Source organism: Phragmites australis, chromosome 8 (genome assembly GCF_958298935.1).
Source record: "Phragmites australis chromosome 8, lpPhrAust1.1, whole genome shotgun sequence".
In the NCBI taxonomy this organism is placed as follows: domain Eukaryota; kingdom Viridiplantae; phylum Streptophyta; class Magnoliopsida; order Poales; family Poaceae; genus Phragmites; species Phragmites australis.
Window position 1 is genome coordinate 28,000,332 of NC_084928.1, and position 71,177 is coordinate 28,071,508.

Here is a 71,177-nt window from a genome sequence, read left to right on the forward strand (position 1 = left end):
TGGAAAGTCCGGAACCTCCAGAAAATTGTCTAGAGGTTTCGCAGTCTGGAACCTCCGCAAAAAAGTACGGATAGTCCGCAAAAGTGCGGAGGTTCCGCAGAAAAGTGCAGAGGGTCCGTAGTTACTATTTATCAGGCGCATTGAGGCTTGTAAAATTCATAATTAATTCATCTGAACTCCAAACAACGTGAGACCAGTTGCGTTAGATTCGTATGAGTGTGAGCTACATGTCAAAAATGTTGGAACTCCAGAAAATATTTTTGAGAATTAGTGAGTTAATTAAATGTGTTTCAGCTTGTTTAGGTCACGGTTAGTTGTTGCCATGTCCTAAAATTATGAAACCACTTTTGTTAGCCTTGTATTAACATGCTCTGCACATTAAAAATACTATGATCCATGAGATGAGTGTTTGAATTCCGTTGGTTAATGAAATACGCACTGAGGTTTAATGAGTCCTTGAAATGGTTTCAATCTTTAACATTGCGTAATTAATTGAATCTAAACCCCTTATATAGTGTATGACTATGTTTAGGTAGAGTGTGTCTAGTGTTCAAGTTGAATGATCAACGAATCGGCGAAAACATATTTCTTGTTAATGTCCGGATGTTCCGCATAATTTTGCGGATAGTCCGCATATGTCCGGAGGTTCCGGAGATTTCTTCGGAGGTTCCGCACTTTCGGTAACTTTTCAAATTAGTTTGAGTGCCAATTTTATTCTAGCTCGCATATTTGCACTTTTAGCATGTTTTGCACATCTTATGGCATGCATTGTTGCATTTCATCCATACTCATGGCATTGCACGTGTTATTCTTTTTAGAGAACGCCGATCCGGCGATCCCAGAGGTCGAGTTCAATCCCGACGCACCCCACCTTTCTGATCCAGGGCAGCAAGGCAAGCAACTAACATATTTCATCCATGTCAAATTTGAATGTCTCAATTGATGACTATGCTTATGTATGTATGCATGTGTCGGGTACCCTTGGGTACAACCTATGTCGATTGCATCTTTCTACCTTGGTCAATTGTTCAAGTAATTTCCTTGTAGCCTAGAGATGGTGTTATGTCTAGGTACGAGTACGATATACATGCTTAGCAATGCTTAGGTCTTTCGGTAGAAGTCAAACGACGGTGTTTTCCGTTGTTCGCGAGTATAGGGATTACTAATGATTACAAATACATGCTGATGATGAGATGGTTGCTGAGTGGTGGGTATATGACGAGATGTGGGTGGTTTTAGGGCTGTCGTCTGCCTCGGTGGAATGTCTAGGGGGCAGGTCGAGAGAGGAAACCCGAGCACCATAGACCGCTTGCATCGTTTAAGGCCGATCGTCGAGGTTGTTTGCTTTAGCACTTACCTTACTCACCACATGCCGATCTAATGGTAAGGCGAGCCGAATACCTTTGCAGCTGTGGCTTTGTGGGCGTGAACATCGACGGTGTAAGCGGGCGAGCTTGTCAGCGGTACTAATTTGCTCCGGGAGTAGTTCTAGTATCGCCGCGCTGAGCGATGCATGCCCCACACGGTTGGGACTGGTTGGGAAAGGTTGTCACGAGTATCCCCTTGTGTGCGCTTTGGCCGGTGGCACAAGCCGAATAGTCTTCCGCTACTTAGTTCTTTTGCTGGTTAGGAGTTGAGCAGGTTTTTGTCTCCTCCTAGCTCTCCTTTGCTGTAGATTGTGATAACTTGTTGCATGATTAAGAACTTGTAATATAATGTTTATTACTTGCTCTTTATTAAGCTATGTTGTGATGTACATATTGGAAAGGCATGTGTTCTGATCTTGGGCACAAAACACGTGCCGGGACTACTGGAATGATATTCTGGTTAATCATTGAGGTTGTGATTATGAATAATGATCCTTCTGGTGATTAATTAGAATATTATTTGGACGGTTCCTCACAGTACTTAGATTTGGTTAGTTTGAGCACCGAGACTTGTCAAACCATTCTATGTCGCATCCCTCTTAATAGAGTGGCATACCTATACCTCTTAAACACATATGGTCAAGAATCAACTTGACATCCTCAAGTCATCTTAAAACTTATGATTAAATAATGATTTGATGCTTGACAACATATGACTACTTAAGGCCTTATCGGTCCCTCGACGTTAGGCTAATACTTGCTCCTTCTCCATCGCATGGGTCCCTTGGTGCCAAGCCCTTTGCTTGCCCTTCTCTACTCTCATGGTCCTTCATAGCCAAGCCATTTGCCACCCCTTCACCATCTTGCCATCTTGAGTCGCACATAGCCTCACATCAACAATATGTACTCATTGAATTTTATTTCTTCAATAACATGATCCTTGCTTGTATATTTCCTTTTATATCAATCTTGTGATCAAACAAGCTTCTATGTTGACTTTCCCTAAATTGCTAAGCCCTTGATCAACTTTCTTCTTTCTTAATTAATAATATCATCCATGTAACCAAGCAACCTATCATTATAATTCACTTTGATTTACCATTGCTCTTGATCACATATATCTTTATCATCAATATGCACTCATGTATTCTATTTCTTTAACTTAATCTTTATTTCAATATCTTTCTTCATATTGATGTTGTGACCAAGCAAGCTTCCGTATAAACTCTTCTTGATCAACTAAGCCTTTGATCACTTGTCTTCTTTATTGATCAAAATACCAATTTTGAGACCAAGCAAGCTCTTAACTAAATCTTCCTTGATTTGCAAAGCTCTTGAAATACTAAGCCCTCGATCACATTTCTTCTTAGTGTTGCATTCTTGATCAATCTTTATGCACTTTCAATTTTACTTTGATTATGCAAGCAAACAACCAATAGGACCATACAATTGCACTTGCATCGTTGTCTCATTTTGCGCTTTTTAATCCTTGCTCGTCATTTCTTTACTTTTCCACAATTCATATGACATGATCTTGACTTTGACATTTGAAAATAAAAACCTATTCAAGCTCAACAAACTTATTAGTCTTTTAAATATTTTGTCATTCAACCACAAAAACCCACTAGGGGGCCTAGATAAACTTTCAGCTAGGTCAATTTTATACTAGGTTTGTAGTTGTATTGTAAAGCTAAGTCCGAATGCATCATGAACTAGTCCTTAAACGATTTGAGCAAGACTACCACCAACCCATCTATTTAACCTGCACCCGTCTCATTCGAACATTTGCTCAAACCTAATTTCCATATTACTAACTGTTGGGGGTCGTTGTTAAGGACCCTCGACGACCCATGGCTTCGCTGGACCATGCCCATGGGCCCGCACCTCCAGAAGGCCGCTTTCTGACTTTCAGGCTTCGGAGTAACTACCTCCTAGAGCCATGCCTCCCGAAGCCTCCATCTTCCAGAGCCATACCTTCCGAAGCCTCCATCTTCCAGAGCCATACCTTCCGAAGCCTCCCACTCCTGGAGCCATGCCTCCCCCCGGTGCCCCCATCTCTGGGGCTCGAGCAGGCTTCCCGAAAGCTACAGGGTAGGCCATCAAGCCCCAAGAAAGATCTGCCAGGAGAGGAACGCCGGTCATCCTTTGCGTGCAAGGATGTGACTGACATTAATTAGCTAGGCTAGTGTGTGCCGTCCTGACACCCCAGTACAATGGGGGTTATCCTGACACCCCTGACATCATGACGCCAGGCCGTACTTGGCTACCGGCTCACCCCACTGGGTACAGGCACCCTAACAATTACCATGGTAGATATCTATCTCCTATGTAGGGTAAAAAAAATAGCTATTCAGGATAAGGCTATGTAACTCGGCCTTATCCTGGATATTTTGCACATAGCGGTAACTTGCACGCTAAGCTACGCCCAACCCTATAAATAAGGGGACCTGGCCGTCTGAGCAGAGGGACACACTCAACACCGTACGGAGGAGCATAATCATAGAGTTTTTCCTGTGATACTCCCCGTTAGCCTAGCCTATATCTTTACAATCAATACATTCGTGGTGTCCTTTCTCTCAAACTTCGTCTTCAAGCTTGAGTCTCCTCCTTAGAAGAAACTCTCACCGTACTTGATGGGGCAACACGAACTATTGCTCCAACAGTGGTACCATCTGTGGGGACTCGAACACAGAAGTGCTAAGAGAGGTAGGATGCCACCCAAGAAGAAGACCACCAAGGCCGTGGCGATGGCAACCGACCCCCAGGTTACACCTGTACGATAGTTCAGGCGACCAGGAACATGCCGCGCCAATGACAACCCCCAACCGGGGGGATCGAGGGCCTTACAACCACCGCCAACCTGGCCATAACCACAACTGTGGTGGGCACCGAGGGACTCCCTACCCCAAAGACCCTGCAGCAACAACAGCAGTAGAGCCGGGTCCCCGCTGCACCCCTAGGGGTCGCAGCCAATGCCACCGTTGAAAGCACCATTCCCTCCTAGCGTCAATCACGCCTAGCGGCACTCCTGACCCGTATGGAGGAACTATAAACGGCCCTGCAGGTCGAGTAGCAGGCTACCCGCACGACCACCGCCACCCCCATGATGATCGACGTGGTTTCAATCCAAGCTCTATGGGCTAATGAACCCTTCGACCTCCAGGCCTCGCACGTTCATCCTCTGGAGCCCCGGAGCTGACGTTGTGAGGATCCCCTGCAAGACTACGACTCTCCCCTGCAGGCCGACCTGCAGAGGACGCCCTTCCCGGAGGGTTTTCAGACCCCAAAGCTACCTAAGTTCAGGGGCGATTCAGACCCTGATGAGTTCGTCCAGTTCTACGCTCTCAACATAGAAACTAACGGGGGCGGACCGGCCACCATGGCTAAATGCTTTCCTCTTGCCTTGGAAGGGGTGACCATACGCTAGTTCTGGGCACTAGACCCTGACGTTATTCACGCATGGTCCCAGCTCCGGGACCTATTCCATAGCAACTTCCAGAGCACCTTCATCGAACCAGTAACCTTTGGAAGCCTATTCACCATCAGACAGGAGCCAGACGAAACACTCCGGGATTAATTCTGAAGGTTCTCCCAGACCAAGGCTCAGATTAGGGGCATATCAGACTCCTCGATCATTGATGCCGTGACCCAGGGCCTGGCCGAAGGCCCCTTGTACGATCGGTTGAACCGACGTCCCATACGCACAGTGGAAGTCCTCATGAGAAAATTCGAGGAATATGCATGCGCAGAGGAGGAAAAACTCTGCCATAGGCGCTCACGAGCTATCGAGACTTCCCGAGTCAACCCCGAGAAGTCACCCTCGGAGGCAGGACCATCACACGCCCCCTCTCCCCCAGCGAAGAGGGGCCCCGAGGAGGCTCATACCTCCGGCCCCCAAAGGGGGCGGCAGCGGCAAGACCAAAACATCAACAATATCAGCCCCAGCCGTGGGGCTCCAAACAAAAATCACCCCAGGGGGCGCGGCCGAGGACGCCCCAGAGGCATCCCGGAGCGAGGCCACGCTCCGAACCGATGCTCTGGGGAGGAATCTTGGTGCACTCTACATGGCGCGGGACGGGGACACAACATCGACAACTTCCAGATCCTCACTACTTTCCAAGAAGAATACCTCAGTAGGCAGGCAGCCTTTGCCTCAACTGAAGGGGCCACCTAGGATACCGAAGATTGCAGGCCACCGGCCGGCCGGTGGGTTGATCATCTGACCTTGCCAAACCCTCCGCAGTTGGCCCTACCTTCTCCGCCCTGGTCATTCGCAAGGCGATACAGCGACGAGAGGGCACTGGGCAAACAGATCATCCTCGCTATAATCGGCGGAGGGGGCTCCAGCTGCGCTTCAAAATGGCAGCGATGAGATTATGCACGCGGGGTGTTCCACATCGGAGCAACCAGCATCCATCGACAGGCCCCCGAGTGGACCGAAGCCCCCGTAACATTCACCATCGATGACTTCGTGGGGGTTAAATTTCCCCACTCTGAAGTCGACCAAAATTACCAAAATCCCCACTATGAGCCCTAACAGCGGCCACGCATGAAGCGGCATCTGCGCTTCATCTGAGGCCTACTGCTACGAAAGTTGATGCCGTAGCCAGCCTCTGAGCTGTCGGAAGACAAGGAAGAGGACGAAGAGACCTCCTCCACAACCCTCTTTCACTCCTCCTTGGCCTCTTTTTCCTTCTGGGCCGCCCCTTTCTTCGCTTCCACCTTCTCCTCCTCGTCGATCTCCTTCATCAGGAGATCCTAATCGATCTCCCCTTCATCGCTGAAGATATCGATGATCTCAATGGGAGCGACCACTCGGATTGGAGGTTGAGTCGGAGTAGCACGAGGCGGCCCCCTCTGCAAGGATGGAAGAACGATGGCCGTTAGTTCCAACCTTGCAAGCACTGGCTCTAGCCTTGCAAGATCGCTCGCCTCCGGAGGCGCCACGGCAGGTGGAGCCAGGGCATGCGTCGGAGGGTGATGAACCAGTCGAGGCCATCATCATTTCCAACGATGAGGAGGAAGAGGGTGTCATGCTCAAGCCAAGGAGAAACACTCCCTCACACAGCAGAGAGTGATCAGCTGGTGAACCCCAGCTTTTATAGCCGAACCGATCAGTCACGCATGCCCGGGTTAGAAAACAGAACAACCATGGGCATTGCTTCACGGCACTTCCCATTACTCCCCTCGGGCCGTGGCTATATCCTGGTTGATCCCCGTATGCGTGGCAACATCCTACGGTGACACCCTGGTTTTTTGCGCACATGTCTCATCGCATTTATGGCTCGAGCCTCCTTTTGGCGCGTGCAAGGGTTGCAGGCACGAGACCTCGGTGAACCCACGCGTTACTCGGTTAGCTGCACCACTGTCACTTCACGTCCTTAAATACTTGGGCCAAGAAAACGAGGAGAAAACTTTGCTTCCACACACAATCTCCACTGCGACGATCCAAATGGCGAAAGGACTCACACCATTAAGGGGTTGAAGGGCTCACTCCGGTCCCCACATGGGCTCTGGAGCGTGTGCCTCTGCTTGATGGCATTCGGCTCCAACGATGACCATGCCTCCAACCTCCACACAGGCTCCAGAGCTCAGGGGGAACCAAGTAATTCCTTCCGGACTACATCGTCTTCGTCAGAGCCTCACCACCATCACTTGTAGTCACTACAGAGAGACTCCCCGATGGCGAGGGGTTGTTCAGGAGATCTTGACTATGAGGTTGGACTGGAGCTAATTCCTTCTAACATCTGCTCACCCCTCCGAACCTCAGGGCCAACAGATGATATTGTTGGGGGAAAATACCCTAGTCCATAGGCATTACCAGGGAGTCATGCTACTTCGGAGCCCTAAGGCTCCGGACTCCCCATAGAGACTACAACCTCTGGAGGCCGTAAGAGCTCATCGGGCCGTTCCTTCACCAGGCGGGGGAGGCAGCTAGCCTCAGAAGAAAAATATCGGCAAGGAAGGACACCCACTGAAGTCATCTGATACAAAGTGACTGACAGTTAATGCCAGTGCAAGTGGAGGCCATCTTGACACCTTGGACAGTACGACACCGTGCTACAATTGATGACCGGCTCAGCATCACACCCCTACGGTTGCTTGCACCACTGTATTTGCCATAATAGATAATATCTTCTTGGTAGGGGTAAAAATATTTTTACCAGAGCTTGGGCTGTGTAAGTTCGATCGGTCCTAAGTCCCTATAGTATGACGGTAACTTATACCGTTATCTTTATAAAGGCATATTTGTATGTTTACACTCCGAATGGTACTATAAATACAGACATCTGGCTACCAGACCAGACGAAGAATCTTTTAAAGATCAATACACAAGATTCTGCTTACTCTCCACATCTTTTTCAAACTTAAGCCATTCGTTTGAGTGTGCTCTCGACGTACTTGTTTGTGAAAGATATTTTCTTCCACCAACACCCATATAATATTCCCACTCCTTGACTGAGGTGAATCTTAATAGCAAACAACAACTAAGGTACTATCCCTATTGCCTGCTAAATATCTTCTATTCGAATGCTCACTAACAAGCATGAAGTAGTTGAGTGGCACTTAGCATTTTTTTCGCTGTGTGCAATTTGCTATGATGTGAAATAAAGTGAAACTCGATAACAAACTCGGCATAGTCACATAAGATACTACTGAAACCAAGATCGGATTTAAACGTGCATGAATGAGAAACTGGATGGTAGCATTGAGCGAAGTGTAATTGCCCAGCTGGTGAAAATGAACTGCTAACACAATCCTTGGTCCACACTTGGAGCGCTCGAGCCATCAATCTTGCCCTCACGTCGATCTTCGTTGCTACCGGCGTTGGCGGCGCCGCGCCCACGCACCACGACAGCGGTGCCTGCCTGGCTTGCTTTGGCCACGCTACGCCTGCACCCTGAGGTGGCGGCCACCGCTTGGTTGGCCTCGACCTGGAACTCGCCCACACTAATCTCTCTTGGCCTGTCGCGTTGGGCTGCGCCTCGTGGCCTTATGGCGCCCATCTCACCCGCGTCGGTCGCGCCCCGCTGCCCCTGCCTAGGCGGCTTCGATCTCACCCGTGTCGGCATTGCCTCCTGCCTTCGCTCTCCATCTCGTATCGAATAGATCCGTTCGTAGCTTCGTGGGCCGCATCGAGGCCAGTCGCCTAGGCTTATCTGGATAGCATATATGCAAAAAAAAATTGCAATAAAATTTGAGGTACATATGTACACCCATAATTCTTTTTGGGCCCGCCCTGATAACAAGGCCATAATTCTTTTAGGTCGCGTATAAGGAGGGATCATGGAGGCAGCTAACGGCGCCGACCACGAGGGGGTTGGTTCACCACACGCAAATGACACACTGGAGATGAAGAGGATAGGAGCATGTCTTATGTATTTCGTTCTTCCACAGGGGTCGAACTACAAAAGCCTACCGTGTCAGAAAGAGAGAAAAAAGAGCGAGCTTACATGAACAAAATAGAGAGAGAGAGAAGGGAGACGTCGACCTCGACCTCGCCCTCTCCCGCATCGCTTCCCTCCTTCCTCCCCACTCTCTCGTCGCATCCCACCCCACCCCTACCCGGCTCGACTCGATCTCTGTTCTCCGCCGCCGCCGCCGCATCCGACCACCAAGCTAACGCCTCATTCTCCGAGAACCTCCTCCTCCCCGGGAACCTTCATCCCCACCCCTCCCCGATGCGGCGCCCCCGCGGCGCGATCGCGTGACGGACGGGCGCCATGGATCCCCCCGGCCCCGGCGACGTCGGCGAGGCGGCGCAGCCGCAGCCGCTGGAGTGGCGGTTCGCGCAGGTCTTCGGCGAGCGCGCGACCGGCGAGGACGTGCAGGAAGGTACGTATGTTCGTGCGCACGAACTCGAGATCCGCTCGATTTGTGGGGGCTCTGGGGCTGGGCCGCGCTGGGGCGATTGGGATCGCGAGGGTTGTGTCGAGGGGTGGTGGTGGTGGGATTGGAGTTGTTCGGTTTTGGGTGTTTTTGGCTCGTAGGAAATGCGCGCCCTTAATTGGCCTCGGATGGTGCGCGGAACTTAGTGTTACCTTTCACAAAAAGGGTAGCTTTGGATTGTGTTGGAGTGTGACTATCGCGTTGTATGTAGAATCGATTCATACGGTTAGCTTGCTGCTTTAGTAGCAGGGCGTGCCTCGCGAGATGGTCATGGAACTCAATTTTCTGTCTGTCTAGAGCTTGTTTGGATGCAAATGGAATCCTTTTTAGCCTTCGGGTGGCTTAATCGTACAAGCGCAAGGCCCTGACTGGGGCAGGGGCGAAGCTAGAGCTCTAAAGATCTGAGTGCACACTTCAACATATACATATGACAATAAAAATTTAACATAATGCGCAATAACAAAGAAGTAATGATAGAAATGCTTACCAAAATGAAGGATCCCATAACATTTGTTAAAATAGCATAGCGAAGGTAAATAACACAGAAATTGCGAACAAAATACAATTGGCATTAGCAAAATACACCGTTCAACCTTGATGACCTACAAAATATGTAAAAAAATGACTTAACATTTTCGAATGAGAAACCAAATTGAAAATATCAAATAAAAGTAATGTATTACCTTCTAGTATTTACGTTTTTTCAAAGCCTTGAAGCGACGAACCACAACATCATTTATAATTTTCTGTATTTCTTGTTTCTCCACATAGCAAATGAGGCTATTACTCATGTATTCATCACCAATACGATTGCACAAATATTTTTTCACAGTTTTCATGGCTGAAAAACATCTCTCAACTATAGCAGTGGTAATAGACAATACAAGTACTAGTTTCAAAAGCCGATAAACTAAAGGATAGCAAATGTGTTTTCTTGTCTACCATTTTTTGTGAAAGCTCAGAAATAGTTTGCATGTTGGAGAATGTATCATCTTCCCGCATGTCAGCAATGTAAGGAGAAAGAAAATGGTTAAGTTCCTTCAATTCCCTAGAATCAAAATCATTGGGATATAATTTAGCTAGCCTTATTAAACTCTCCACATTGAAATCATGAAATGAATCTTTTGGATTGAAAGCAACCAAGCAAATAAGCAGTTGAGAGGTTGTCTCGTTGAAACGACTATCAAGTTCTTGAAGTAGCCAATCAAGAACATCATTAAAGCAATCAACTTCAAAATGATGTTTGTTGGTAATTTTAGTTTTTTGCCTTGGCTTGTTTGGGTTAATATGCCTCACCCATTTCCAACTTAGAAATATCATGTTTGTCATAAAATGCATACACTTCACTTAGGATTTTCTCCCATCCATCTCTTCTAAGTTCATCCAAATGGTTTCTAGTTGCTTTCACACAATTAATAGCATTCACAATATCTTGATCTTTCTGTTGCAATGCAATTGACAAGGTATTTGTGATCATTAAAATAGCCAATATGAGATGCAAATAGAAGACACATGCAAAAGACTGAAAATATACTTGAAGACCACATGCTTGTTCTCTATTTTTTCCATCCCTGTCTTCTTTCTCCACAAATTCTAACACTTTGACAATTGTTGGGAATAAGTCAACCAAACATCTAAGAGATTTATAGTGAGAACTCCAACTAGTATCTCCGGGTCTTTGAAGACATTGCTCTTGATTTAATCATGTCCCGGTTTTAAGCAACCTACAACCTAAAGCTTTACGCCATGGTTTTTAAGGTGTCGCCTAGGTGACAAGGCGCTCCGGGAGACCTGGGTGTCCCCAACGCCTAGCCCAAAGCAGTGAGACTGAGGCAGGGGGGGGGGGGGGAAGAGAGGAAGAGCAGGTGGGAACTAGCTAGCAAGGCCGAACGACCCCTGACTCCCCATCTCTGCTGGCTCCAGCGTCGGCACAGCAACCCCTCAGGTCAGAGGTGGCGACAATCGATCTGGAAGGGGGCAATGGCGTCGGTCGATCTGAGGGGGTTCGCACAATGAGGTGCAGGGGAGCGAGAGGGAGGAGGAGCGGCGGGTTGGCAGCACAACGAAGAGAGAAAAGGGAAGGCAAGCGAGCGAGAAAGAGAAGCGAGGAGCATGGCGGCGCTGAGCGACCCTAGGAGCGGCGTTGCACCTGGGAGGAGATATCTACGGGAGGGGAGGCACTCATGGGCTGGGCCACCAACCCCCTCCCTTATCCTTCCCCCTTCCCCCCTTTACTTTTTGCTTTCTGTTTTCTCTTTCCTCTTGCTGCTGCTGTTTGGCTGTTCTTTAGGCTGGTATGGCGTCGCCTTGCCTCATCTCATGAGCTCCTAGGCGTTTGGAGGGGGAAGGATAAACCATGCTTTACGCACTTCTTCAAGATTGAAATTTCAAACCATGTCCCTTCTCTTTGAAGATCCACCCACCACATTCAACAAGGTAGAAATCGTATTAATTTTTTTTTATCAATGCCTGTATGTTTTCTAACAACAGCTACAACTACTAGTTGAAGTTGATGAGCAAAGCAATGCACATAATATGCAGTACTACTTCCTCTCATGATCAATGATTGCAATCCATTGAACTCACCTCACATGTTGCTAGCACCATCATATCCTTGGCCTCTTACTTGCTTCAAGCTCAACTTAAAATTTGCAAATAGAGAATCAATACATGACTTGAGGTTGGAAGAAGTTGTCTCTTTCACATGAATGAGACCAACAAAGTTCTCTTTCATCAACTTGCAAGCAAAACAGATCATGTCCAATGTCTTCAAGGATGGAATGTAAAATTTCATTTGCAAAATATTTAACAATGTCTTTTTGGATATCAGAAGACACCATGAGACTATTATCTGTAGCATCAATTGTCAATGCCTTGCCTAAAGCTGCATTCTGCTCTGCTATGCAAGCATAAAGTTCCCTGTAGTTCCCTTTGTTGTAGGATTTGTTTGACTCATCATGGCCTCGAAAAGGCAATCCTTGCTTCAGTAGCAATCTGGAGGTATCAATTGCGCCATTAAGTCAAACAAAATATGCATTCTTAGATGTTTCACTCTGTATATGAATAGCAACATCAACGTGTTGTTCTCTTTGAAACAAAGCATCACAATTTTTCAATGCTACATTATGATGGCTGCCAACACCACCTACATGATCCTGTAGTTTATCTTTATTATGCCAATTATTCCAACCATCGACAACAAAAGACTTATATCTGGCATCTTTCTTAGTGTGGTCTCTCATCAAGAAACAAGTAAAACAATACACTCTATCTGTGGACTCACTATACTGAAGCCAACTTCCAAATCATCAAACCATTCAGGATTAAACCTTCTATTTTTTCCCCAATCCGAGTCCACAGAAAATTAAGAGTGCAAGGTTGACAAGGCCCATTTTCTAAGTACCTTCTTCTTACCACTTCTTTGATATTAGGATGGTAAGTAGTTATTTCTTTCTTTTTACCCGGATCAAATTGTATCTCCTCTTCCCAATTGATATCTTGTGGAGCTGAATTCCTAGCATTGATATCTTGTTGATGAGAATTATCAACATTGTTAGGATCATCTGGCACTTTCCTTTTCAACCATCTTTCCATAAGTTTACCTGACATTACAATTTGTTAGAATGAAGAGAAAGAAAATAAACATTCAAATTGATAATGCATCCATAAGCAGATAAACTTACTTGACATTTTTTTATCTGAGATCAGTCCTCAAATTATTCCTTCTTCAGTCCAGTTGTTTGCTTGGAAGAAATCGGCATGCATCACAAAATTGGAAGGAAATTAGTACGTACCATCTGGCGTCGATAATGGAGTGGACTAGTGGAGGGAGGCCGGGAGGGTGTTGCAGCAAGACAAACGGAGAGCACGAGAAGGGACCGCAAAGCTCACTAGCACACCACAAGACTGCTTCTCCTGAACTTGCAGTTCCTTCTCGGATTGTTTAACCACACCGAAGAGGAATGAAAAGGAAGAAGAGCAGATCACACAACAATCTCACGACAAGGTTCCTAACATATTACAGATGGCGAATATATAGTTGCTTTGAAACATAAGATCATCTTGATTATGTCATGGATTTTTTTTAATGGCAAATCTGAAGATTAAAAATCATCAAACATCACAGATAAGAACATCTCTCTCTCTCTCTCTCTCTCTCTCTCTCTCCACACCGGACAAAATGGAGGAGCAAGGGATCTTGAGGAGAAGATTAGACATACGAGGGAGAGTAGATCACCAGGCGTAGACGAGGATGGCTTGAGGTCTGTAACATGCAGTGACCGCCGACCGGTGAGGTGGCTTGCTGCTGCAGCGACCAGGCGAGGAGGAGTCAGCGGCAAGCCTCGCTTCCTCTATTCTGCAGTTCTGGGCGAGCCTCTTCGACTTCGTGGACAAACGAGCAGGCCTGCGAACGAGACAAAGAATGAGAGAAGCATCGAGATAATGGGCTGTGAGCATGTGGCCAGTGGCTATTGCCTTGTGGGCTGTGCACCCTCGCTGGTGGGTGGCTGCTTGGATGGTATGGGCTGTGCACTTGAAAAGTTAAAGATCTGGGCCTCTGAATCTCTGATAGAGTGGTGGATCAGTGGATGATGGGTTGTGCGCCCTGATGCACGAATTGGAAATAAGGTGGTGCACTAAGGTGATTATGGGCTAATAACTACTAAATTTTTTTGGGACCCTGGTGCTTGTGCACCCGGGAGAGCCAACCTGGCTTTGCCCCTGGACTGGGGTTTGAGAAATGTGGTCACGGGCAGGTTGTGTTTAGGGAATGCAGAAAGGTGGTAGTAAGGTGATGTTGAGCTTGAACTCTTTTGGCTTCAGATTTGTTCGAGATATGCTGCTTAAGGATTTGCATGGGGCATGCTTTGACCTAGTGGTAACTTGAACTGAATTCCTCATGCCATTTGATCACACGAAACGAAAAAAAAAGAGGACCACGAGAGGTATAGGTGTCTGATTGTCTCTTATAACGGTACAGTTGGTTAGAGTGATGTTGCCTCTCTTCAACTTGTCAGTTTATGGTTTGGCGTGTGCTGTTGACTTGTTGCCTTTCAGGAAATTTGCTGTCTAAGATTTTACAGCTAGGATAATGTGGCACTGCCATCCCGTGCCTCGTATTGGTGTTGGATGTATGTTGACACAACAGAACTGCCTCATTGGGTTATGCCCTTAATAGCATATGCAGCACACATCTGTCAATTATTTTGCCACCATGCCACATTAGTCCATTTGTGTTCATATGATCATCTCGTTCAGAAAAAAATGGAAGCTTTTAATTTTCAGACTTGATGCGTCTTATTATGGGAGCTTGTGATTTCATTTGTCTGATTCAGAACAGGCTGCTGTGAGGGCAAATTCATGATATTGATGGTGGATGGCTTTGTCTTTTATTTGATATCCTACTTCATTTTATTTTAGAGTTTGACTGAATTTTATAAAATGAAACATCTTCCATACAATCAAATCAAGTTTACTAAAAGGTAAAGCAAATGTATTCATCTGAAAGTAAACTTTAGATTTTGCTGTATCCTGAGGACTTGTGTAGTGAATTGAGCTTCTCGATCATTCAATAATCAGCTTTTTTGATTTGGGACTTAAGGATGACTACTATATGCGGCACACTGATATCATCTAAGCCTACTTTTCAGATCTACTCCTTTCTTAAATAGGCTAAGAATCTCATTGTTTTGTGCGAGCTAAGTTTAAAATGCTGCCTTGTGTTGTAAGTTGACTTGGTTTGCTGTTTTGTTTCAGTTGACATCATCTCTGCAATCGAGTTTGATAGATCTGGTGATCATCTTGCCACCGGGGATAAAGGAGGACGTGTGGTTTTGTTTGAAAGGACAGATGCTCGGGATGTAAGCTCTGCATATTTGAAGTTATCTTGGTTTGATCTCAATGTTGCCCTAATAAAGTCGTTCTATCAGCAGAATTTCAGACGGAGAGAATTGGAGAGACAAGATTTTCCAATCACCAGACACCCGGAGTTCCGCTACAAAACTGAATTTCAGAGTCATGAACCCGAGGCATGCTAATAAGCAGCATTTTCTGTCATTTCCTTTAAAAGTTTCTCTATTGCCATAAAGTTGTATTAACACAATAAACCGAGAAGTTGGCGTTAAGAATAACAACTCATAGGGGGAAAATGAATTTTTTGCTTAGGCCATGGTACCATTTTTGTGTTTCATATTGCAATATTCACTGCTGAGCATATAATAGAGCATTGCAGTACCATATGCTTTTATTTTTTCCTTGTTGAAATTATTAGTAGATAGAAAGTTATGCCAATGCTGTCCTTATTTTTATGTATTTCTTGTAGTTTGACTACCTCAAAAGTTTGGAAATAGAGGAGAAGATCAACAAGATCAAATGGTGCCAGACATCCAACAATGCTCTCTCCCTTTTGTCTACAAATGATAAAACAATCAAATACTGGAAGGTATGGAGGAAAAATATGTCAAGAGTGCTTTGACTAAGTGCCATCTGTTTTTGCTTTGGTTACCGGTTGCTTTACTTACTGTCTAGGTGAAGGAGAAGAAAGTAAAACGAGTTTCAGTCATGAATTTGGACACTTCCCAAAGTGTAGGAAGTAGTACCACTGCTAGTGCAAGTAGCAGTAGTTCTAAGGCACCTCTTCCAAATGGTGCATGTTCAGAAAAGTTCAATTGCCCGAGCAATGAACTCTCTTTTCCTCCCGGAGGTTACCCATCGCTGTGTTTGCCTGTGGTAGGTATACTCAACCTCTGTTTATATGTTGTCTGCAGAACATTCATATAATCAGCTCTAGCGTTTGGTGTTGAAATTATATAACTATGCAAAACTGCAGTCATCCAGTCCAACTGACTTCACTTTCCATCGCATGCAGGTTACAAGTCTAGAGGCAAACCCTGTTGCTAGATGTCGACGTGTATATGCCCATGCTCATGATTACCATATAAATTCTATTTCAAATAATAGGTCAGTTATGCCATGACATGAATTTTGTATTTTCTATGGGATCCCTTATGCACTCGTTCATTTCCATGGGTTCATATGTATCTCTTCCGTGGGTTCATAGTTTATACACATCTCTTCCATGGGTGTTGCTAGTGCTTCAAATCTTTAGGTCTCTGCAGCTATGTTGCAACCTTTTGCACCTTTCTACATCGTACGCATCTCTTCCGTGGGTTCATAGTTCATACGCATCTCTTCCATGGGTGTAAGTAGTGCTTCAAATCTTTAGGTCTCTGCAGCTACGTTGCAACCTTTTGCACCTTTCTACAGACTAGGGCAAACTGAACCTGAGTTCTGTTTTTAATAAAATTCAAGGTTCAGTTGGCTTGTATCGCTACCTTCTCAATAAGTATCAAACATGAGCAGCTTTTATGCTTTTTTTTTATTGGGAGTGAAGCTCACATAGTCGCATATGTTTTTACGCTTGATTAATTTTGTTTTGCCACAGTAATTTTGACAGTTTTCCTTGGCCACGTTCCTGTATATTCCAAATATTTCATCAATGATGTAATCTGTGGGCAATGTGTTGATCCATTGTTCTATTGTTTGTTAATCACAGTGACGGCGAGACATTCATATCAGCAGATGATCTGCGAATAAATCTATGGAACTTGGAAATAAACAGCCAAAGCTTTAACATTGTTGACGTGAAGCCTTCAAACATGGAAGATCTAACAGGTAATTCCATTTAGCCTCATAGTTTTTTCCCTAAATAATGCAACATGGTCAAATTGACTTGAGAAAGTGTTTCTTTACCATTTATCACAAAAGTACTGGTGTGGCATGATGACATACTGAAATGTGCTGGCTCTACACATCTTACAATTAAGAACTGAATATAATCTAATCATTATCACTTCCTTCTTATTTTGGGATAATAATTTTTGTCTCTCTGTTTGGTATTTATATAAGTATTACGATTGATGTACTCATTTCTGCATAAGGTTCTATTAAGCTATTAACAAAAACCCTATTATATTGTCTTTCTTGATTGGGCCTACATTCTTTCAGACTTCCTATTTTTTATTGGGGCAGGTCTAGAAGTAGTCTCTTGGTTAAATGAGTGTGGAATAGGTCAAGGATATATCATGGCCTAGTCATAACATAGAATTTAAAAATAAAATAAAATAAATCATGGCATGGGACGTGAAGACCATACACCTTTTTTTGTGCCCACAATCTTGTTTTGGCGCATGTGTTGTTTGCACAACATGCATTCCTTCAATGAAGAATTTCTTTGTTTTTTTTCTGCATTGGTTATTTGGTTGCTGCATGGTGTGATTTCTTTGTTGTTGTATAATGTATTAGAAATAATGGTACAATGAGAGTCACCTACGAAAAAGGCAGTTGCAAATATCATTGACTGATTGATGCCATGAAATGAAAATAAATTGGAAACTGCTGGGTCCATTCTGTTCTTTTAACTTGGCACCGGCACAGTAGTATAGTCATTCTCTGTAAAGTTTGATTGTAACATATCTGTGTTATTACTGGGATTGTTAGGGCTGCTATCTGAACAGCCATTAGTACAGTGGCACTAGGCACTAAGTAATTTCTGGAACAAGTGGTGATCCAGTAGATAAAAATAGATCAAATGGGCTTGTACCAATTTGAAAATTATACACTAATGTAGCTTGTGGGCTACTGTACTGTGATAGTGCTACTAATCTACTATGAGAAGTAACAACAGTTGATGGAGAGATTTGCAGAAATGCACTCCAATTGATTGCGCTTCGATGAAATGCCATCCTGGCCCACATGTCATTTAGACACAGGTGGCCCCATATGTTAGGGAGGGATGGCATTTCATCGAAGCACAATCAACTGGAGTGCATTTTGGCAATTTTCCCACAGTTGATGTGCTGTTCAATTCTTATGAATCTTTTTTACTCCCTCCATTCATATATATTGACGTTTTGGGTATCGATGCGATCTCCAATATGCAATTTGACTGTTACTTTTTGCATGAAAACAATAATAAAGTTGTAAAACTACTATATCATGAAACTATTTTTCTGGACAAATCCAATGATATTGTTTCTGTATGACAAATTCAAATATTTTTTATATTATTTGTCAAAGTTAGAGAGGTTTGACTGCATGATTTATAAAACAGCATATAATTACAGAGGGAGCATTTAGAATAGGCTTTTAAGTAATTCTGATAATCAAATCATGGAAACACAACTTTATGTATTTTACATACGAGTTTTGTCCATATTGAAATTTTCTATAGAAGAGTTACCCAACTGAATAGAATAAAAATATACAATGTGACACTCGATATTTCCTTTGTTTATTGAGATAATCATGTTGTCTCTTTGCCATTGTGATGATTAGAAATCTGTTAGGTTCATTTTCGTTACAATCACTAGAAATCTTGTGCATCTTATTCTTGTATTGCCATATGCACATGATGATATTATTCTATTCATATTTCAGAGGTGATTACATGTGCGGAGTTCCATCCAACCCATTGTAATACACTAGCCTACAGCAGCTCAAAGGGTTCTATCCGACTTATTGATCTGCGACAATCAGCGCTGTGTGACAACCATTCCAAGATGTTAGTAATTCCACTTATACCTTCTTCCTGTAACATTCTATCTTTCTGTACTGGGCAACATCAGAAATTTTATGAAGGGTCAGAATGTGTACAGTTATTTATATTGGAAGTTTTTTACTAGATGCTCTATGAGTTAACGAAAAGCCTATAAACAGATTTGAGGAACATGAAGCACCTGGATCAAGATCCTTCTTTACGGAGATTATAGCATCAATTTCGGATATAAAGTTTTCAAGGGATGGGAGATATATTCTTAGTCGTGATTATATGACTCTCAAGGTGTGTTACTAGCCTCTCCATGTTTACCTCATTGGTTTTGCCTAGCTTACACTCGTACCCTCATAGTTTTGTTCAAATCCAGAATGTTTGTTGACTTTTGTCAGAAGTTCATTTTCAATGATTTGCGGCTGCTTCAAGTCAGAAGTTAATGCGATATTTTCATATTGTTTGAGGGGTAAAACGATTGGGTGTAGCTCTTCTATGTGTTGCATGAGATTGAGTGCTTGCATTGAAAAGATGAATCAACATTAAGTGTATGGCTATAGAAGTGGTCCGATTGCATGATTTTAGGAACTGTTTTATTATTTGCACTGTGCTTAGTAACTAACAAGAATAGATTATGAGATTACTTATCACCTCTTCAACGACAGCCCTCTTATCCTTCCACTCTGATCTTCCTTTAATGAATGGTTGATTGTTGCTTAGTCAGTCGATGAATATAATTTTTTGTACTCTTTTTCCCAAAAAAAGTTTAATATTTTTGTTCTATCCTCAGCTATGGGATCTGAACATGGATTCAGGTCCTGTTTCAACCTTCCAGGTCCATGAACATTTAAGACCAAAGGTGAAGTTTTCTCGTCTGAATGATTAAGAAAGAAGCCATGTGATGACCAATCTATAATCTAGTTGTGTGCTATCACTATTTTCAGCTCTGTGATCTGTATGAGAATGACTCAATATTTGATAAGTTTGAGTGTTGTCTTAGTGGGGACGGACTTCGTGTTGCAACTGGTTCTTATGGGTATTTCTTTAACTCATTATTGAGTACATGTGCAATGTTATAGAAATTCAGTATGTTAACACTTTATTTTGCTGGTTTCATTAAATGCAGTAATATGTTTCGTGTTTTTGGTTGTACTCCTGGAAGCGTGGAGGCAACTACTTTGGAAGCAAGTAGGAATCCTATGAGGTAACCTTTTATTTTACACATTATTTTCCTTTCCTTTGTAGCCATGGTCTGGGTTTGATGCCAGGGGTGCCCTACCTCCCCATCTTGATGTAGCTATTAAGGGCTAGTTTAGTCCAATCCCATCCATTACTGGGGATGTAGTGGGAAACGAACCCAGTAGGGCTATAATTTCGTTTGATTGTGATCAATTGTGTAACTTTATCATTAAGAAATATGTAATTTTTTCGGAGCATAACAGATGTCCCCATCCCTACATCAATGTCTGGGGCAACTTTTTCCGGGCCCATATCCTAATAGAGGAGTTCCCTGCGAGTTTTTGGGAAATACACCCTGCCATCCTTTCTGGGAATGTGGCCTGGAGAAGGGTGATGACTGGTGTATAAAATAAAACTCCAACCAGGAGCTACATTTCTCGTCTGTTTGAGTTGTTTCATGGAAAACAACTTTCAATAGTACTACCAGTAGCTATGTTGCCTTCTTTCTTTTTAGAAACATAGATTTCCCTGTTCAATTATATTGAAATGAGTCATAAGCGTTCAGAAGTCAAACAGTTCGCAGCGCACCATATTACGTTGCCCTCTTCACATGTTAGTTGTCATACAAAGACTTGCAACTACTCTTTAGCAGTCATAATACAAAGCTTTTTCTTTTTGGATTTGGGGTGCCATTAGGCGTCAGATTGCAAATCCTACAAGGCCCACGCGGACACTGACTTCTTTCACCCGTGGTGTTCGCAGAGGTGAGTGGCTTCTCTCCAACACCGACTTAGCTATTTCCATGAGATTAGCAGTTATTTTGCGCACCAGTCTCATCACTGAGCTAATATGCAGGTGGAGAAAATCAAGGCATTGATGCCAATGGAAATTCGTTTGACTTATCGACAAAGTTACTCCATCTCGCATGGCATCCGACTGAGAATTCTATCGCATGTGCTGCTGCAAATAGCTTGTATATGTATTATGCGTAGAGAATCTCCTACAGAAAATTTGTTTTTTTGTTTTTGGCTTGCTCTTCGTGAAGGCCCAGGGCCTTTCAACTGCAACCAGAGAGATGGTGCGAGACATTGTCGTCGGTTCCTCCCTGGGGCCAGAAGAGGCCGCTGATGTCCACAAGATCACTTGTTGCTGTGCTAACGGACTGCGGCCTTGTCGATTCTTTAGTAATTGTGTAAATTATAATTCTAATCATGGAAAGTTTTGGTCCCAAGATGTGGTCGCGGCTGCTGTTTCCAGAGTCGGCAGTGGAAGGGACAGATGGAAGATAAATTCCGCATTGATGTACCCGAGCGAATCCGCATTGCAATGGATGTATGATCGGCTGTCTTTCACTTGTAATGCCATCTAGACGGGCTAATCTTGTTTTGGAACTTGAATTTCTGAACGATAGATATTACTCAGTTATTGTAGCTATTCATCTTCATCGCTATTCTATTTGTTGGACTGTTAAAATAAGTCGGTAGCACCGATGTAATTGTGCTCTTGTTTGCAATTCTTATTCTGAACTTTTTCTCTTTTTTCCCCTTAAATGATGTTATAACACTTTAGCATTAGCAAGAAAGGGATTTAAGAACTCACTTTGGATTATAGCTTATGTTCCTGTGCAAACGTTCTGATATTTCTAACTCCTGGCTTGCTGACACAACAACTGTAAAATTGAAAAATGTAAAATGTGATTCTACTCAAGCCGATAGAACTGTAGAAGTATAGGCTCGCTCTCCTATATAAAATCTTAGTTGGTTCATGCGTTACTCTTCTCTCACCATCGTTAAAAAAAACCTAGAGATTTGGAAAAAAATCGTTTTGCCCTGCATCGTGCTAATTCCTAGCCTCACCCATCCTGACTCCTTGTCACCACCATGGCGGTTGTTTCAGCATGGTGGCATGAGGTGGCAATTCCCCTACCTTGTTCTACTCCTCCCTAGCCATAGGATGCACGCGTCACTAGAGTACCTCACACCGGAGTCCTAGGTCGTGATTGATCGGATTAAACCATGTCATCCCTTCTTGACCTCGCGGCGGCTAGATCTGGCGATGTCCCTCCTCGCCGCTCAATCTATCCTCTGCATCCTCCACGATATCCAGGAGCCCAAATCCGGCGATGAAACTCCCAATTTTGTGGCGCTCCTCTCTCTATAGTTTCAGAATATGAAATTTAGCGTCTATGAGTGATTGAAAAAATTCACTCTTTATGGTAAAAAAAAATGTTTAATATCTTACTAATCTTTGGATTGTGTTTCGTAGAGACGTTTCTTGATCTAACTAAGCCTAGCATGAAGATCCAAGCTTTTGCTATTAGTGGTAGTGTCATCTTTGTGCCAATTTGATGTGGTAAGTTGTTGTTTGTACTCGTTGATTGCCATGATTATTAGATTGATTAGCAATGTGTTTCTGAATTTGGTTCATTTTTTGCCTTTAGATTGCCGCGCAGCAAAACATGTCCAGCCAACCTCATAGCAAATGTCATGGTGGCCTGGTTGCGCTTCGGATTATTGGGAGGGGGAGTTCTTCCCCAGCATCCCAAAAATCAAGTATGAGGTGAGATCATGAAAATTCAGATACTTGAACTAGATTGTGATGTGATGGTAACAAATTGTTGTGAATTAAATATTTGTCTTTGAATAATTAAACTCCAGGATCCAACCAACAAAAATTCACTTATTTATCTCTTCTATTTAAAAAATCTTTAATGAATCTCACATTCCCCTAAGTCCCACGTCCCCTGAATCTCACGTCCCCTGAAGCTCGGAGCTTACCCGAGTCCCCTTCCCCGATCCGCCGGCCAATCCACTCGCCGTCGCCATGCCGGCGTTCAAGGCACCCGCGCCGGGATTCGCTGTCCAGTTCAGCCCGTTCCACGAGAACCGCCTTCTCGCCGCAACGTCCCAACACTTCGGGCTCGTCGGCAACGGCCACCTCATCGTCCTCGACCTCTCGCCGCCGGCCCCAGCGGCGCCCCCGCGCCGGTTTTCTCGTTCCCCACCTCTGACGCGCTCTTCAACTGCGCGTGGTCTGAGTCCCACGAGTGCCTCTGCGACGCCGCCTCGGAGGACGGCTCCGTGCGCCTCTTCGACGCCGCCTACCCGTAAGGACTGTGAACGGAGGAAAATTGGTTTGGAACTGTGTAGTTCATGTTTCGTCCTTTTCTCTTTCGCGTCGTTCGTGTCAAAATTTCAGCATAAAAGATGTAGATTGAGGACAACATAACAATCGAGTTCATCGGAAAGAATGGAATCCTTCACTTTAGTTGGAAAGTTAGCATTCTAAGGATTAAGAATGTTGTTTCGCAAGAATGAGCAATTTTTCCTGTTTATAGGATGGCAATTTGAGGGAAATGAGTATATTATAGGGAAAAGGAGACGGAAGCAGCCGGCGGCGGAGGCGACGTCGAGGAGTGCGCTTCTTGCGGCGGCGGGGGCGAGGAGGAAGGCTGCCCCGTCGCGGACGACGAGGGCGACGGCGAGGTGTTCGACCGCGCGGCGTTCTCGAGGTTCCTGAGGAAGGCGTCGCTCGGCGAGACCAAGGAGTACTCCAAGATGTCCTACCTCTGCAATATCGCCTACATTCTTTCAGGCATCAATTACAGTTCATATCTGGTGTCCATGGTAAATTTGGGATTTTAGACAACAGACACTGTCGTATTTAAGAAAATAGATAACATGTTGCCGTATTTACAAATTTAGCATCCGTATTTGGAATCTCAAACGCCGAAAACTGACTTTCGATAACTCAGAATCCGAAAACAGCCCGATCCTAAAATTTTCGACAACTCAGTTGCCGAATACGACACTGTTCACCGTATTCGGCAACTGAGTTGCCGAATACGGCACTGTTTACAGTGCCGTATTCGGCAACTCACGGCCTCGCCGGCGCCCGGAAGCTACACTAACAAGCAAAAGTGTATAAAAGTGCATATTTTTTATTTAATTCACGATTTTATTTGAAAATACAAAAATAGTTCAAAAATTCTAAATGTTTTCATGATCAAACTAGAGATCACCAGCAAACCATTTTAATTAGTTTGGTCCAAAAGGCATGAGCCAATATTTAATTAGAATTCTCCAAATAAGTCAACTTTTATAAATTCTAGCAATATTTAATGCCTCAAATAATTTCTAAAAAATCTAGAAAAATTCACTAATATTGTTATAATGTGATATACTAATTTATAAAAATATTTCCATCCCTATGTTATTTGGTGTAAAAGTGAGTTTCTTTGTAATGCTTCGTTTATATGCATTTTTATCATTTCATGTGATATTCTCTTTTTAATTCAATTTGAATAAAAATAATGCAACATGCACAAAATTTTGGTTCTCATATTAATATTAAGCCTTTGTAATGCTCCATTTATATATTTTTTTTTTATCATTTCATGCCAAATTATCTTGGTTTTGTGCATGTTCTAGCATGGACTGGGATGAAATGATAAAAAATATATATAATTTGGCATGAAATGATAAAAAATATATATAAATGAGCATTACAAAGGCTTAATATTAATATGAGAACCAAAATTTTGTGCATGTTACATTATTTTTATTCAAATTGAATTAAAAAGAGAATATCACATAAAATGATAAAAATGCATATAAACGAAGCATTACAAAGGAACTCACTTTTACACCAAATAATATAGGAATGGAAATATTTTTATAAATTATTATATCACATTATAACAATATTAGTGAATTTTTCTAGATTTTTTAGAAATTATTTGAGGCATTAAATATTGCTAGAATTTATAAAAGTTGATTTATTTGGAGAATTCTAATTAAATATTGGCTCAGGATTTTTGGACCAAACTAATTAAAATGGGTTGCTGGTGATCTCTAGTTTGATCATGAAAACATTTAGAATTTTTGGACTATTTTTGTATTTTCAAACAAAATCGTGAATTAAATAAAAAACATGTACTTTTATACACTTTTGCTTGCTAGCTTCTTCAGCTTCCGGGCGCCGGCGCATGCAGAGGCCGTATTCGGCAACTCAGTTGCCGAATATGGCACTGTTCACCGTATTTCGGCAAACTGAGTTACCGAAATACGGTGAACAGTGCTATATTCGGCAACTGAGTTGCCGAAAATTGTGGGACCGGGCTGTTTTCGGATTCTGAGTTACCGAAAGTCAGTTTTCGGCGTTTGAGGTTCCGAATACGGATGCTAAATTTATAAATACATCAACATGTTATCTATTTTCTCAAATACGACGGTGTCTGTTGTCTAAAATCCCAAAATTTCCGGTGTCCATTGCCTATTTTCCTGTGTGCAAAGACGACTGCTTTCCGTACATTTCAGTCAGTTGCGTCGATTGAGCTAGAAAGTCGCTTCCTTTCTCAGCGTTGGTGTCGTGTTCTTGTTCATGCCATAAGACCATCTCCAACCATATTCCCTTCATTTTGTTTCCTTTCCGATTCCCTTCCCCGTTCTTATTCCTTTTATTTTCTTTCATCTCCAACAGCTTCCCCTCGAGGGGAATCGCGAAGGGAATGGAGAGAGAATCCCGTTCTGAAGGGAATGACCATGGGAATCCCGTCGTGACGGGAACCGTGAAGGGAAACCGTTGGAGCGCTGAAGGGAACGAAAATCCCATCGTGAAGGAATTTTGGCCCATGAAGGGAAACCGTTGGAGATGGTCTAAGTTTCCAACATCAATGCAGGTGCCAGGTGCTGATTATTTCTAAGAATGTTCAAGATAAATTTAGTCTATTTTGATCTCACTATCTACTTTTCTCAGACCATCTCCAGCAGCTATCTCAAATTTTTATCCTAAAAACAATATTACAGCATTCCCTATCACTATTACAGCATCTTTTATTTTTTCATCTCCAGCAGTTACCCTATTTCTTACTTTCTACTACTCTTTTTCTCTCTCCGGTTCCGTGGTTAGACTCTGTAAACAGTACTGGTACAGTAGTTCCTTCCCTTCCGGATCCACGGTCAGCACTGCAAACAGTGTGCTACAGTGGTGCTACAGTGCGTGCACACTGCTACAGTAACCCCGCAAAAATACGGACTCATACTCTCTCTGCATACCACTACTTTTGTGGGGGTACTGTAGCACTGGAAAACTTCGTTGCTGGAGTTGGCCTCAGTGTAATTCCATAAGCTGCTCTTGGATTAGTTCATCTTTGAGTTACATCTGTCGGTTACTTGTCTTGACCTGTTTTTCTAGCTTATGGATAGATTAAGTCTGTAGTCATTCTGTGGTTGTAATGTTATGAATCACACAATTAACTTGTTGGCCCAATGCTACTGAATTGTGGTTGCTGATTTCCTACATGACTACCATAACTCAACTTTTTTCAATTGCCTAACTTAGCAATTGGTTACTTTATTACTTCCATCTCAGCCAAAATGTCTGCGAAGATACAACTTGCGGTTTGTGACTTCGTCAGTGCAAGAGAAGGCCAGAACAAGTCCTGATGAGAAGCAGGAGAATAACACTCGGAAAACTGAATCTTCGGATCAAGAATCTGAAGTTGTCAAGAATGTTGCGTCAGGGAGCAAGGATGAAGGAAGTGGCCTGGGGATAAACCCCTTTGGTGCATACCAAGTCGTGTCGTCTGCTGCCTCTTATTTGCATTCCCGGGCAATGGGCATTATGCCCTTTGGTTCCAGGAAAGATGTCAAGAATGATCCAGCTATCATGGCCATTGTAAATGGCGAGAATGGTGAAGGGTTAACAATGGACGAAGCCTTGTTTGTAGCCACGACAAATTCGGTAACTTGCATGGTTGCAGCGAAGGAAGAAACACGACAAGCTGTTGCAGATGATCTTAATTCTTCGAGATCGTGCCCTTGCAAATGGTTCATTTGTGATTATGATCAAAGCAGCACAAGATACTTTGTGGTTCAGGTATTGCTTATGCCAAATTCTCATGACAGCAAAGCTTTTCTTTCTTCATTCTGGTTAATCCTGTAGCTTATATTGTTCCATTGTGATTTTCTTATGTTATTTGCAGGGCTCAGAGTCGATCGCTTCTTGGCGGGCCAACCTCTTATTTGAACCCGTCAAGTTTGAGGTATGTTACTAGTTGTTGCTGAAATTTTCAGTTTCAGGAGTTCTCATCTACGATAAAACGAAACCAACCGCATGACAGTATCCAATCATTCTAGCATCCACCGCTTCATTTAGTTACACATAACGGATAGTCGGATACACCACATGAATTCAGTGCTGCACCAAATGAATTCAATGCTGCACAAATGATGTGCTCATTCACAGGGGTATATACAAATCTGCATAGGGACTTTGTCACCAGATGCTACCCTACATGAAATCTCACTTGAATAGCCATGGTAAAATTGCGGTTCACTGGTCACTCTCTCGGCGGTAGTCTGGCTTTGCTTGTGAACCTGATGCTGTGTTGATGAGAGGAGAGGCGCCTCCATCAGCATAGCTGCCCGTTATAACATTCGGTGCGCTGTGCATCATGTGCGGTAGCGACAACCTGCTTCGTAGGCTTGGGTTGCCGAGAAGCCATGTGCAGTCGATCACGATGCATCGAGACATCATTCCTCGGGTTTTCTCCTGCAGTAGGAATATTAAGGAATTGGAGTACCGGGTAGGTCAACTCATATAATTTTCTTATTTTGGTATGCCATTGTACTGTGATGGCACCAAATTCCTGACATGTTTGGTTTTTTTTTTCTGCACAGGTTATTTTGGTTGGCGAGAACTAAGAGGTTGATGGAGCAGATGTAATATCATGTTGTTGAAAAAGTAGCTGTCGTGGCTGGATGAGCAGATGTAATATCATGTTGAAGACGTAGCGTCGTTGGTCATCCCCTCCTCTTCATCCAAAATGATCAAAGGATAGCCCCATGTACCCTTTCACTCCCAAATAGCTGTAACATTATCGTGTGTTATGTTATTTTGAATCTATTTCACCTGATCTACTATACTATCTCATAAAATTTTTAGCTTCTGTCGCAACGTACCGACGGACACTAATAAGTGGTATAATACAGAGGAAGTGATTCTACGATGTATGCCTATGCATGGATGGCTTGTTACATGACATTTCAATGACCTATTGTAGCTTGCTTGGTTAAAAAATGAGTGATCTTGTTCATTACAACTCAAAGTTATTAACGTAGAAATACATGTATCACCATATTTTATTAGTTGGTACGATTTTCATACCATATTCATACCAAAGGTACGATTTTGGAACCGCCACAAAGCACGAGCACTGTGCTAGGAATTCTAGATTGGTGACTAGACTCATTTCGGAAATACGCCTTCAGCAGTTACGTCTACGCCTCGTGGTACATCTCACGTAAAGTTCTTGCAACGAGGGCCCAGGTGCAGAACTCCCCACCCCATAAAGCCCGACGAGATCTCGAGCCTTCCTTTCTCCGCCGCCACTCGCGCTAGCACTAAACCCTAGCCGGATCCCCCGCCGCCGCAGCAACCACCGCCACTCCCTCCTCCTCGTCGCCGCAGCAATGGGTAAGCAAGCCTTCATCTCCTCCTCTCCACAACTTCCTCGCGGACCTTTCACGAAGCGGTTCTACTAGGGTTTCGTCTATGTGTGGGGATCTGATTCTGACTAGGGGTTGGTGGCGCGCGATTATGCAGGCAAGGTGCACGGGTCGCTGGCGCGCGCGGGGAAGGTGCGCGGGCAGACGCCCAAGGTGGCGAAGCAGGACAAGAAGAAGAAGCCACGGGGCCGCGCCCACAAGCGCATGCAGTACAACCGCCGCTTCGTCACCGCCGTCGTCGGCTTCGGCAAGAAGCGCGGGCCCAACTCCTCGGAGAAGTAGACCCCCAGGTTCACCTAAGGGGATTAAGATTGTGAAGTTCTCCTGTGGGTTTAGGTTGATGTATGGATGTAGGGAAGAAACTTGAGAGTGCATTTTGGTTAATGTTGATTGATTATATGTTCTGACTTGAATCCTTCCTACATTGCCATTTCCAGTTCTTTTATCCTGCGGATTTCATTTTCTGTTATAATTCTTTCCGCTACGAGCCTAGGACGTAATGAGGTGCTCTTGTGTGGTTCTGTTGGGTTTTTCTAACGCGAGAGAATTACTAGAGTTGAGCTCTTGAACAGTTTTATGTGCCAAGTTTGTCATATGAATTGGTCAAATCCTAATATATTCCAGAGTGTATTGTCTAATTGGTGTGTTCAACTGTCCGGTTGCAAAGCTCATGCTACATGTTTAACAATGTAGCATAGTGTTTGATTATGTTTATGGAAATTTACATGTTGTGTAATTTTTTGACTGATAGAAATGCCTAATCATTTTGGTCCAAATTCACTGACAATGATGATTGATGAGATTTAGGTTGTTAGTTCCTCATTTGGTAGTTGCGTTGGTGCTCAAATCCTCCAACTCTATAGAAGTTAATGCCTCTTTCATAATATGTTGCATATTCTTAAGGTATCCTTATCTCATCTGAATTGTTGGGATCCAAACCTAAAGATAAAAGGTGTTCTTCAATTTTCTGATTGGGTCAGTTAGAATGGTATTGAGTTATGCATTAGACTAGTGCATACTAAAGGTCTCATAAACAAGACATTTTGTAAACAATCTGCTACAAAATTGAACCGTGCTTTTGGTTGAATGTTTAAACTACTATGATATTTTGTGTGTACTAGCCATCGTTCTCTCTTGGGTCATTTGAGTGCTGGAGACGACTATGATGTTTTATTTGTTTTGTCACGAGTCATTTGGATAAGTCATGCTGATATCATGCTGTCACACTGAAGCACGCACTAGAAAGCATGCTGTATTTGCCATTCAAGGGTTTGAGGTTAAGCTTTGGATTAAATTGTTTTTTTTCTTTCATCTCTACACCAAAGTAAACAGATGACTGAGAAAGTGGCTTCTTTGTTTGTGTTTTAAGCCCCAAGTATGTATTTCATGTTCTGCGTGATGCATATTCCAGTTTTGTTTTTGTTGACTTCAGATTATCTGCATATGTCTTAGCTTGTAGGTATGAAGCAGTGTTTTCCTTTCACTATTTTCGTTGAGTTTTCAGATTAGTATTCCCATTGATGATCTTGTTCGTGCACTTGTTGAATGTGTTCCTTTCCCTGCTTATTTATGCCCACCCTGAATTCAGTAGTCGGATATTGATCTATGGAGGGGACATATTGACTTCTAGATCTGCTCAGTGCCTACGTTGTTATCCATAATTCTGCGGTAGCCAATCAGCATTAAATGGGATATGATGTTTTTGCCTTAATACCAGTGTGGGTTAAGTTGAACTTGAATGGTCCATTTGACTATGTCAGATTTCTTTCCATTGGTTTCCAGTTACCGTCAAAATGATATTACTTGGAAGGATTTGTTGCACTTGTTAGATTTGTCTCGCCTGTGGTAGAGTTGTGTCTGCTGTTAAGCTTCTTATTCCCACTGACTTTTTGGTTATAGGGAGCAAGCATGTGTGTAATGAAAATCAGTAGTTATATTCTGGGATGTTTATGCTATAACCTGGTACTTTGGTTCTGCTGATTTATGTTGAGTTTCTGTTGCCGCTGCGAATGGCAATTGCCAAAATGCTTTACTGCCTACAATTCTCTCTTTGCAAGTCTCAAGTATGTATAGTTTTCCCTGCAATTATTTTTGCTATTATATTAGTTGTAGGATGGAGTCCATAAGCAATGACACTGATTCGTTCAGGTTTCAGATAGATAGCATTCAGGTTTCAGATAGTCACATAGCAAAGGGGCCCATCGACTTGACAAGAACAAGTAAGGAGGTGTGTGAAGGGAGGAGCAAAAGTTAACTGTGCAAAAGCATGGAGTATAAAGGGGAGGACTAGAAAAGCCAAAATAGAAAATTTGACAAATTGATAAAAAATAGGAAATTGAAAATGAAACATAATGGAATTTTGTTCTGGTAGCAATGAACTGCAATGTTAGTGGAGTAGCGTAGGATGGCAAAAAAGGACGAATCGAAGTTGCTTGGACATGCCAAAAGTTCACTGATGCAACTGCTGCACGGTAGCATAAAACCATCTCCGATCATATCCTTTCTATTTCGTTTCCTTCCTAATTTCTATTCCTCTTTTTTTATTTTTTCTCCGTTCTAAAGAAAATGATCTTAGAAATTTCTTCGTGACGAAAATCGTGAAGAAAAACTGTTGAAACGTTGATTTTTTTTTCTTATTTTCAACGGCTAGGAAAAATAGAGAAAATTTTGTCGCAAAGAGAATGATCTTAGGAATTACTTTGTGATAGAATCGTGAAGGTAAACTGTTGGAACGTTAAAGTGAAAAAAATTCTTTTATAAAAACATTTTAGATCCTGAAAGAAAATAGTTAGATATGGTCGAAAGAAATAAGAGAGCACTTGGTCGAAGGGCTTGAGATCAAGGATGTGTAGTTTCTCTGCAACTTGTGACGGGGGTGTTGGTTCTTTTATCGTCATCACGTGACCCGACCACTAGCAAGCCATGCTGATCCCTGTTGCAAATCCCGGCGAGGACTAGATCCGATCTGCATCCGAGAAGGAAAACCATCGCTGATCCGAGAAGAAAGCCATTAGGGAACTGAAGATAGAGTACGGGGGAGTACCATGGAAGCTTTCAAAGTCCATATATTCCAAAGATGATCTGCTGGCCTATCTGTACAAAAATATATATATTATTATCCTCTGGCCTCTCGAATTGTTGCCATTCAAATCTTATCTTGCCAATGTCCAAAGCGCATCTTAGCTTTCTTGAAAAAGTAGACTATGTGCATATTTCATGCTTAGTGCTCCACTATGTCCACTACTCTGTAATCTAACAATACAATCTCCCATCAAAGGACGGAATCAACAAAATATCGACGAGTTCTTTTTTTCTTCTGGCCAAAGGAATGTTGACAAGCTAGGGCTCCAACAATACTCCGTGTTCGATGCTACTTCAATAAAGAGGTAAAAAAAATATGCTTGAGAGATCTTTAATTGCACATCGCTATCTATCTAGCATCTGCATATTTCTTTTCCGCAGTGCCTGGTTTGGCTTGGCCCATAGGTTGATGTGGAGATTTGCCCAGGTGCTACAAATTTAACTAAGTTTTGACATATAGAGTTACATGTGTTAATAATATGTAGGCTAGGATGATAAATCTTCGAACACAATTAGTAGTATATAAACAATTTTTTTTACAAAACAAGATAACCCTCAGGCTCTAAAAAAATGAAAAAGAATTCAAAATCGTGCTCAATATTCAGTCTTACAAGTGATGTCACCTCATCCCAACAAGAAAAAAAAGGTACATAAAGGTTGGTGCAGGCAACAAAGCCATTCTAATACTTCGTATCAAGTTGGGGATGGGCACTTTATAAAGAACAATCACATTATCTGCTAGTACCTACTACTCCATCCCTTTACGAATTTAGTAACATTTTTCTTTGGGTAACTGTTAGTTTGAGGAACAAATAAAGAGTGTCACCAATATAATATTTTCACTACTGGCATCTGTTTCGACGACGTAGAACAAAAGGTTCGATTGCATATGCCATTGTAACGAAGATGCAGTGGCAGAGATTGAAAAAAAAAATTAGAAGGACCAATCTAGTATGAGCTCAGATTAAGGAGATCAGATTAACAATTTGTTGATACTTAACACTAAAATTAAGTGCTTCTTCAATAATTATTCAAGATTAAGGGGTCATGGCTCACTTTAGCCCCCACTAACCTCCACCACTGTAAAGATGTATATCGCATTTTAGAGCTTTTGTTTGGGACAAGGATTTCTTGTAAAGCCATTTGTACAAAACCTATTTCATATGGAGCCATTTGGATTGCATGAATGGGCTTTGAAATCATATAGGAATAATTTGTGTTCCTCTCAAAGGTGCAGTGGTTGAGGAGCAAGAACTCACCCAACTCACCCCGGTTCGAGAATCACATCTCTTTAATAGAGAGTTGAGGGACATCTTCCCCCCAGTCTAGTTCATATACGAATAATTTCTTTCCTTCATTTTTGAGAGTAGCTCAGACCTCATGTTTTTATTTACTTTGAGGAGTCCAAGGCAACATATGTCTTCTTTTTGAACTAAAGGCAACATATGTCTTCATCTTGCCTTTTCGCGTCTTGCTTTGAAAGGAGAGTTTCTTCAATTTGTTTCCATTCGAGTATCCAAACACATCTCTTTCTAATTTCTGTATTTACAAATCATGTAGGATCTCAATAACACGACACTCAATTTATATGGCTCTCACGTTTCTACGATTTTCCTTTTCTCCTTTCTGTTAGCGATAGCCGATAGGATTAGCGATACATATCCCTCTAATTGTGGTATATATCCTAACAGTTGTAATTTCTCTAATTACTCTCATGAGCTCTATATAAATGAAACGCCAGGCAATCCACCAGGCGTGGCTTCCCCCAATCTCTCTCTCTCTCTCTCTCTCCCGATATAATTTTGCATGGTATCAGTTTAGGGTTCTTTTCTAGGCTTGCAACCCTAAGCCACTGTCGCCACCAGTTCCATCATCGTCAACCTCCACCTTCTGCTACAACAATGGGGTCCGAGTGCACCCTATCTTCTTTTTCCTCCGCTGGGCTTGGCTTCGGATCCTCCTCAGGCCTTGCCTCCGGCTCTTCGAGCGCCATGGCGCCCTACTTTATCTCCTGCGCCACAGGGCTCATCGGCTCCAGCCGCGCGCCCATACCGGTTCTTCTTGATCTCAACGCCGGCAACTTCACCAAATGGGACATCTTCCTCCACGCACTCCTCGATCGTCATGGCCTGCTCGCGCACATCGATAGGTCTACCGCCTAGCCCATCAATCCCGTGTGGATCCAAGATGACCGCGTCGTCCTCTCCACCATGTACGACTGCATGACCCAGGAAGTTCTTGATACCATCCTCGACAAGAACATGAGCGCTCATGCACTTTGGGTCGCCGCCGAGGAACTCTTCCTCGACAACAAGGAGAGTCACTCCATCGTCCTCCTCAACGAGTTCCACACATTGCAGCAAGGTGATCTCAGCATTACTGCCTACCGCAAGGAGCAGAGACGGCTCGTCGACGCCCTACGCAATGTCGACTCTCTCGTTGAGGATCGCCGTCTCGTCCTCAACATTCTCCGTTGTCTCAATCTGTGGATGTCGCAGGCGGCCTCTTTCATCTCCATGTTGACGTCGCTGCCTTCCTTTGCCAAGATTTGGTCGATGCTCCTCACCGAGGCGGATCGCCAACACAGTCAATGCTGCCGCTGCCACCACGCTCCTCTCAAGCGCCTCGCGGCCGCCTTTGTGCTCTGGATCCTCGTGCTTTGGCTCCTCGTGCCGTGGCACTACCTCGACCGCCGCCAAGCACAAGGGGAAAAGAAAGCCGAAGGGTGGCAACGGATCAACCAAGTTTGGCAATGGTGGTCGTTCGAGCTCATCGGCACCCAGTCTTGCCATCCCTTGTATCTGTTTCAACCCCGGGATGAACACGTGGGCCACTCTGGCTCCTAGTAGTGCCGATATCCTCGGACCACGACCCCAACAGCCACCATGATGGCTACACCTCTGTACCAGTCAGCGTTCCCCTGCCTCTTGGGACAGCGTTGCCCTCGTCGTCGCCTTGAATAATCTCACAATGAACGGTGGGTGGGTTGTCGACTCCGGAGCCTCCACGCATATGATGTGAAACAACGGTATCCTCCAGTCTCCCTGTTCCCTATCCTCCCCCTTCTCTGTAACGATTGGGAATGGCGCCTCCATGCCCATTTTCTGTTTGGGCCACTCCTCTCTCTCTACATCGTCCGAACATTCGTTTGCCTTGAACGATATTCTCCATGTCCCGTCTCTCATCTGTAATCTTTTATCCGTTCACAAATTTACTTGTGATAATTCATGCTCCATTGAGTTTGATTCTCTCGGTTTTTCTATGAAGGACCTGCGGACAAAGGCCGTGATTTTTCGCTGCAATAGCGAGGGCGATCTTTACACCATATCGTCGTCTTCTTCCACTACCACCAAGTCTTCGGGTGTCTTTGCTATCCAAACACGTCCTGCAAAAAATCCAGCTGGTAGCCACGGTGGGTGGTTGTGAGTTCGACGATGCGAAGGGAAAGACGGACTTGTCAAAGACCATATGGCGTGATATGATGATCCGTCTAGTAACTGGGTTAGAGGAGGGATAACCAAGGAAGATGCATATGATAGGACGGGGCTGGAGTTTGTTGGAGGCAGTGGCGGACGTGTTTGGATAGCAAAGACACCCGAAGACTCGTAGATGGGAGTAAGAGGGTGGGGTGCCATGAATCTTGGAGTATGGTGTCACCGATCCTAGAGACTGATAGGGGCGGCCATTGAGAAGATGAACGGTGACAGCAAGGGCCTCAGCCCAAAAAGAAGAAGGCATGTGAGCTTGAAAGAGCAGAGTGTGCATAGTATCGTTAATGGTGCGAATAGTGTGCTCAGCTTTGCCATTCTGAGGAGATGTATAAGGGCATGAAAGGCGAAGGACAACACCTAGGCGATCAAAGAAGGTAGTTTGTATGGAGCACACGGGGACCTAAATTGAGTTCGAACATACGAAGAAAAGACTCAAAAGTGGCAAAAACCGAGGACTTGGTGCGAAGAGGAAAACACCAATAGAAATGGGAGAAATCATCCACTATAAGTGCAATGTACTCCTCGGACATAGCTTGACGCCAGTGGGCATCCTGAAGGGCGGTGCGGTACGTCTTTGGGACTAGTGAAGGCGCACTGTGGACAACCGATAGGTTGAGTCGATCAACAGGAACGATGATCCCATCCTTGGCATGCGTCCGCATATGATGTGGGCCGGGTGCCGGTGTAGCGGAGGACCACGACATAGGTGTCGTGACTGAGGGCGCGGCCAAGCCACCGTGATTCGGGGCCACGGATTCAGCACTGGATATTCCGGTGCCATAGACACGTAGTGCACCGGATAGACCGGTGCCACGTTGAGTGGCGACGTCTGGTGATGCGCTCGGCGCAACGGGTGTGGCTGCGCGTGGCGCGGTGGTGACGGCTGCTCCATCCGAGAGCCCAGCAGAGACTCCCGTCGGCGATCCTACGGATGCATGGACTCTCGTACTTCATCGCCCTAGTGCTAATATCGTCTCTGGCAAATGGGTATATAAACATAAGTTTCACTCTGACGGATTTCTCGCACGCTACAAGGCTTATTGGGTTGTTCGTGGCTTTTCTCAATAGCCGAGAATCAACTATGAAGAGACTTTTAGCCCCATTGTGAAGCAGGCTACCATCTGTGTTGTGCTAAGCATCGCTGCTTCTCGCTCTTGGCTGATTTGCCAACTCGACGTCAAGAATGCTTTTCTCCACGGTACACTCGACGAGGAGGTGTTCTGTGAGCAACTGTCTGGCTTCATCGACCCTTCTCGACCTCAGCACATCTGTTGCCTCCAGATGTCCCTTTACGGCCTCAAGCGGGCGCCTCATGCTTGGTACCAGCGGTTCGCCACATACACTCGCCAGCTGGGCTTTGTGGCGTCCCTCTCCGACATGTCACTTTTTGTTCTTCATGAAGGCAACAACATCTCCTACCTGCTGTTGTACGTCAATGACATTGTCATCACAACCTCTTCCACTGAGCTCCTTTCGTGCATTACCCGCCAGCTTCACAATGAATTTGCCATGACGGACCTCGGTGATCTCCATTACTTCCTCGGCATCTTGGTGAGTTGGTTACCGTCCGGGCTTTTCCTATCTTAGCGACAGTACGCCGCCGACCTTCTTCAGCACGCTGGCATGACTGAGTGTCACTCTACCACAACCCCCGTGGACACTCAGGCTAAGCTGTCCGCCACAGCTGGCGATCCAGTCAAGGATCCGATGGAGTATCTGAGTCTATCCCTCTAATTATGGTATATATCCTAATAGCTGTAATTCCTCTAATTGCTCTCATAAGCTCTATATAAACGGAACCCAGGCAATCTGTCGGGCGTGGCTTCCTCAATCTCTCTCTCCCAATACACTTTTGCACTTTCGAATGGGCCCTTAATCTTGTAAATGAATGGTATAGTATTAATTTATGTGTTCTTGAATCTGGTGTGGATGATAGCTCTTTAAAAAGAGAGTGGAAAAAGGGATGCTTGTAGTTGTTCTGCAAAAGGGAGGAAGCACTTCCTTTGACTTGAACCAATCAATGGCTCGTGGGTACGAAAACTAGAATTTAGCTTCAGTCAACATCCTTAGTGGTTAAGGTATCATAAGAACCGATTAAAGCTAGTTAGTGGGAATACAGAACTCACTTCACATTGATGGCTATTTTTGGGGTGTCTACTACAGCTTATTCTCTATCCAATGTGACTGACTGTATATAATTTGTTCCTAATTTAATCATGCGATAATTAAATTGCTGAGGAAATGAAAGGCTCTAATTGCTTTGCGTTCGACCAGCTCCTGCTGCAATAATCCGTTCGTACTTCGTAGCAGGTTGGTCGGCCGTAGGTTTGGACGTGGAGTGATCTAGTTTAACTTATTTGATCTAATCAACCGTCGTGTAAGCCAACAAACTTTCTATCAAGATACATGTATTAATTAATCGCTGACAACGACTTGACTAGTCACTATATGTACTTAGTGTGATCTTATCTCATTAATTGAAACAAATTGTCGACAAATTACGCAGTGCTACTATTTCTGTTTGGCCGAAGTGTATTTCTCCAGTTCTTGGATTCAGTCCAAACTTAAACTAATTCATCACGATTTGTGTTGACATTCCTCATGTCCAAATAGAACTTGAACTAGAACATGCAACATATGATCTAGTGGTTACGTCGTCAGCTTAGTCTCTTGGTTGAACTATATGTGCATACAACTTAATGCTGTATTACAGGCAATCCTGACCGACACAATTTGAACAAAAAGAAATTACTATCCGTTTTCTATTCCGTCTCTTTGGCGCGAGGGGACCTATATGTGAGAAAAAAAAGATGTACAAATATATTTCTCGATTTTCAAATAGTGCATGTAAGTATGCAACTTATTAAGGGCTTTGGAACGGAGGATTGAAAAACATAGAAAAGGGATAGCAATGCAGCAGTGACAAAACAGAAAATTGGAAAGCACACCAAAATGACAGGAAAAGGCGTTTGGAACGCAGGTAGCATATTTGTGTGTGAGAGAAAGAGAGGTTCATTGCATTGAACATTCCAAGGAAATTTTTCTAGGAGCTCGTACCTCATTTCTCCATTCCTCCAAAATCATAACAAAGATGAAACTTTGCAAATGAAAGGAACGAGCCAAACCTCCATTTCAAACATTTATTTCTTTCAAAATTACTACATTTGTTTTCATTTACTTGTCACCAGTTTTTTACCGTAGCAATTTTGATCTTGTGTTTTTTTTCCAAATTTTTTTTATAAATATTTAAATTTTTATATCATTAGATCCATCGTGAAATATACTTTTTTTTTAAGTACGGTATACTTTTAAGTACTCATAATTTTTTTTAAAAACAAAACGTTAAATTAAAATTGCTACAGTAAAACTGATCACAGTAAAGGAAAACAGAGGTAGAGGTAGTACTTTGAAATGCAATTCCCTCACTTTTCCTCCATTCTTCGCTTGGTCCAAACAAGCCCTAAACATAATTTCGCCGATTTTCAGCGTGCTGTCCAGGCGTCGAGCAGGCCGGTTGCCTGCGTCGTCTAGAGGACGCCTGGCGAGGGCTGCCGCCACGTGTCACCTTTTACAGGTCTCGATCTCCCCCGCGCTTTTGTGCGTCAGCCCAACACCCTCATGAAAACCACCACCTCACCTCCTCTTCCTCACCCCCACCGCCGCCCCTAAGTTTCCCACCCCGAACCTTCTAGAACCTTCCTTCCATGGCCCCGCCCCCGTCCATGGCCTCCTCCACCCCCGATCGTGCCGACGCGGGCGAGCCGGCGTCCTCGCTCCGCCTCCGCCGCGCACCCTCCGCCGACCCCGACGCCGGCGACACCTCCGGCTGCTGGAGGGATAACGGCGAGCAGCACCCGCCGCCGAATCCGCAGCAGCAGCACGAGATGTTCTGCTATCGCGCGTCGGCGCCCGCCCACCGCCGCGTCAAGGAGAGCCCCCTCAGCTCCGACGCCATCTTCCGGCAGGTGAGGAGACGCCAATGCGTAGGCTCTTCGTTTCCCTACCGATTCCTGTGATCCCGTCCCGTTCACCTGGTTCAATCCATGCGACCAGTTCATCGACTCTGCATTATTTTTTTTCAAATAATACTTTCTGCCATTATTAACGAATTACTTGCCGCTTACCATCTCGCTTGCTCGGATGCGTAACTGTGGGCTCCCGATTAGTGGATAGATTTTGCGCGTGTACGGGGAGGGGAGCAATTCGTTTCGTGGGGGCATATGCTGCTGCGGATTGAGGTCGCGGTGTTTGCTTGTTTTGGGGATCAGGGGGCAAGTGGGTGAGGCGCTGGATGCATGCCATGCAGAATTTGGCATAGCGCGACGGAAGCAGCAAACAACGAGCATAACTGTTGCCATTAGCAGAGTTTGGCGTGTTCAAATGGGGCTGGCAAATCACTTACTGGATGTCTGGACGCCATAGGTTGAGGTACTACAGACTGTACAATACAGATACAGAGACTTGTTAGGGGGCCTTGGTCACAGGCTTTACATTTAGAGCTGCAGCTGCGGGGCTAATTGAGCAGTGTATATTCTCAGGGCCCAATGCTGACTTTTCAAACTACAATTCGTGTTTGTTCACCCAGTGCAGTGTGGTGCATGCTGATTGATGATATTGTTTTTCCTGTTTTGGGCATTGCTTGCGTGAGGACTATATAACTGTACATTTTGTCATATGGGACCACTAACCTGGTTGGCCCTCCATTTTTGACTAGGCGTATTATTGGACACTTTTTTTGTTTGCTGCTCTAGGATGCCACCCCATTGCAACTTGGCTCTAAAGTAAAGCAGAAGCATATTAGGTGATAAAAAAATTAATAAACATTTATTGAACATAGGTACTGGGAAGTAGGTGACCCCGCTGCTCTTTGCACCAAAATCCATGCTTGGCTGATGCCCTTTAATCTGATTATATACCGTGATTTCAATCAGAATATGAATTTCGAAGGTAGAGCTTTATTTGAATGTTTATTGGGTACTCTGTGAGCTGCCTGTATGTTTCCATATCGCATTCTTTCTACGTTTTCATGGTGATTACATAATTGATTACGTGTGGAAATTCCGTTATGATATATGTACATTCAGTATTGATTTTTGTTACTCTTCGTTTATCTGTTAGTAAATCCTGTAGTTTCAAACCGTATACCTTGGTTGCATCAGAATATTGTAATACTGAAATTAAACAGTTCTCTTGGTTTGCAGAGCCATGCAGGTCTTCTGAATCTATGTATTGTTGTGCTGATTGCAGTGAACAGCAGACTTATTATTGAGAATTTAATGAAGGTTTAATCACTTTCCTTTTTACCCCCCTTGTTTCATTTTTTGCTCCCTATGTGGCATTTTATTCTAATGCTTTCCGCTTGCTTGTCTAGTGTACATATTTAACACATTTCTATATTCTGAATTATTGCTGCAGTATGGCCTACTAATAAGAGCTGGATTTTGGTTTAGTGCAAGATCTCTGGGAGATTGGCCCCATCTGATGTGCTGGTATATGTAATTACTTATTCGATCCTGCTGGGTTCCAGCCAACAATAATTGACTTTTTAAGACTTATCTATCTGTGAATTGCAGTCTCACTTTACCAGTTTTCCCACTTGCGGCACTCATGGCTGAGAAGTTGATTCAAAGAAAGCTCATTAGTGAACGTGTAAGTTTATCTTACAATGTTCTTTAGTCGTTATCAACAATATTTTCTGTAATAACCATGCCTCATGGCCTCATCATTAACATCATGCTCCTCTGCTGTGTCTTATGCATAACTTGGAGTGTCGTAGATAAAATTGTTGTGGGCCAAATTTGGTATAGGATTAGAAATTTTGTATGGTCAATTGTATTTTTTTAACATAGTTTATGACTTTTGTACACCTCTTGCAGGTGGTTATTCTTCTCCATATCATTATTACAACATCTGTCATTGTCTATCCGGTTGTTGTAATTCTTATGTAAGCATATTTCCGTTAATGCTTTGCAGTTAGTTTGGATACCTCTGCTTTTGAGATTCGTTGAGCTCTTGTATTTGATGGTATGGGATACGCTCAATTCATTTCTTGTTCATTGATTTGCTGTATTTCATGGTATGGGGACGAATTTGGCGAACTAAATTAATATGTTTCAAACATTTGTACCTTTCCTTTTTTAATTGGATTCGAAACTATACAAATTGGTTGGTTTGACATAGTTAATTGTAAGTGGAGATAACATCTCATATCTTATGCCTAACCTTTTCCTTCTAAAAATGTGGATTGTCTTATTCTATCTTAATTGGTTCAGTAGTCGCCAAATAGTAAAGATTTATATGTAATCCAAGATATGAGTTCACATTTGATTGACAACAAAAAAATATTGCAGCTAGCAGGTCAGTTGTTTCTATTTTTGTAGCTTAAATCCCTTTTCATCTTCTTTAGCTACTTCATAATTTGCAGTGACCATAGCATTTGTATTTCCTACTTATGTGAACCTGACCCTTCACTGTATATAAAAAATGAATCGTATTTATTTACATTCTTGGAAGTAGATTGAAGGCTTGAAGTATTAAGTCTTGAGTTACTAATAGTTATTATTCAATAGACAACAGTACAAGTCTGCTTCTTTTAAGTTGTGTATTTTCTGACATCAATGTGCAAGTAGCATTTGAATATGTTAAAATTTGGATTGAGCTACTATTATTTCTTTAAAAGAGGTATAAGAGTTACAAGTTAACTTTTCATTAATTTTATCCACAATGACAAGGCAAGAATGTTTATATGGGTGACGAATTATACTGTATAGTTTATGTTGCTTTGATTATCAAGAGATGTTACTTCAAATGATATTGCATCATGCATAGATTTAAATCTTTTCAGGTGTCACACAGCAGTATTATCTGGATTTGTGTTGATGTTTCTTGCAAGCATCATGTGGTTGAAGCTTGTCTCTTATGCTCATACAAATTATGATATACGGATATTGTTGAAAAGTATTCAAAAGGTAATTTGTTGGCACGTTCATCCAAATCAGTTTAGATTTTTTGTTAACAAGCTGAATGTTTCTCAAGTTGATCATCAAACGTTCTCTTTTATTCCTTTTGCTTTTATCATTCATGAATAGTTGACAATCAAATGTTCTACTTGTTTAAACTTCATGAATAGTTGACTATCAAGTATTCCTTTTTCTGGTATTCTTGCTTAAACTTTTTTTCCAGTGCTGTTTTTCTGAGGAACTTCTTCTGCGTAGTTTCACTTTGCTACACAATGAAATGCAGTGCCAATGAATTCATGATTTTATCAGGAAGGTTAAACAATGTTTGTCTAGCTTCTCATATTGTACATTTTATTTAGATTGAGCAAATGTTTACTCTCTGGCATGGATATGGGCCATGCAACTATGATTATATCATTTATTTTCATCTTTCAGCAATTCCATCTGTTATTCTTATATAATAGGGTGCTACGCCTATCAATACTATTGATCCTGAGAACATTAAAGATCCAACCTTTCAAAGTCTAGTGTACTTCATGTTGGCCCCAACACTTTGTTACCAGGTACTATTCTTGGGCAAGTGCCACTTATTCTTCTTTTCTAAGTGTACATCATCTATTCCTTCGTCACATCTATCTAGATATGCAAGGGCAAAACATGGATTTCCTGATGTCACTCTGATGCATTATGCAGTCAACTTATCCCCGAACTACATTTATTAGGAAGGGCTGGGTGATCCGACAACTTGTAAAGTGTGTGGTTTTTACAGGCTTGATGGGATTCATAATTGAGCAAGTGAGCAGGCTACATTCCTTAAGTAGCTTCTAGTTCTATCTGGTTTTGAGTTAAATTCTCGATCTTGTTTACTTTGCAGTACATGAATCCAATTGTGAAGAATTCCAAGCATCCACTGAAAGGGAATTTCTTGAATGCTATAGAGAGAGTCTTGAAACTATCAATACCAACATTATACGTATGGCTTTGCATGTTCTATTGCTTTTTCCATTTATGGTTAGTATTCTGATTATCTTGTCGCATCTCCTGTATTGTGGTTTTTTTCTACTTCAGTTGGGTACCATATGCATCAGCAGTAACACTTGTCAGTGTAGCGGTTTTCTACAAAGATCAAGTGACTTTAACCTGCACATGTCTTTGATGTTTCATCTTTCACAGCTTTCATCCGTTTTTGGTTTGTGTACAGGTTGAACATTCTTGCAGAAGTCCTTTGTTTTGGTGATCGTGAATTCTATAAGGACTGGTGGAACGCCAAAACAGTTGAAGAGGTGAAAGACCAGTTAAAAGCAGATTTTATTTCTTTTTGAATTTTTGAGTGAGAATTTTGAATAGAACTGATATTATTTAAATTTCTATGCATTTCAATGCGATGGTATGTTGGGGCTTACCTCAGTACTGGAGAATGTGGAACATGGTAATATTCTTGTTACCTTGATCTTCAGATTTCTTTACTCTTCTATTCAGGGGACACTTTACTACTTAACTAAGACAATCGTTACGGAATAACTGACAATAGTCCTTCTATCCAAATGGCTGATGAAACCTGTCATTAACCTTGAGATAGTTGTCTAATTAATTGATAACATCCTTCCCATAACTGACAATTGGTCTACGTCTTGTCAGCCTGTTCATAAGTGGATCATTCGACATATATATTTCCCATGCATAAGGCGTGGTTTGTCAAAGGTAATATCTTCTATTTGTCAAAAAGAGGTTCCATTTGCCAATTGCTATGTTTAGTATTGTTGAAATTAAATACTTGATCCATCTATACTGCAAGTATCTTTTTTAGTTTCCTGGAAAATAGGTCTAAAGTAATAGCTGACTTTTGAGTCTGCCACACTGACACTATATAGATTGAGATCAGTCAAAATATGCAAATCTGGTGGTTCAGATAAAGCAGTAACAAGGCTGAGCAGAGAATCAGCACTCGATTTTCATAGTCCTACTGAAAACAACAAAACAAGTGGTTGATACTGATGTCAGAATAAAAGGGTGTATTCTCGTGGTTAAATGATTTTGTTATGCTAACAATGTTACAAATATCCAGAAGATTTAACGATATGCACGAATAAGGTGTGTTTAAAAACATAGCATTGTACAGAAGTTTGAACAGGATACCTGTTATGAAATTAGGAAGAGTTGCTAAATACTGCCTTCCATTGATTGCGATATATAAATACACGAATATACATATTTTGTTGATCTATTATATTCTTTATTATGCAGAATTGACATGATTTTCTCAGTATCTGCTTCTCAAATTCATGTTGTGTCCACACTGCAGGGTGTAGCGATTCTAATCTCATTTCTGCTTTCAGCTGTATTTCATGAGGTACTAGTTCTTCCAGAAATCATTATTACATGCATATCATTTATGAATTACATTCATAGTCACCAGATAGAGCAGGAAAGAGCAGGATTCCATGCTTTTATTGAGAAATGCTCTGGTTTGAATTCCAATCAGCATATTACCAGCATAATCTATGATATATAAACAGAATCAAGAGCCCTGGCTTCTTGGCTTCTGCGTTTTGCATGTTTCCCTTGTGATAAAAAGAGAAAAGGTCAATATGGCCTTTTGCGTCTATTTTCCTGTTTTTCATCATCACATTTCCTTTTCATTGAATTTGCAGATATGTATTGCTGTGCCGTGCCACATTTTCAAGTTCTGGGCATTTATTGGGATCATGTCTCAGGTACAGATGTAAACTCTATAGAAACTAGTTGATGTGTATTATTCTGTCTATCAACTTCATTTCTTCTTGCTATTTCGAGTTCCATCAGCGTCTATTCCGTTCTTACCCTTCTGAGTATCATAATTGCTTTCCATACCAATCATTATACTGTCTTTTAGAACTTCCCTCGCAACCAGTGAGCTGGTACCATACGAAATGTGCTATGATGTGCACCAGTTGAAAACCATGGTTTGGGGAAATTGATAGAAAATAATAGGGCAGCACAATTGGCAGAGTGCATATGCATGGGTTGTAGGCACATGCATGCGGCTAGACTTGAATCCATGCCATGCTTGTACTAGACCACTGTCCTGGAACAATATACTCTCCATTTTTATATAGGCTGACGCCATTGATGTCTGTCTTGCCCAGATACCGCTGGTATTCTTGACGAGATATCTTCAAGATAAGTTCAAGAACCTAATGGTATGCTGTGCCTAGAACAAAATTTATGTGTCTTCCATTGCTTTTTCCCACTGCGTAATCTTGCCTAGACTCTATCGTCGATCTTGACAGGTGGGCAATATGATCTTTTGGTTCTTCTTCAGCATACTCGGGCAACCGATGTGTGTTCTTTTGTACTACCACGATGTCATGAACAGGCAAGTCCAGGCAAGTAGATAGCTCCATCGAAACATGTACCGTAATACGGATCCTCAGAGGCAAATCGACTTGGCAAGAAGAAGCAACAGCCTCCTTGTCATTTTTACCATCAGCTAGTCAGCTTGCTAATGCTCCCATTCCATGCGGCATGCCGGGGACGCAGCGTGTACATTGCCAATGATGTGTCAGTGATGCAACCTGAAGGTCATCTCTAACAGTTCCGACATGTGGACCCTGTACACTTTTCAGTTTACATGTCAGCCGTGCTGTGTGCATATTGTCGTGTTAGATGTAACGTGTGTGTAACATGAAACATCAGCCTTGAGGTCCCTATGAGAAAAAGGATCACGTTGAGTGAGACATTTGTGTATTAACTTGGCTGGAAAGAATAATGAGGCATCGCATCATCCCCTTGTTAAAATTTCATGCACCTGTTTTCTCTCAGGCCAACTGAACCATGGAAATATCAGGCATCAAATCCAGGAGAAGAGTGCCACCCGGAGCATTTGATTTGAGGACAATATAAGGTTCAATTTACAGCTTTATACGATTACGCAACAGTAGAGCATCTATTGGTACGAACAGAAAAATCTACAGGGAAGCTTCTTATTTGTTTTTGCCACCCTTTATTATTTGGTTTCTCTTTGTTACTTGTTCAGTTCTCTATCATATATCCCTGTGATTTAGATTTATATTTTTTGCCTTTTATACGGATTTGACAATTAGAAAACTTGATTCAAACGACTTTCAGAACGGAAAGCTGGATTGAGAGAAAAGGGAGCAATGCTGCTGCGGCCTAGATTGAGAGAAGAGGACGTGGCGTGGGCCCTGCAGCACCGGTCTACCACCCGTTAGAAAGGCGTGAAGTGGCTATTTTTTTTTTATATATTTTTGTCCAATTCGGAAAATGTACTAAGAGTGAGGTAGATTTTTTCAAATTATTCCGGCCACATGCCTGTTTTTTTCTTCATACTCTCATATGCCAGTTAAAAAAATGTACATCACATAAGCTGCAGAACTTTGCTTTCATATTATACAAGGAGTTGAATTATTTCGAGGAATTCAAATTGTATGAAGAGGAGAGTAGAACCCGGTATTTTTATTCACAGACAAATATGTAGAAGTGTGAGGAACGGTGACGTACTCAGGAGTGAATTAGAATACTTGGAAACCTAAACTAAAATTGTTTCAAAAACTTTACAAGATAAATTTATCTCAATTTTTATCTAAATATGATCTAGATTTATCTAATGTATCTACTATACCACTCAAGAGGATTGTAACCTACTTTAGTAAGATAAAGTGTTTACTATACCACTCAAGATAATTGCAACCTACTCTAGTAAGATAAATTGCAAATATGTAAATACGAAAACGTAAATAAGGTAGAGAGACAAACTCGGCATAAGGTAGAGAGACTTACTAACATATATTTTTTGATAAACATGTTAGTCCTAATGACTATGTTGTCATTAATCACTGAAATCATAATCATGGCTTAATAGGGGTATTTTCGCTATAATCTCTCCATTTTTGGTGATTGATGACAACACAATCAAAGCAAGTGATAAATAATAAATAATATCAATTTTTAAGAGCACAAAGCCTTACCACATTACTTGGATGCATGTTCTTACTATTTAGTCTCCTTTGTTGTGGCTCCCCCTTTCTATTGCCACTATCTTCCTTGATCGACCTATGCAAGAACTTCTTCTTTTTGTCAACTTCGACATTCCTAGACATCTTGCATTATGCTTCTTGGTTTGATCATCAATCTTCTCCCCCTTTGTTAACAATCTCAAAAAGTGCTGCAAACATATATTGAACTTGAGAAAGAGCATTAGAGCACATAAGATAGAACTTCATAAATCATGATCCATATAAAATTATACCAATTGAAAAGATATACCAATTTTAAGGATATGAGGCATTGATATCAATTGAAAGAGACAAATAATGATCATAATTCATGAAACTCACATGATATAATCTAAACGCCCCTTTTATTTGTGCATTAATTGTCTTAAGCTCTTTATGCTCCTTGTTTAGCAAATCGAATTTGCTCAATAATTGTTCATAATTAGAAATAAAGATAGCATGAATGTCATTAAGTGCATTGAATTTCTTAAGCTCTTTTGATTTTTTCTTAAGGACAATTTGTTTCTCATTGATCAAATGAAGGAGTTCATCATAGAAAGTAGAATCCTCGTTGAATTTATCATCACTTACATCGCTATCCATATCTTTGACCATAAGACATTTGTGTGATGACTTGCGCAATGACGACTTGCGTGATAATAACCTTGAGGAAGAGCTTCTCTTGGAGGAGTGGGTGGTGAAGCTTTTATCACTTGAGCTTGAATCTTTATCTTCACTCACTCATCTTCCTATGCATGCAAATACTTTGGCTGTTCCCCTTGTCACCTCTTGCTCTTGTTCTTGGTCTTCATCTCCTTCTTGATATGATCAATAGTTTTGACCAAGTCTTTCATGGAGATTCGATGATCAATCTTAGCATTAATCTTCTTGATGTTCTTCTCCACTTGAGAGATAAGCTTGGTGACTTCGGGATCCATTTCTTCATCACTTGATGTGCTTTGCTCATCATCTTCATTGCTCTCTTCATCTTCATCTTCATCTCCATCATCTTCGCTTGAGCTTGACTCTAGCTCTTATCTCCTCATCTTCACCTTCATGTGTAGTTATGATGTTTGATTGCTTATGAGAACAAGGTTCTTGGCGTTTGATGAGGAAGAAGCTTCAACCCCTATGTTCATGGTCATCTCATAGGCGGTGATCTTGCCGAACACTTGACTTAGAGTCATCTTCTTGATGTTGTTGTTATCGTAGATGATGGAGACTATCAACTTATACTTCAGAAGAAGCGCTTGAAGTATTCTTCTCACCATTTGATCATCATCAATTAGCATCAAAACTAGCCCATTGATTTCATTGATAAGAATATTCAAATGTGAGTACATATTATTAGCACTTTCATGGGTAAATTATTTGATGTTATTGAGCTTAGTAACAAGCACATGATATTTCTTATTGCGCGCATCTTTTGTGCCTTCATGTATTTCAATGAGACTAGCCTAAATATCATGCGCATTGGTGAGAGAATAAACACGATTAAATACATCAACATTTAAAGATGATAAAAGGACACTCTTCGCTAATGCATCTAATTACCTCTCTTTGTTGGTGATGCGAGGTCTCATCCATTCCTCAGGGACTCTCCAAACATCTAAGCCTTTAGCTTGCAAATAACAAGACATTAGAATTTTTCAACGGGAGAAATTTGTGTCATCGAAAAGTGGAGCACTATGGGTATCCATCCCAACCTCAGACGTCACAACTCTAGGATGTTAAGCCTATCAAGAGCACGAGGATCAGATACCAATTGTGAGGAATAGTGATGTCCTAAGAAGGGGGGTGGATTAGGACACTTGGAAATCTAAACCAAAATGGCTCCAAAAACTTCACAAGATAAACCTATCTTAATTTCTATCTAAATGTGCTCTAGATTTATCTAGTGTGTCTACTCTACTGCTCAAGAGGATTACAACCTACTCTATCAAGGTAAATTACAAGTATGTAAATGCAAAAACGTAAATAAGGTAGAGAGATAAACTTGGCATAAGGAATTTTTATCCCGTGGTATTGATGGCATGAATGCCACCCCTAGTCCACGTTGGAGCTCCACAAAGGATATGCTCCCGGTCGGCACGACTCTTGAGCTACCAAGTCACCAAGATAATGTCTTAAGCACGATGAGCCACCAAGCCACTAAGGTAAGGTCTCACCACTAGCATCTTTTCCGGTCACTTACCGTCGTGATCACTTTGGAGCTTGAGCCACCAAGGTAAGGGTCTTCGCATCCCCATACACGTGTCTTGCTGCCGTTTCACACCAAGTCGGAGGGTCAACAAGCTTGAGCCACCAAGGCCCAAGGTGCCGACGAGTCACCAAGACTCCAAGGCACCGATTTACCACTAGGTACAAGATAGGATCACTCATTGATCCCTTCTTCAAGCTGTAGCACTTAGCTACAATTCACTCTAGGCCTATAAGCACTAAACACTCTATAATCTTGTGCTTAATTACCTTAGATAATCACATTAAACACTTTGGTGGCTTAGATATCTTCTAAAGTGTGTATGAACTTCCTTTAGACTCCAGTAGCATGCCACACCATTAAATGACTGAGTGGAGGGGCATTTATAGCATCAAACCCGCCAACTAGCCGTTGTCCCAACGACTCAGAAAAGCTGTTAACACCGGATGATTCGGTGAGAATAGAAGTACTAAAACCGAATCATCCAGTGAGTACAAACTCAGAAACTAGCTGTTAGACTCCACTCACTGCCTCTATGAACACTGGACACTCTGGTGTACCTTCAAATCTATCACCAGACCTTCTGGTGAGTTATCTTGAGCCATCAGAGCCTTTGCAGCCTCTTTATGTAAAATTCTCTAGTGCATTTATCTGCTATTCATTCCATTCACACCGGACCTTCCAGTGAGTTAACCTTCTCTTCTTTTCCCTGGAAATGCTCCGGTGCAACTGTCTCTGTGATCACCGGACTATCCGGTGAGTTGATCTTTATTCTTCAACACTTGCAGTCGCCTCTGCAAGGAATGCTCCGATGCTATAATCCGGTGAGCATAAACCAACTGGACCTTTCGGTGGATTGATCTTTAATCTTCTGCACTTGCATTCTTCTCTGCAAGAAATGCTCTGGTGCTATCCAGTGCATATCATCAGACTATCCGGTGAGGTCTTTAGCCTTCTCCCCTTTGTTAGAAATACTCCGATCAGTTCAACACACAGAGCACCAGACTATCCGGTGAGGCTAACAGCCTCTGAACACAAAGCTCCGGTTAGTTCAACACACAGAGCACCGGACTATCCGGTGAGGCTAACAGCCTCTGAACACAATACTTTGGTGAGTGCAAACTTCTCTGCACCGGACCTTCCGGTGAAGTCAATTCTCCTAGGACTTATCCAATTCAATCAAACTTTGTCCCGGTTGTGGTGGCTTCTTGATGTATTACATCTATGAGACCTACTAACATATATTTTTTGATAAATATGTTAGTCCCAATGGCTATGTTATCATTAATCACCAAAATCACAATCATAGCATGATAGGGCTATTTTCGCTACAAGAAGTATTACAAAGATTGTGGTACATGATTTTCAATAGTTGGATGCTGGGGGTAGAACATGGATTTTGCTGCATGGAGCGAGAATATTTCCAACTTGCACATGCCACTTCGTCCTCCTCTTCTTGGTGGCATAGGATAGCCTGACGACACTGAAGTTTGGCCTCCTGCCTCATTGAAATGTCCTCCCGGAGGTGGCGTTTCTCTTTCTGCCTTTGAAACTCCTCAGCGTGCTGCTTCCGTTCCTATTCTCACCGCTAACATCCATGTTGCTTCTCCCAACATCCCTCCTGTCTCTGGTGTGCTTCTGCCATCCTGATCCTGTACTCCCATTTGATTTTGGTCTCTCTGATCCATCCCCCATCATACAACGGCCTCACCATGTTGATTCATTGCTTGAAGCGTCAAGGTTGTGGTTGATAAACATTGCGTTAGGAGTGTAGTTTAGAATGTGGAATTGACATGATCGAAAGAGTGAGAAGAGGAACACACCAAGAAATCAGGGTCAATTCTGGGACACATGAAGAACCTAGTAAGATGTAACATTCCAATTTTGACATTAGTAAATTTATAGTAAATAAATAAAGTTACAAAAAAAGTAATGAAGTAATTATATAGAAGTAGTAAAATAATATTAGAATTAATTTAAGGTCATCATAAATAAATAGACAACCAAGCCCACTATTTCTCTCCCACCTTCATTTCTATTTCTATTTGGATAAGACGATTGCTTGGTGTCTTTTTTTTTTGCATTGTTGATGGAGGGCTTAAGCTGGAAAAAATGCATGTAAGATACTAACATAGTGGAATAACATGTTCACAATATCTAATACAAACTAGGCACTAAATCTATCCTCGCTTCGGGACAATCCCCTTATGCATATTAGGTCTCGGCGCCCTGTGGTCCCATGCTCTTATGTGGTCCACTGAGTATGCAAGAGTTTTTGGTAGGGCAACTGTCCACGAAGGCTGTTCACTGGGAGCAGGCGTCGTGTACTCATGCTGTGATTTTCGGGAGGTGCTTCGCCTAATTGGGACAGGCCGATCACGTCATGCCTACCACTCAAGTAGACGCGGCCATCAATGTCGAGGTCAAGAGTGTCTCCCAAGAAGCGCTAGAGGTACACTGCCACCTCGTCCTCATCCATGTTAGTGAACCCTGTATGCATTACAGAGTAATAAATGTTAGCACATGTAACCATGAATTTTACGAAGTAAAAAATCTATTGTTGGTGGAATTACCTGTGTAAAGGTGAGGGCCATATGATGATGGCCCCTTGGCATCTGTGTAAAGGCGAGGGTGTGTGACGATGGCCCCCTGACATCTGCATAAAGGGGAGGGGCGATGATGGCCCACTGACCTCTGTGTAAAATGGCCTCGAGGAACTAGCACCAAACTATAGAGGCGGCCATGCCAGAACCATCAGGGATGAATGGCAAGGCCTAATAGCCGGCATCGACGTCAGGTGGTGAGGCGGCGGTGGAGAAACAATGTTAGTGTGGGGCTGACAAGAAATCATCTTCAAGATCTTGCTCAAAATGTTGGTGATCCTCCATAGCACCGCCTTCACCTCATGCTGAGTAAGATCTAACCCCTGTGTTAGCTTCTGGTAAGTAGAAGTGGACTCAAAGTGTATCTGCTCCACATAGTCCCTCTACGAAAAAACAATAGGAGAGTTAGCCTAACTATTCGAAAGTAAACCTAACTACTTTGAAAGTAACATACAACCAATGATTGTGCCTGGTACCTGTGCACCGAGTATGTCTCCTGCACACCCTTGTCCACATCCGAGGTAAGTACCAATCTAGGTACTCTGCAAAGGCCTTCGTAGAGTGCGGGTGGTCCTCCTGAATGACATCCTCCAGAATAGCGTCCCATATCTCCACGACACCAAACATGGCATCCACATGGCATTTGGTGGCGTACTTAGTCATGACATCCTACAAGATGTTATGGTCTATTAGTTGAGTAAAGGTGCAGGAATGAAGATTATAAATGTGGGCAGACACCTGGGGATGATGGTTCATTTTATTTATGTTCAGTTGGTTATGACAGGTTAGAGTTATATTGTTGTTGGTTAAGTTTGCTGCTCACACATATATGTCTAGGTTGCTTACCGCTTATGTTTAACTTAACCTTGTAGCTTTTCCTTGCTATGGCTCAATGCATAATCCTTGGAGTTGAGCTATATATATGTGCTCTATATGGTTTAAGTCTTGCGAGTATCTTCGTACTCATGCCTGCATTTTAGGTGCTACTGGTGAGGAAGAGCCGGCGTTTGGCTACTTCCTGCCTGCCGATCAGGGTGGCGTGCAAGAGTAGTGCATCCTACTCTCGGAGGTTGTGCTTTTGGGGTGGAGCCTAAGGGCATGTGGCTCCACTCTCTTTTGTTGTATATGTTTATATTTCCGTTGCGTAGTTGTTGTTACCTTTTGTTGTAAATTGTTAAAAATAGTTGGATGCTTAAGAACTTGTAATATAAATGTTAAGTACTCACTCTTTCTTAAGCTATGTTGTGATGCTAATTGTTGGAAGGCATGTGTTCCGATCTTGGGCACAAAACACGTGCTGGGACTACCGGGATGATATTCTGTTTAATCACCGATGTTGTGATTATGAATAATGATCCTCCTGGTGATTAATTAGAATGTTATTTGGATGGTTCCTCACAAAGACCAAGCTATACGCTTGGTAGATGACAAGTTCTACCAAAAGGGGAGAGCGAAATTTTGATGAAGTGCATCACTCAGGAAGAGGGCAATAAGATATTGCTCGATATCCATGGAGGCATGTGTGGTAATCTTGCGTCTTATCACACCTTGGTCAGAAATGTTTTCCGCCAATGATTCTTTTGGCCGACTACCCTCTAGGATGCTTTTGAGCTAGTCAAAAAGTGCGAAAGTTGCCATTTTTTTGGAAGGCAGACTACTTGACCCACCCAAGCTCTGTAAACAAACTATCTTTCTTAGCCTTTCTCTATCTGGGGCTTGGATATCCTGGGACCATTCCCAAGGGCCCAAAGTGGTTTCAAATTCCTATTCGTGGTTATCGACACATTCACTAAGTGGATCGAGACCGAACTCATGGGAAAGATAACTGCATAAGTGGCTAAGAAGTTCATGAAGAGCATAATTACTCAATATGGTATTTTGCATTAGATAATTACAAATAATGGTAGCCAGTTTAGAAATGTGACCTTTAATACGTTCTGTGATGAATTTGGCATAAAAACTTGTTTCGCTTTAATAGTTCACCCTCAAAGTAACGGTTAGGTTGAGCGTGTCAATGGCATAGTCTTGTAGGGTATCAAAACTCGGATTTTCAACAGGCTTAAATCTTACTCGAAATGTTGGGTGAAAGAGCTTCCCTCGGTGCTATGGGTTGTTCGTACCTTGACTAACAGGGCCACCGATGAAACTACTTTCTTTTTAGTCTATGGAGCAGAGGCAGTGCTTCCGACTGAATTGTAGTTTGGATCGTTGCGAATGGAAAGTTACTCAAAAGAAGGGCAAGAGCAGTTACGAGCGGACAATATCAATCTACTCAAGGAGTACCGTGATCGAGCATCCATTCGAGCAGCCAAGTATCAACAAGCGTTGCGTAGATATCATAATCAGAAAATCCAGCCTAGGAAACTCACTGCTTGGGACCTTGTTCTAAGAAGGGTGCAGAAATAGGCTAGGCGCCATAGTTATCACCTAAGTGGGAAGGATACTACATAGTAGCCGAAGTTACTCGACCTAGATCAGTATAGTTATCTACTCCAAACGGCAAGATACTCGAATGCTCATGGAAAATCTAACAACTCTGACAATTTCATTCATAGTTAAGGCAACTCAAAGGTAGGTTGATTACATTTTGATTAGACTGACTATCCTATTACATATTTCCTCATTCTAACCTACATGGCTAGTGCAAAGTTGACAGAAAGGATCCACCTAACTCTTGCAAATAGTGAAGATCCACCACTCAATAGTTCAGAAGTATGTGGACCCCTACTTACCCTCGAATGAGTTGATGAACCTTTTCTACTCCTCTTTAGGGGCGACAGCTGATTGCCCTGGGGACCGGCTACCGGCCAACATAAGGTCTAGGGAGAGTGGCCGAGGCAATGGCCCTACTAGAGTTACTATCCGGCGCCGACAATGCTGAGTGGCCCTCTACAGGGTGCGGAGATGATCTAGTGGTTCTCAACGGAGAAGACGGCCGCACTTTATTCACTACCGGAGGCTTAGGGGCTCCATATCCAAAGACCTTGTTGGCATCCAGGTTGATGATCTCCTCAAGATCGCCACCATTTTCATCCCCCTCCTATGCGACATGCATCATCGATTCATGTGCTGCTCGTTCTACTGCATCGACATCAAGGAAACATTGGAGGTGGCGGGTGAAAGGTCGATGACCTCCAACGGACATTCTATTCACTCTTGTCCTAGGCCTTTCACTCGATTCCTCCTTGTCAGAGGAAATGATGATGACACCGTGTGAAACCATGGCAAGAGGCCTTGAGGCGAGATGTCCTACTCCTCTGATTTCTAAATATGGATCGGGAGACAACGGTGGAGTGGAAGCCATGGTTTCAAGCTCTACAAGTTTCTACTGGGCAGTTGTTGGTGAATCGGGAACCGGGGGTCCCCGAATCCCGAGGCCAGGCCAGCAATCCGCCACGTGGCGCCATCCCGCGGAGTTCCCTCCGCGAGGTAAAAAAGATTAAGTCCCGGGAGAGGGCGCTCGGGGCCACAGTCAGTGGTCCCCGAGTACCCAAGTTCCCCGATGATCTGCGAAGTCTAAGTACCGGAAAGAAAGTGCTCGGGGAGGTATACGGTGGCCTCTGAGCACCCGAGTCCCCCGACGATCAGGAAAGCTAAGTACCGGGAGAAATATGCCCGGGGCCGTGAGCGGTGGCCCCCTGGGCACCCTAGTATCCCGAGGATCCACTGAAGGAAGTTCCGGGAGAGAGTGCTCGGGGCTGCGTGCAGCAGCCCCCGAGCACTCGGTCCCCCGAGGATCCGTACAAGCGTGCCCGGGAGGGAGTGCTCGGGGAGGTGAACAGTACCCCTGAGCACTCGGTTCCCCGAGGATCAAGAAAGGGCATTCTCGGGAGAGAGTGCTCGGGGAGGTGAATAGTGACCCTCGAGCACTCGGTTCCTCGACGACTTAGAGAGCCCCCTGACAGTGGCCCCCAAGGGGCCCACTGATGAGGTGTCAGCCAGTCAAAGGCCCAAGGCCGCATTTAAAGAGCGCGCGTGGCCTGTCACCTCCAACTGCTCCTGCCACGCTCGGTGTCAGTTCCTGCCACATTCTGGCAGAAGGGCATGGGGTTATTAAATGCAAGGGTCCCATCCCGTGCCATCCGGCCTGTCTCGGGATAACGTCGTAAGGGCCAAGGCATTCCGTCTGCCGCGCTGTTGTGGCAGGAGAACAAGATAGGGCGGGCACGCCGGGCCGCTCTGCGGCTGCCCGGTGGGCCCTCTCTATGGCGCCCGTTGCCAGTGCATTTATAGTGACGGATGATCGGGCGTGAGATGCATTTTCCACCCCCGGTCACTTCGCACAGAGGCTATGATGACGCCCTTTCCATTTATGATATCTTGGAACTCGTGCCCCCCCCTCTCGTTCGGGGCACGCTACTGCCGGCGGGTATTTAAAGCAGCCGGCAGTACGGACAAAGACAGAAGTTTTTCGAGGTAGCGAAGAGAAGAGAAGATCGAGAGCACCCAAAGCCAGCAGATACACGCAGACCGAAGAACAAGGAGCCCCAGGCTCTAAGATAGATAAACATTCTTGTAACCAGCAACATCCTTGAGGGACATTCTCAAGGCATTTATAGTATCCATACAGGAGTAGGGTGTTATACCTCCGTGCGGCCCGAACCTGTCTAAACACCAGCGCATTTACTCCGTTCCGCACTAGATCATTCCACCCCACCGGCCATCGCATTCATACCCATTTATTTCTCCAGCGAACATATTCAGGATCATCCCCCCGGCCGAATCTCTACAAAGGGGTCCCTCAGGATCCCTGCGACAGGAGTTAACCCTCCGACAGCAGTGTGCAGGGAGAAAGGAAGGAAACAGGGTGAGAACAAACGGCCTTGGTTTTCCTTATTTATGTGTTTCCTATCGAGTTCATGTTCGTATGTTGGTCAAATGCACAAGTTGGTGAAAGTTTGCAAAAAGCGTCATCATGCTATTTCTTTTTCTAGTTGTGTACTAGTCTCTTCTCTGATTCTTTCGGTTGCTTCGAGTGTATACTCGAGGACCAATGCATACGATTTTTCTAGTTGAGTTTTCAGGCATCAATAGATATTCAATCAGCAAGCCTCAAGGATGGTTATAGCATGTACTCATCAGTTTTTGCATCTACTTATACTAATTCTATTTCATCGACAAAGGAATAGCAGACAATAGCATAATAGACAGGCAAAATAGCAGTACTGTTACAAACATTCCCAAACCATGAAACAAGTTCTGAATGTTTCGAGTCAAGTGGACCATCAGCTTGTGAGACTTCCCTCACTGTCATCGTCAGGCAGGATGAGCCCTAATGATTCAACAAATGCAGGAACTACAAGCTTGATGCTGAGAATAAATTCTACTGCTTTCTCTATGGTGCAATCAAACCCCTCTGTCAATACTGATGTGTTGAGTGCAGAGTTGTAGCTCTCGAGGATACCAAGTACTATTTTAGTGCTTACGGAGGTTGATTGGTTCATGCAGTCAAGTTTCTGCTCCTTCAGCGTCGAGAGTTCTAAAACCGTAGCGCCTCGCTCAGTAGCAGTAGCATTTCACTCAGCAACAATGTCTCATTTGGTAGCCACGGTTTTTTGTTAAGCTCTTGTTGTCTTCACATCTTTTTTGAGATTTTTCTGATATTGGGAATTACCGTCGACGGTTTTCATTGTGTCATTAATGAGGGCCTCTTTGTTGTTCAAGGAGAACTCAAGAACTGGAGAAGCAAACATAAATTGATTATCATTAGTTGCCCAATGATTGAATCATATACTTGTGATCTGGGAGTGGACTTACGTTCAATTCTTTCTTGGCTTGCATTAAGCTCCTTCTGGCAGTTGGTGTGGTCAATCTCCGAATATCGAGCCTTGGCAGCAACAGCTTGAGCACCAATGGCCTTGAGGAGAACCTTTACCACTACCAAAGGGTCATTAGTTGGGATCGATATCAAGGTCTCGGCTTTCTTAGGCTGCGGATCTGCTTCAGGTGCGTCTAAGGCAAGATCTTCCACTTGAGAAGCTGGAGGCGACGTAACAGGAGAGGTCAATGTTAGTTGGTTGACCAACCCTCTTGTGGTTTGATCTTTTGTTTTCTCAAGAAGTGATGGCCTACAATCGACAAGGTGAGGAAGGGAAAGAAAAGCTGCTAGTCAAGATGAAGATTCAAACCGATCCTCTTGGTAATCGGAAGGTGCAAGATGATTTTCAATTTATGTTTCTTAACGGTTATTTTCCTCCGCTTCACACCTGCGACTAAGGTTGGCTGTATCGAAGGGATGGCATGGGAATCAGACGAAGTCAAGGGAGCAACCACTTGCTAGATATCAGCCAATAGAAATTCATCATCCTAGACTTATCAAATGAATACTAAAAAAGAATGACCAATGAAAGGACAATAACTCGAGGCGAGTTACCTCTTTGTCCAAGTCATCAAGCATGGAGGTCTCTCGAGGAGGCGATTGAGGGGTTGCACTTGTTGTTCCCTGAAAGAAGGCCACCCATGCAGACTAGGCATTAATAATCATTTGCTCGAGAACTAGGAAGACAGATGAGCAGGTAATCATTGAAAGACTCAATCTCAATACCAATGGATGTTTTCCCTGCATGCGTTTGGGGGGAGGTTGGTCGGATGGCAAAGAAGATCTCTTGGATCGAAGAGACCCTTTGGCCTCTTGGCCAGTCAGTGTATTCCCCTTCTCGCCGGTGCTAGAGGAAGTGTCTTCTTGGTGGAAGTCTGGAATCTAAAATCGAAATGACAAGTCAGGTCGAATAAGCAATAATTAGTGCTTCTCTCCTAATCCAAGTAAATTCCTACCGGCGAAGGAGGATTCTTTAGGGAGTAGGGCTGGATAGAGCATTGTTGTCGCTTCTCAGCAAACAACTTATTTAATCAAGCATTGGTGTCCTATAAAGACAGCTGGAGAAAGGAAGAAGTCACTCGATAGAGATCAATTGCGGCTACAAATAGCATTAAGGTCTAACTAAGTCTTACATCCAGCCACGTCTCGGGAACTATCGTTGTCTCAAGCATATTCCCAAGCGAAGTGATCCCGCGCTTTCAAGGGGCTTAGCCTTCGACTGATGAAGTCTTTGGCCACATTCCACCCGGTTAAGCCACTTTGCCTAAGTTCGTCAATCTTCTTGACATAATAGGCAGTATGGTCGAGCTCATGGTGCTTCTTCGACTAGGATGAATTTGGGCAGGGCTGAAGACCTCTATAGACCAAGGGAGAGGCGACGGGGTCGGGATTGGAGACATAAAACCAAAGTTTTTTTTCAATCTTTTTGCCAGGAGGAGATCAGAGCAACCAGGATATAGGAATTCTTTATTCCGTTCTGCAGTTGGAAATCACAACCCCCGACACATTTATTTTCAATATTCTTCTTCAAATGGTAGAAATACTAAAAAAGATTCAAACTTGGCTCGATATCGAGGAAGGCTTTGCAAAGATGAATAAAAACACTAAGCATGGTGATTGAGTTTGGGTTTATGTTGGGGAAAATGCCCTAGCCCAGACCTATTTAGACGACGTACGATGGTATATCTGTAGCGATTATAGTACCCCAGTTACCATGTCACATTTAGAGGGGTGAAAAGCCCAAAATACCATCATACGCACATGATTGTAAGATAATATCTTAGGGGCGTGCTGAAAATTTCCTCTACCCATTCTCTCTATAAAATAAGCCCTCAAGAGGCATGAGGAGGAGGACGCCAACTTCTCGACCAATACCACAAACTCTCTTCTTCCTCTCCTTTGGGTTCTCAGTTCATCTCTAAGCTTGAGCCTCCTTGTTAGAAGAGGTTCTTGCCGTATTCTGTTCAGGGTATGTTTTCATGCTCCAACAGATGGCACCGTCCGTGGGGACCTAGAGCAAGAAATCATGAGAAAGGAGATGAGGATAAAGATAGTAGCAGGAGTTAAAAGTTCCCATCCAAGATGGCTGCCAGCCATTGCGCGTTGTGATGTGCAGGCCAGTCGACTGTCGCATCCGAACTGCGGCTCGACACGGGTGGACTCGCCAGCATGACACTAGACGCCCACAACTGCTACTATTAGCACACGACGTATCTGTTTGTTGTATGCCATAGGCTCCACAATGCCAATGCCCTCGGCCACTACCACACAAATCCGACGTCGTCGGTGTATCCATGACCACCTTTCTCGTGCTTGTGAGGGCCACAGAGGGCTCTGTGTCAAATATATGGCATCCTTTGTTTTACTTGGGAAGTCTGCACATTTGTTTATTCATACGTAACTCAGTAGCTGAGTCCTATGCCATGTGATAGCAGTATCTTTTTTACTATGGATGGTGCTTCACATTTGCTATGGCAGAATGGTGTGGCTATAGTGCCGCTCTGCGACTGGCTGACAACATGCCATGCACGTGTCACACTCGCATTCATTGCTAAACTAGGATGTGTGTAGTCTATACTGCTTTCTACTATAAGAGCCATGTGCAGCTTGGACTGCAGTGAATGCTACATTATTTTGTGTTTAGAAAGGCAACATATGGTAGCGATTGAAATATCTCATACTGACTACCTGCTAGCCACTCCTTTTAAAAGGTGCTACACTTATGTCAGTCTAGGGGTATGATCAAAAGACCTGCCATATTTATTAGGTATTGTCTAGTCACCTCTATCTCAAACAACCTAGCTATCCTCTAGCTTTACCAAATATAGTACGGCCATAGTTAGATAGTACTAAAAGTTATTATATCTTTAAAATATTTTTCTCCGCTAAACCATACCAAATGGATCCATCATCGCACAGGAGGTGCTCAAAGAGTTCACCATGCCTGCGTAGGACGTCGCGTCGAGAGGCTGTCACCACAAGCCACAGCTCCGTAATGGGGCCTCTGAACAGGGCTCCAAGCTGGCCTCCGAACGGACTCTGGGCTGGCCTTTGAAGGGCCTCCGAATGCCCCTCCAAACCGGCCTACTGAGGGCACCTGGAGCTCCCTCTGTACAGACCCAGTCAGGCCACTCGGAGTCCCCCTCCGTGCTACTGTGCTGGCCTTGCAGAGAAGGCCCATGAGAGCCTCCCTCCGCGCCTCACTCCAAGCATGTATACCTCCGCTTAAAATCGCGCAAAAAATTATGCGATTTGATAGTTACGCACCCGATCTCCGTGCCTCATCAAACCTTAGCTTGTCTCCACTAGACACCAGATGCGCCAATAGGTTGGTGCTTGTTTGATGTATCTCTAGCTATATGATTCCACAATGCGATTAACTAGTAGTTGCCACCACACTAACCCGGCAGGGATTTTTTATTTTATCCTATTTAAAACTAATATTTTATTAATCGCACATAGCAAACTAAATTTTTAGAAACTAGCCTATTTGGTCATGCCAAAAGTATTAGCGTGATGCCGCACATGTGTCACGCCAACCTCTTTGGTGTGACCAAGGCGCCACGCTGACACGGTGCCATGATAGCCAACCAACGTGGCAGGCTTGAGTCACGCTAGGATTCTTGGCATGACTCAGGTGCATATAGAGGCTACGCCAGCCCTTCTCTCCCGCAGCTCCTCTTCCTCCTCCAGGCACCGCGTGAGCATAGGCGATAGTGACGACTCCGACACCCCCCTCACTCCTCCACCAATCCGACCCGTTTCGAAGGGGATTTCGCAGGGAAGTGTCCTAAGAAGGTAACTCATCCACTCTCTCCAAGTATTTTTGTTTTTTTGTCTTCCATTCTTAGTTGAAGTGTAGTTAGGGTTTAGGATTTTGTTGATTGTGATCTATGAAATTTATACATTTGGGTTAGATTGAAGGTTAAATATCGTGCTATAGATGTATAGTTACGCATTTGTATCGTGTGGAATTTGTTGCATGTAATTATTTGAGCATAAGTAATTGATGCATATACGGTTAGGCTCCATGTATATGGGCAATGCATGTTCTTCTATATATATGAGTAATTTTGAATTATTGTGATAAAATGATGATGTGTAGAGATTAAAATTGATTATATGTAGAATTTGCATGTGTTACATATTTTTGCATGTGTGAAATGTTTGGATGGTTTGTGTAGATGGACCGGATTGTTCGTGTGTTTTATGGTGGCACACTTAATGCAAATGGGGAGTTTAATAAGATGAGGGAGCATGTGTTGAAATTTTAGGAATCCGCCTTATTTCGATGAAATTGTTGCTCGTGTTTGGTCAATTATGGATGTTGATGTGGATGCAAGTGATGTAACCATATGTGAAAAGTTTGATGCCGGCCGGGGTGGTACGGCTCACTATGTTGTCATGGAGTTAGCGTCGGAGAATGATTGAAAGCTATACAAGGATTGTGTGAATTAGTCTCGAGTTTGTTGCACGGAGGTTGTAGTTGATGTGGGTATCTGTGGAAGCTCGATGTCACCGGTTCAAGAAGTGCAGGGTAGAATTAGCCAGGAAGTGGAACTTGTTGAGCATTTGACTTAGGAAATTACCGCTGTTGTCCCAGAGGTTGCCACTGTCATTGAACTCTTCGATGTTACTATTCTGGAGGTACCTTGTGCTCCATTAAGGAGATAGCTACCGTGGTTCTAACAAGTTTGATTTTGGTTGTATGTAATGACTTCGATGATGGTTTTTTTGTGGAAGAGGAGGCCCAAGGAAATGTTGAAGAAATTCCAATCTTCTCTTCGGACAGTGAGGACGAAGATGAAGGTGATGAGGTAGAAGAAGTAGAACATGTGCCTGGTGTTGAGGAACAGCATGTTGGTCCTGAGGTTGAAGGAGAAGAGAGCGAGGATGAAATGGGTGCTTGGTGGAATGGAATTTACACAGAGCAGGAGATGAGGACAAGATTGTACATGTGCATATGCCCGAGGTGCCAGGGTACGCAGATATTTTATTGACCAAGAAAGCTCTATGTGAAAATGGCTTAATGTCTATGGAGGAGGAGCAAAATAATGGGAAGACGTTGATTAAGAAGGGGATGATATTTGATAGTCTTGACGAAGTGAAGTTCTGGTTCATGAACCACGCAATGCGGCACCATAGGCCGTACGACATGGTTCATTCTTGTGCGAAGGAGAGGTACACTATCAAATGCTAGAAAGGCTATGGATGGGGTGTATGGGTTCACATGATTCCAAGTGATGGCTAAAGATGGAAGGTCACAAATGTGAAACAACCCCACACTTGTGGGTCAGCAAGGCCAGAACAAGTGCACTCATAGTGCATAACAAGGTATCTTGGTCGGTGCATCACCCCCATCGTTTGGGTAGACTCGGATATGACTATGGCCTCTCTAATTGAGTCTATAATTGGGTTTACCAATTATTGGGTGTTGTATGGCAAGGCATGGAGGGTGAAGCAACATGCGATAGCATTACTACAGGGAGATTGGAAAGAGACATATACGAGGGTGCCTAGGATATTGAATGCAATTTCACATTTCAATCCCGAAATGAAATGTTTCATTTCGACCGGTGGCATGATGGGCAACGATAGTGGGGTAATGAAGCCCGTCATGCAGCTTGTGTTTTGGTACTTCCCTCAATATGTCGCCCATGGTCAGCATCAACGTCACTTTCTTGATGGGAAAGTACAAGGGTGCTCTGATGATTATTGTTGGCATCGATGCAGAGGATCAATTGGTCCCCCTAGCATTTACGTTGATAGAAGGAGAGAGGAACAATAGTTGGTATAGGTTCTTGTATCTGGTTCACCGTCACATAATTGGAGTGGGACGCCAATTCTATATGACATCGGATCGGCACTAGGGTCTCCTTAATGCAGCTAGAGAATAGATGGAGGGTGACCCACCACTTGTGCAACGGTGGTGCATGCATCATTTTGCAGCTAACATTTGGAGAAGACAGAAGAGCAAGGAGGTAATTAAAAAATTGAAGATACTTTGCAAAGTTAGAGAGGAGAGACATTTCATCAAAAGGCTTGTAGAATTGGAGAAGATTTTGAAGGAGCCTGCGACAGAGTGGTTGCATAGCTAAATGAATAATAAGTCCAAATGGGCGCTAACGTATGATGAGGGTGGTTGTAGTTATGGAACAATGACCACAAATATCTCGGAGGAGTTCAATAACGTCCTGAAAGGCATCCGTGCAATGCCTGTGTCTGCCATCATGGAGTACATCGTCCACAAATGCAACTTCTATTTTGTTGATTGATGGAAGAAAGCACACAGCGGACTCGATGCTAATGAGGTGTGGGGAAAAGCCATCGCTAAGCACCTCACGAAGCAGGGGAAAATATCTGCTACCCAAGAAGCACAATTCTTTGATCAAAGGAACTATATTTATAGTGTTACATCAACATTCCAGACCACCGTAGGTGGTGAGAGCTCTGGCAGCAATATCTGTAGAGTAGACTTAACTACAATGGAGTGCACATGTAGGACCTCGCAATTACTGCATATCTCGTGCTCTCATGTTATCACAACATGTCGGATGAGAAGAGTGGACCATACATTCCCTGACTACTTGACCCCGGTGTATCATAAGAGAATGGCTCTGGAGACATGGGAGTCCACCTTCAAGCCTTTACTCGATCCTTCGCAATGGCTGGATTACAATGGTAATGATTATGTGCCTGATTGTGGTCTACTGAAACAAAAACTAGGGAGGAGGAAGAGAAAACGGCTCCAAAACAAGATGGATGATTCTAATAATGGTTATGGTGATGACATGTACGGGGCTAGCGACTTTTATGAGGCGCCAATTAAAATATGTAGCTCCATATGCTATCAGTTTGGCCACAAGATGGAATAACACAAGGAGTGCTCGAGGAACCAGGCAATCCGTAAGCAAAAGGGGAATTCTATAAGGGGAGAAGTAAATCGCATTTTGGTAGAGGTGATGTGATCTATTCAATAATGCATTTTGTTCATTGTATAAATATTTGTATATGACGCCAATTATGATCTTTCTGTTAAATGTCTAACAACTATTTGACTCTTCATATTGCAGGGCGATGACGCACCCTAATTACCCGCTCCTTGAGATATACTACGATGGGGACCATCGAGCACACCTCATTGTCGACAACAGTGAGGTACCAAATGTCTGTAACTGCTATGTATAATTGCTAAGTAGCGTGCATGTGTTATTGACAATTTCAATTTGAATTGTACCTTTCAGGTGCTGAAACCTATGTGGATACGCACTCACAGTCCTCTCTGGTGAGATGAGAGGTACGCGCCATACATTCGTCATGCAGGCTTCTTACCGTTGGTCAAGTTGGTGACATCAGGGTTGCTGATGTTCGACGGCGCAGTGTTGAGTGCATTAGTGGACCGTTGGAGGCCCGAGACACACACCTTCCACCTCCCTTGCGGCGAGCTCACGATCACGTTGAAGGATGTGACCATGATTCTCAGGCTACCAGTGGACGGGCACGCTGTGTGTGGGATGGTGCAACCTGCTAGATGGCATGACATGGTAGAGGTGCTCCTTGGTAGTAGGCCTCCCGAGCCATAGCAGGACGCGAAGGACAAGAAGCCATTGGGCGTCAGCTTCGCCTGGTTGGCTACCAACTTTTGGGAGTGCCTTAAGGATGCAACGGTTGACTTCTTGGAGAGGTACTCTCGCGCTTGGTTGTGGCATCTGGTTGGCGGTTACTTGTTTCCAGATGGGAGTGACAACACAGTTTCTTAGATGTTCTTGCCGATACTTGGCGAGGTTTGAGAGAACATCGGGCAGTACAGTTGGGGATCCACCACGCTTGCATAGTTGTATCGGTAGCTATATGATGCATGCAGGCGTAGTGGCGACTATGGCAACCTTGGGGGATGCACGTACTTGCTGCAGGTGTGGATGTGGAAGCGGTTGCCCGTTGGTAGACCCGACCAATTCCATCCCAGGGTTTGTAGTTTGTCACATCCGATTTTAATGAACAAAACCAAGTGTGACTTATGTGTGCTCTGAAAGTTTAACACATATAAGGACATCACTGATGAAGTAACAAAAGCAATACTTTAACTTACAATCGTTTAACTCTAACAAAAATACTTCACCTAAACAACTCTATTAACCAAACTAATGAACTAAATGATGGCAGCGGGACGAAATCATCGGCTACCAAACAACTCCACAGGCACTAATTGGAAGACACACTCTTAAAACACCAAGTCGTCGTCTTGGAAATCTTCAAAGTCTTCCACTGAGCAACATGTGTATTGTGGGAGACAGCAAGGATGAGCACATGGAGTACTCAGCAAATGTGGTAAAGTAATAACATGCAGGTTTTCGACAAGAATAGGCTAACACATGATATACTTGCGTAAATACAAGTAAAGAAACAATAATATAATTGAAAAACATTAAACCGTTGTGAAGTGAATGTAACCCAAACAACCAAACAATTAACATCTACTGTTAACCATCCCGTAAAACATAACCATCTAGCACTCTTGTACCATAACCACAACCAACAAATTATGTGAGGATCCAAGTCTCCCATAATGCAGGTGCGGCTGTTATAACAGTTTTACACTCTGCAAAGGTTGTCCAACTTTTAGCCACGAGTTATGATATCCTTGTTGCCATGTTTTCAAGACACTTAACACATGCTAGTGGTGTGCTACCAGGAGAATCACTATGAAGCATGGTCCATCAATTAGGTCCTGGTACTCCAACGAATGCCAGCCATGTGTCTAATCGATATGCTAAGCTTTCCCCATATTGTCCTTGTGTTTGGTATGATTTTTCTTGGGTTATCGCTCCATGAACCAGTCCTTATATGTGATACTTGGGCAAAGGCTATCCAACAGGGAAATAACCAACCAAACCTAACATCACGGCTTGGAATGTATCCACAAGCCCACCACATGAACCACCATTATCAAACCAACTCATTGTCCAAGTCCTAGGGTTCCATGTTAATAAAACAAGTTCATCAACACCATTGCATATGTCCACTAAACATGTATGTGACACTTCATAACATCCCAAAAGCATGGCTAAGCAAATCTACCAAAGAGACTTATATCAACTACCACTTAGACTTCAAGGAATGTAAAGGAAGAGCTAAATAAGCCCTAACATAGGTGACTAACCATCAAGTTGACAGATATTGCATGTAATTTTGCAAAAAATATATTTAAAAACATAGGCTATAGACGATCAAGGACACTTGCCTTCTCCTTGTTGTTACTCACTGTACTCTAGCTCCTAGTCTGGCTGTTCCGCAAACTGATCTGGAGTGTTGTTGACTAATCGCACAAATACCGGTAAAGCACACAAACAAAATATACTAAGAACAGAGCACAAAACAACAAAATAACAACAAGAAAAAACCTATCTAGAAAGATAGAGCACTGAAAATCAAATCCAATGACGCAAGAATCACTTAAAACGGAGCTACGACGAAAAAGATACGCTAAAAACATGACTATGGTTTATTTTGAAAAAAGAAAATGACTTATTTGGAATTAAATAGAAAGTATTAGGGACATTTTTGTAAAAATAGAGGGACCTATTTGTAATTATGTAAAATTTTAGGGACTATAAAAAGATAGGGGGGGGGGTTTATGTAAAAATGGAAAAGTTTAGGGGTTTATTTGCAAAATTACCAATTATCAGGATTATTTGGATTTATTTTAAACTGAAGAACATCTTTTATTGTGTAGAGGCTGACTGGGCTGACACGTAGGCGATGACTGGCTGGACACATAGGCGATGACTGGTTGGACATGTAGGCGATGACTTGCTAACATGGCAATGAGGTGGCGGCTGATGTGGCTGTGCTGACGGACACGTGGCAACTTTCTACTCATGGATGAAGGGGTATCTAATGGATCTATCTGGCGCACACTTTGGATCCTACAACTCAGAGGGGTTTGGGGTGCTGGAGGGGAATCAACATGGCGGGAGAGGGCAGCGACGAGCAGGTTACGGTGGGGCACAGTCGAAAAGCACGTCGGATGGCGCTCTGGCTTGCTGGCGGCAACGACGAGCGGCATAACATGATAAGGAGCTCACAGGGAATTCGTTTTGAGGCTTACCGAGAGTAGCATGACACCGGAGGATGGTCGGCGGCGACGGAGACAACGAGGGAGCTTGAGATCACATCGGCGAGGCTGTTCCGATGTCCGGGGACCCAAATTGGTGGTGACACAAGATTCGGGGAGGGCCGTCAGTTCTTTAAGGCGGCTCGACCGAGGCTGGATGACTCAAGAATGATGCGCGGCAAGATAGATGGAGGTGGCAGCTATGACGGTGACGAGCTCGATTTCAGCGACTAGGGCTCGAGTTCTCGGTGACTTCGCTTGATGGAAAGACCTGAGGGGTGGCGGTTGACATATATAGGCAGCCAGAGGGTCTCGAAGCGGCTCGGGACTCTTAGGGCGGCGGTGGACTCGAGTTCCACTCTGACTCGGCGGCGGTGGCGCGTCCGAAACGAAGACGAAGTGCGAGCACTGGGCGAAGGTGGGTCACGCGGGGGCATTTTAGGCACGGGCAGGCTGGCGAGCTGGCGGTGAGCGGCATTAGGCCAGGAGCATGGACGCGGTCTAGGCGGGGTGGAGGGAATAGGTCAACTCGGGCCAGACCGATTGGGCCGAGGCATCCCTGGGAGAGGGAGTGAGGTGGAGTGGCCCGGGTAGGATTTAGGTTTCTCTTTTTATTTATTTTTTATAAACCTTTTGAAAATCAAATCAAAGAAAATCAAACTCAAACTAAAGCCACAAAACAAATCAAACAAAACCAAAGAAACCATAGATGACTAATTTTAGCATGAATGCATATAAACAAATATAACCTATGTCAAAATTAGAATTAACATAGAAAATAGGTTTTAACCTACACTATTTGTTTAAACCTTAATTAAATTCTAGAAATTTTTAGGAATTTGCAAAAATTGAAAATCAGGTGTTAATAGTTTGATTTCTGCCTACATTGTATTTTCATCATTATTTGCGAATATCATATGCTATATTATAACTATTGGTTTGAGAATTCGAGGATGAGTGCTCGATGCCGATCATTGCTTTCCTTTGGAAGAATGTCAAGTCCATGCATGGCAACGTAACTAGGCGGTACCTCTTCTACACCAATGAGCTCAATTGCATTATACAAAGTTACCTGAGTGCAAAGTGATGGGCATTTCTTTTCCAATATACTTGCACAAGCTAGATGACGTTATTATACTTTGTTCATGTCACGTGGGAGCCTTACGACTGATAGGAGATCCTAGGCATGGGACTTAGCTCACTATGCACACGGGATATGGTGTATTCGTGTTCTGTTGTGCTGCTTATTTATTTTTTCATTGTTAAAACCATCTACCGATAGTTACAAGTAGCACCATGACGCTGCATTCAATTTCATGATATAATATATATGATCTTTAATACTACCTCACTCAAATTGTAAACACCAAACATGCACAGTTTTTACCTTTGTCATCCCTTCACAACAGAAGTAAGGAGATTTCCTAGAAGGTTCACACAGCACACTACGCTTCCCACAGTTGCATAATGGAGAATCCGCTATACGTCTTTTGCGCACTTCGTACTTTTCTTTATCCGTCATTTTTGTAGGATTTGGTGAAGGAGGAACCCAATGAACAAACTTATCGTATGGCTTTAGATACTAAGTAAACCGTTTCACCTTCAAAATCCTGGGGTCATACATCTCAGGCCCATCAATCTATTGGAAGAATAAGCACATCTCCCACTCCTGAAAATTAATGAAACACAATGTCAACAAAAGTAATGAGATATGCTTCTACCCTAACCAAAAACAAATATATACTCACACGATAATCCTTGCATATGTAATAAGTGCGGCAAGCAATATCTTCATGTAACAACTGAAGGACCATGATAGGTTTACCACAATCACAGGTCAAGACGGGGAGAGCGGGAGGAATAGGGACATCCTTGCAACTAACATTGGGATACCTTTTGCCGATGTGTGCCCACTTTTGCTTACGCACAAATTGAAAGTCATACATACAACTGCACGAATACCAAATCATTACTATTTCAATGGGCACCAAAAATTTATATATTCGATACTACCAAATCCTAAGCACTATATTAGAAATGGTCAATTTTGCACTACCACATACAAGAGTGAAATAGTCCCCATACAAGAATAATAAACATACTACATTAAATATTAAACAACAACAGACAAACAATAGCTAATCTTACCAAATTCTAATTTCCACATTGCCCAATCTCTAAACCCTAGGTACCCCCAATACCAGCTAAAAATACAGGGAAAATCGAAATTGAATGGATGAGATGGAGTATTTAGCTTCAAGGAGTACTCTCTAGTGAAATTTATTTTGATTTGGGTCCGAAATTGCTGAATTTGTTGAAAGATTTGGAGGAGAGAGAAGACGTGAGAAAGCAAGCCTCGGAGAGTAAGAACAGCGTGTAGGAGGAAAGGGCCGACGTGACCCTCTATATACACTTCAGTCACGCAAAGGGACCTGGCTATCGTGGCATTGTGCCAACATGACGCTTTGGTCACGTCAAAGAGATTGGTATGATATAGGTGGGGATCACGCGCGTGACAAAGAGACTATTTCTGAAAATTTAGTTTCTTACATACGATTAATAAAATATTAGTTTTAAATAGGCTAAAATAAAAAAATTCCCCCACACGCCGCGTCTCTTGTCAGTCTTGCAGAAGGTTGTAGCGTCGTAGTCTACTCCTTTTTGCTAGTGAACGTGGCAGCAAGATGGCATGCACGTTCGTGATATCTGAAAGTTGCCCAGTGACGTACAGTGCTTTGCTTTACTTGGTGCAGTGCAGTGCTGCTTTATAGTGTTGTTTTACTTTACTTTACTTTAATGCACACCAAAATAAAGTGCAGTGCTGCTTTACTTCTCTTCATCATACTGTGCCAAGAATATGCATCCTCTATAGTACTATATTGTGCAATAACAGTCATTGACATATGGATCGGTCTCACATATCAGTGACGGTGCAGTACTACAGAGGATCTCTCTGTAACAGAGGAAATGCAACAACAGAGAGCTGATCACCACGATGTAAAAAGATAAAAGCAAGGTGGCAGTGTAAATTATACTGATTGTAAGAGCAGCATACTAAACGACTTTTCATAGCAAAAAATAAAACATCACAACGGTTCCGTGCCCCGGTAAAAGCACACGACGATAACATAAATAAGCGTATCACAGTGACACTAGCTCCACACCTCATAGGCTATAAGCCACGGTCGCGTGATCCACCGCCTCGAGGGCCTCATGCCTCGGCAAAATCCTATGATGATGGCATAAATAAATCCATCATAGTGGCACAGATTCGCACCTCATAGACTATAAGCCTTGGTTGCATGACGCACTACCTCGACAGCCCCTTGCCTCGGCAAAAGCTTACGACGATAGCATAAATAAGCCCATCACATTGGTATTAGCTTCACACCTCATAGGCTATAAGCCTCGGTCGCATGACACA

General features: G+C 43.2%; 5 protein-coding genes across 7 annotated transcripts; all 5 read left to right on the forward strand.

Annotated features, from left to right (window-relative positions):
• The first annotated feature begins 8,788 nt into the window (after positions 1-8,788).
• LOC133926900 (serine/threonine protein phosphatase 2A 55 kDa regulatory subunit B beta isoform-like) lies at positions 8,789-21,598 on the forward strand. 2 transcript variants are annotated; one of them, XM_062373065.1, is made up of 14 exons: positions 8,789-9,203; positions 15,015-15,118; positions 15,188-15,286; positions 15,580-15,699; positions 15,786-15,986; positions 16,126-16,217; positions 16,813-16,931; positions 18,696-18,819; positions 18,975-19,098; positions 19,595-19,663; positions 19,749-19,840; positions 19,931-20,008; positions 20,680-20,747; positions 20,839-21,598. In XM_062373065.1, the coding sequence occupies exons 1-14, from the start codon at positions 9,092-9,094 to the stop codon at positions 20,973-20,975; spliced, it is 1,539 nt and encodes a 512-aa protein (XP_062229049.1). In that variant the 5' UTR covers positions 8,789-9,091; the 3' UTR covers positions 20,976-21,598. The 2 variants fall into 2 exon arrangements, with proteins under 2 accessions (XP_062229049.1, XP_062229050.1); XM_062373066.1 differs by having other exon boundaries at positions 8,791-9,203; positions 15,191-15,286.
• Positions 21,599-22,730: 1,132 nt separating this feature from the next.
• LOC133927704 (uncharacterized) lies at positions 22,731-26,494 on the forward strand (the record flags this gene model as incomplete). The annotated part of the gene is made up of 3 exons (XM_062374131.1): positions 22,731-23,089; positions 23,354-23,577; positions 26,356-26,494. Coding segments are annotated over 3 exons (657 nt in total), but the record flags the coding sequence as incomplete, so codon positions are not given.
• LOC133926902 (phospholipase A1 PLIP3, chloroplastic-like) lies at positions 26,455-28,121 on the forward strand. The gene is made up of 3 exons (XM_062373067.1): positions 26,455-26,862; positions 26,969-27,028; positions 27,666-28,121. The coding sequence occupies exons 1-3, from the start codon at positions 26,599-26,601 to the stop codon at positions 27,687-27,689; spliced, it is 348 nt and encodes a 115-aa protein (XP_062229051.1). The 5' UTR covers positions 26,455-26,598; the 3' UTR covers positions 27,690-28,121.
• A 184-nt stretch (positions 28,122-28,305) lies between these two features.
• On the forward strand, positions 28,306-28,938 carry LOC133926903 (small ribosomal subunit protein eS30z/eS30y/eS30x). The gene is made up of 2 exons (XM_062373068.1): positions 28,306-28,461; positions 28,591-28,938. The coding sequence occupies exons 1-2, from the start codon at positions 28,458-28,460 to the stop codon at positions 28,773-28,775; spliced, it is 189 nt and encodes a 62-aa protein (XP_062229052.1). The 5' UTR covers positions 28,306-28,457; the 3' UTR covers positions 28,776-28,938.
• A 9,688-nt stretch (positions 28,939-38,626) lies between these two features.
• LOC133926904 (diacylglycerol O-acyltransferase 1-2-like) lies at positions 38,627-46,409 on the forward strand. Of its 2 annotated transcripts, XR_009911203.1 has the most exons (17): positions 38,627-39,030; positions 40,267-40,347; positions 40,481-40,554; positions 40,639-40,714; positions 40,942-41,009; positions 41,910-42,033; positions 42,489-42,587; positions 42,718-42,819; positions 42,899-43,035; positions 43,226-43,307; positions 43,433-43,453; positions 43,663-43,725; positions 44,327-44,374; positions 44,676-44,738; positions 45,150-45,203; positions 45,294-45,955; positions 46,132-46,407. XR_009911203.1 is itself a non-coding variant. In XM_062373069.1 (16 exons), exons 1-16 carry the CDS (start codon positions 38,770-38,772, stop codon positions 45,399-45,401), a joined length of 1,461 nt encoding a protein of 486 aa, XP_062229053.1. In that variant the 5' UTR covers positions 38,627-38,769; the 3' UTR covers positions 45,402-46,409. The 2 variants fall into 2 exon arrangements, 1 of the variants encoding a protein (XP_062229053.1); XM_062373069.1 differs by having other exon boundaries at positions 45,294-46,409.
• The last annotated feature ends 24,768 nt before the right edge of the window (positions 46,410-71,177 follow it).

Bases quoted from the DNA above. Each gene is read 5' to 3' on its own strand.
- LOC133926900 (XM_062373065.1), top strand. From the start codon at position 9,092: ATGGATCCCCCCGGCCCCGGCGACGTCGGCGAGGCGGCGCAGCCGCAG. The intron at 15,987-16,125 runs GTAGGTATACTC...CATCGCATGCAG, and splicing joins CATCGCTGTGTTTGCCTGTG to GTTACAAGTCTAGAGGCAAA. The intron at 19,841-19,930 runs GTATTTCTTTAA...CATTAAATGCAG, and splicing joins GTTGCAACTGGTTCTTATGG to TAATATGTTTCGTGTTTTTG.
- LOC133926902 (XM_062373067.1), top strand. From the start codon at position 26,599: ATGGGCATTATGCCCTTTGGTTCCAGGAAAGATGTCAAGAATGATCCA. The intron at 26,863-26,968 runs GTATTGCTTATG...TGTTATTTGCAG, and splicing joins CAAGATACTTTGTGGTTCAG to GGCTCAGAGTCGATCGCTTC. The intron at 27,029-27,665 runs GTATGTTACTAG...TTTTCTGCACAG, and splicing joins TTGAACCCGTCAAGTTTGAG to GTTATTTTGGTTGGCGAGAA.
- LOC133926904 (XM_062373069.1), top strand. From the start codon at position 38,770: ATGGCCCCGCCCCCGTCCATGGCCTCCTCCACCCCCGATCGTGCCGAC. The intron at 39,031-40,266 runs GTGAGGAGACGC...CTTGGTTTGCAG, and splicing joins CCGACGCCATCTTCCGGCAG to AGCCATGCAGGTCTTCTGAA. The intron at 44,375-44,675 runs GTACTAGTTCTT...TTGAATTTGCAG, and splicing joins TTTCAGCTGTATTTCATGAG to ATATGTATTGCTGTGCCGTG.